General features: G+C 32.6%; 6 protein-coding genes and 2 non-coding genes across 13 annotated transcripts in view; 4 read left to right on the forward strand and 4 right to left on the reverse strand.

Annotated features, from left to right (window-relative positions):
* Positions 1-5,174: 5,174 nt before the first annotated feature.
* LOC114194715 (BTB/POZ domain-containing protein NPY1) lies at positions 5,175-9,824 on the forward strand. The gene is made up of 4 exons (XM_028085088.1): positions 5,175-5,964; positions 7,130-7,199; positions 7,626-8,801; positions 9,018-9,824. Exons 1-4 carry the CDS (start codon positions 5,903-5,905, stop codon positions 9,552-9,554), a joined length of 1,845 nt encoding a protein of 614 aa, XP_027940889.1. The 5' UTR covers positions 5,175-5,902; the 3' UTR covers positions 9,555-9,824.
* Positions 9,625-12,516, forward strand: LOC114194255. The gene is made up of 6 exons (XM_028084379.1): positions 9,625-9,645; positions 10,111-10,162; positions 10,271-11,550; positions 11,652-11,875; positions 11,949-12,206; positions 12,288-12,516. Exons 1-6 carry the CDS (start codon positions 9,625-9,627, stop codon positions 12,514-12,516), a joined length of 2,064 nt encoding a protein of 687 aa, XP_027940180.1.
* A 3,584-nt stretch (positions 12,517-16,100) lies between these two features.
* On the forward strand, positions 16,101-26,550 carry LOC114193042 (3-hydroxyisobutyryl-CoA hydrolase-like protein 2, mitochondrial). Of its 2 annotated transcripts, none has more exons than XM_028082735.1 (15): positions 16,101-16,366; positions 16,460-16,540; positions 16,624-16,692; positions 16,831-16,894; positions 17,752-17,831; positions 18,959-19,042; positions 19,138-19,222; positions 20,169-20,254; positions 20,341-20,462; positions 22,183-22,243; positions 24,404-24,502; positions 24,586-24,687; positions 24,764-24,805; positions 24,886-25,035; positions 26,129-26,550. In XM_028082735.1, exons 1-14 carry the CDS (start codon positions 16,241-16,243, stop codon positions 24,994-24,996), a joined length of 1,212 nt encoding a protein of 403 aa, XP_027938536.1. In that variant the 5' UTR covers positions 16,101-16,240; the 3' UTR covers positions 24,997-25,035; positions 26,129-26,550. The 2 variants fall into 2 exon arrangements, with proteins under 2 accessions (XP_027938536.1, XP_027938538.1); XM_028082737.1 differs by lacking the exon at positions 26,129-26,550 and adding an exon at positions 25,781-26,106.
* A 1,438-nt stretch (positions 26,551-27,988) lies between these two features.
* Positions 27,989-30,244, reverse strand: LOC114193667 (chorismate mutase 2-like). Its single transcript, XM_028083555.1, has 6 exons — positions 30,029-30,244; positions 29,638-29,848; positions 29,302-29,388; positions 29,065-29,208; positions 28,664-28,756; positions 27,989-28,479 (listed from the first exon to the last, which is right to left on the reverse strand). Exons 1-6 carry the CDS (start codon positions 30,241-30,243, stop codon positions 28,246-28,248), a joined length of 984 nt encoding a protein of 327 aa, XP_027939356.1. The 5' UTR covers position 30,244; the 3' UTR covers positions 27,989-28,245.
* A 2,134-nt stretch (positions 30,245-32,378) lies between these two features.
* LOC114193331 (chorismate mutase 2-like) lies at positions 32,379-35,264 on the reverse strand. Of its 2 annotated transcripts, none has more exons than XM_028083076.1 (6): positions 35,037-35,264; positions 34,479-34,809; positions 33,783-33,869; positions 33,546-33,689; positions 33,033-33,125; positions 32,379-32,821 (listed from the first exon to the last, which is right to left on the reverse strand). In XM_028083076.1, exons 2-6 carry the CDS (start codon positions 34,746-34,748, stop codon positions 32,588-32,590), a joined length of 828 nt encoding a protein of 275 aa, XP_027938877.1. In that variant the 5' UTR covers positions 34,749-34,809; positions 35,037-35,264; the 3' UTR covers positions 32,379-32,587. The 2 variants fall into 2 exon arrangements, with proteins under 2 accessions (XP_027938877.1, XP_027938878.1); XM_028083077.1 differs by having other exon boundaries at positions 34,479-34,689; positions 35,037-35,245.
* Positions 35,265-46,357: 11,093 nt separating this feature from the next.
* Positions 46,358-46,429, reverse strand: TRNAD-GUC. The gene has a single exon. It is a non-coding gene; the product is annotated as a tRNA-Asp (tRNA).
* A 242-nt stretch (positions 46,430-46,671) lies between these two features.
* Positions 46,672-46,743, reverse strand: TRNAD-GUC. The gene has a single exon. It is a non-coding gene; the product is annotated as a tRNA-Asp (tRNA).
* Positions 46,744-65,453: 18,710 nt separating this feature from the next.
* Positions 65,454-72,089, forward strand: part of LOC114193137 (formin-like protein 18) — a 16,296-nt gene continuing 9,660 nt past the window's right edge. For 2 of the 4 annotated variants that reach the window (XR_003606228.1, XM_028082840.1), the window contains exons 1-7: positions 65,454-65,625; positions 65,701-66,033; positions 66,959-67,659; positions 68,583-68,804; positions 68,903-70,674; positions 70,776-70,899; positions 71,349-71,420. Coding sequence is in view for 3 of the 4 variants with exons in the window: in XM_028082840.1 (XP_027938641.1) it covers positions 65,961-66,033; positions 66,959-67,659; positions 68,583-68,804; positions 68,903-70,674; positions 70,776-70,899; positions 71,349-71,420 (2,964 nt within the window). In the remaining variant the exon portion in view is untranslated. Of the gene's footprint in view, positions 65,626-65,700; positions 66,034-66,064; positions 66,155-66,958; positions 67,660-68,582; positions 68,805-68,902; positions 70,675-70,775; positions 70,900-71,348; positions 71,421-72,089 lie in introns of those variants that run through there. The other 2 variants (XM_028082842.1, XM_028082841.1) reach the window with 2 other exon arrangements.

Raw genomic sequence — 72,089 nt, forward strand, 5'->3', positions numbered from 1 at the left:
TGTTACATGTTAAATTAGAGACTTCTAAAATAAAAGATAACTTAAATTTTGACACATAACAATAACATCTATTTAAAACATAATAAAACTCAGTAAAAAAAATATAAGAATGAAAGTGAATAATGTGATTAAATATATAGACTAAATTAATAACTAAAAAAAATTTAAAAAAATGCAACCATGTGTTAAATTTTATTTTATTTGAGATTTTTTTCATCCGAATTGCAATCTTTTTTCTTTTATATATAACTAATATTCTCTTCATATGATAATAAGATTTATAGTTTATATTTATAATTCAATTGATCGAAAATCTTACGTCAATTATGGATACGACGAAATAATTGTGCATAGGTGAATGAAAATTTTAAATCACAATCGGGTTTTATAGTCTAGAATTCACTCTTTAAGATGATTCTAATAAATCAAAATCAAAATTATATTATCTTTTACAAATAGTTTTTTTCATCCAAAACTCTCTTCCTTCTTCTTTTTTTAACCAAAAAAATAGAAATCTAGTTCATAATTCGATTTCCCAACAATTAAATCTTGGTTGGTTTTTTATTCAATCTCCTCCTAATTCTAGTTTAGAATTCGACTTTCCAACAATCTAATTTAGATTTTATATAATAATATGTATTGTTTGTGTAACTAAATGGCATTTAATGTTATTTGGGGATTTTATTAAAGGTGCTATAGTGGTGAAAATTTCTTTATTTGATTGTGAACAATAATTTTTAGCTGGATGAATATGATGGAATTAATAGAGGCATTGGTATCGTGTGTGTGAATGGAAAAAAAAAATGAGTTTTTTCTAAATTTGTTTGGATAAATGTGTTCCATCACTTCATTCTTCCCTTTTCGAATTGCAGTGTATACGAGTTGTAAAGATAGCGAGATGCATGTACGAATAAATTAAATAAGAAAAAGACAATGAGATTATGATATATACCTAAACCTAAGTAAAACCACATCACAAGCATAATAACACTTTATTCTATCACCATTTTTGCTACTTGCATTCTTTTCATATACATGCACATCAAATCACAAATCAATATATGAACTAAGTAAGTTAGTTTTATAATTCCTATCCTTAAAATTGTACCATTAAGGATATATTTTTTTTATTGATAAATATTGTACATTTTTTTTCCATTTACAAAATCTATTTGTAAATGGCTTAATCGCGTTTATTTAAGTTTTATGATAGTTGATAAAAATAATCAAAAGTACTTTTATCCCCAGGTTAAAACACTTGATTAATTATTTTCAAATCTATAAATTTAAAAAAAAAGTTATGCTTTTTTTTCTTCTAGTTTTAGAAATCCTTGTCACTTATAAGACTGGTTTAAAGAGACGCTTTGAATTAAATTTCGTTTTTCTTTTATCTGTAATGTGAGTTAGTTTCTCTGCCTTACTAAACTTCGACTAGTGAAAAATATTCGAAGCAACATTCAAATAAATAAATATTTAAACAAATTATTTATCTGAATTTGGTAAGTTTTAATTTCTCACACATAAATTCACTCTAGTATTAAGATTTCAAAAGTTAGTACTTAATTTAACTTCCTTGCATTTTATAATTTATCTCATATTAATATTTCAAATATTTTTCTATCAGTTTGGCTCATTTAAGACATAATTATTCTTAAACATATTTAGAATCCATATCGCATTAATATTTATGTAACCTTATAATTTTAGTGCGGTGAAATATAGTAAGAAAGAATTTATTATTAAGTTGAAATATATGAGTGATATAAACAAACTTAAATATTATCTTGAAACATCAAATAAACTCAATAAAATTTGGTTACAAAGATTAAATACAGGTTATTTTAAAGTTTAAGGACTAAATTATATTAAAGTGTCAAAAAGAGACTAATTTCAATTTTAACTAAAAGTTAACGACAAAATATTATTGTAACAACACTTATTGAATTATATAAAATATATGTAGTGACATTAATAAAAAAATACTTTAAAGTATGAAAGACATTTTAGTGATAAAGTCCTAAATTATTTTTTTAGGGTTAAATATGTTTTTAATCCGTAAACTTCGATATTAAATTGTAGGCTTAAATATACATTTGGTCATTATTTTTGTTGCTTTTATTCAATTTGGTCCTCATATTCATTTTGCGTTCAATTAGGTTATCATTTTCGTAAAATTTTGGTCAATTTGGTTTTTTTTACTAACAGTGTTTAAATAGTTAACGTTTTCAAATAGTACATGCCACGTGTTAGCTCCTATGTTTTTTTATTTTATTTTTTAATTTTAAAAAAATTGTCCACGTGTCAAGTTATAATTGTGTCACTTGTCAATGTCAATGCCATGTGTCAATTTGTGGTTGTGTTATTATTTTTGTTCAATTTAGTCATTATATTCGTTATTTTTATTCATTTTCGTTCCAATTTTGGTTAAAATGAATCAATTTTGTTTCTTTCAAATTGACAGCAAATTTAATATCTTTTATTAAAGTTATACTAATATTTGTTCTAAAATTGTCATTTTTATTAATTATTTTTGAAATTCAGTTATAAGTTATTAAATTTAGTTATAAATTAAATTAAATTCTTATATTTAATTGTTAAATAAAATAAAATAATTAAAAATGTCACATTTAATTTAACAATTGAATATATGAATTATATTCAATTTATAATTGAATTTCAAAAATAACTAATAATAATTTCAATTTTAAATATATATATATATATATATATAATATTTATAAAAAAAATAAATTTGATAGCAAATTGAAAGGGAAAAAGTTGTTTCATTTTATAAAAATTTGGATTAAATTAAACAAAAATAATGAATGTAAGGACTGAATTGAACAAAAATAACGAATATCGGAACTAAATTGAACAAAAATAAATAATACAACCAGTGTGACATGTGCCATTGACATTGACACGTGGCACAATGGTGACTTGACAAGTGGATAATTTTTTTGAAATAAATAATTTAAATTTTTTAAAAAAAAATAAGAGTTGACACGTGATATGTACTGTTCAAAAACGTTAAATATTTAAATACTGTTAGTAAAAAAGACCAAATTAACCAAAATTTGACGAAAATGAGGACCTAATTGAACACAAAACGAAAATGATGACTAAGTTAAATAAAAAAACAAAAATATGAACCAAATATATATTTAAGCTTAACTTGTAATTTGTTATTGATTTAAGCTTTAATATATTTTTTTCTCTAAATTTAAAAAATAAATAAGTATAATCATTTCAAACTTATGATGTTAATTTTTTTTAATTTTATTAAACGGTGTTCAAATTAATATTTAAGGTTAAACTTAACAGAACGATATAAACAACTCAATGTCATCCTGTATTAAAATTTAGAATATAAACAAATTTTAATCTTACGTCAAAATTTAAATAATAAAATCATGTTTATTTATTTTTTTAACAAAACTTATAAAACAATGACGTCTCATTTATACGTTGATAATTAACAAATCTAGGGAATTTAGACGAATTAAAATCAATGTGTAGATAATGTTAGCAAATATCAGTTATTAGAAAATGTTCAATAATTAAAATCTTCATTCCGTTTTTTGCAACATGTGAAATAGATATATAAATTTCAAATTTTGCTCTTGATATAATTTTTATGAATGTGGTTCAATCTTAATGTTTATAAAACTTATTATCAAATATTTATATTTACATCTTGTGAAGGTATATCTTATAAAAACAATGTGAAAACGTAAGCTGAAAAGTACGAAGTTTTAAAAATTTGCATTTCATGATTTTGAAATAAAGAAAAGGGTTGATTTGAAAAGGTGGAGGTGTGACATAAGATCCGAAACATGGTTGTAGGTTGAGGCAGAGGAACCACCCAGAGGAACCAATCGGAAATGCACGAGAAGAGTGGATTATTACACTCCTTTTAACAACCAAACGAAACCGTGACGATTTGTGGCAGTGGCATCTAATGTATTGTGAATTTTGTGGCATCTCAATGAATGACGAAAGGGAAAGTACATAAGGCATCCATGCCAAAAGTGCCACGCTTTTTCGTTGGTAAGGGAGAAAACTCATAATCATAAACACATCAAAACAAATCCATTCCTGCATCCTATGCTACACCTTTTCCCCTCTTTATTCTCTCAATAAATTCATCAATCTTATTACCACAATCCACTTACAATAATTCATTTAAGTTTCTTCATGTTTTTTCTTAAGAAATGAATGTTAAATCAACCACAATATTATAAAATCAGTTTATTTGTAATATCAAGTTTATAAAATTTTCACCACTCTTAACCGGACACAAATTTACCTAATTCATTGTCGGTAAAACTTGATAACAATAATAAATCTTTCAAAAGAGGATCAATGAGAAATACAATATCAATGAAACATGAATTCAATCCACTCATAAGATATTGACATCACTCTCAATTCAAAACTTTAAAATAATGAGTTTATAAATTTTTATTCTTATAAAGTGCTCAACTTGTTCATTTTTACCTAATGTTCAACCTAGGACTTAAATTCGTTTACTCCCGACAAGAATAATCTATATATTATTTAAAAAATAAACTTTAAATCTAATATAATATTATAAAATTGATTTGTTTAATAAAATTTATACACATTTATATATTATAAATTTATCTTATTTTTATCCATTTTATTTCATTTAGAAAAAATTCTACCAATTTTTGTTTTTTAAAAGAGTACTTATATTCTTAAACTCCAACAACGTTAACCACTGCTATTACATAGTACACACACTAACCTTAATCTTTACAACAGAAGAGATGCGGAGTTACTTGGTATGAACAAAAGTAAAGTTAATCCTGAGTGTACTAACTATAATTTTACGCGAAGGAACTTAAATACAGAAGAAGATCCAAGGAAGGGGACCAGAAGCTTCACCTTTATTATATATGTATTCATCTGATTCAAACAGGATTTTTAGACATAAAAGACATTGAGAGTGGAGTGGGAAAGTGAAGGGAAAAAAAATGAGAGATGAGAAATGAGAGAAAGGAAGAATGGCACGTGTGTGGAGGGAAAGGGAAAGAGGATGAAAAAGCAGAAAGGAGAGTGCAGGGAATAGAAGAAAAGAGAAGGGAGAAAAGGGTAAAAAGAAAAAGATGGCGTGCTTTCTGGGCATAGACATAAACATAAACATAAAGCCTCATAAAGTACTTCTGAGCCACCCTGTCACCATAGTCCCCTACTCCCTACATAACAACACTATATCACATTACCCTCAAACCCAAACCAACCAAACACAACACAACCTTCTTCTCTCTCTAACTTTCCCTCCTTCCCAAGCACCTCACTTACACTCTGCAAAACGCTCTCTTCTTTCACGTTCCAACACAAAAAAAAAAAAAAACAAACCCTTCTCTTCTTCTTCTTCTTCTCTTGAGATTCGCGCCCCAACCAAGATCTTCACAGAATCGCTTTCATTTAAACCAAAGGCGGCGACCATTTATTTCTTCCATTACAACCCCCCATCTCTGACGCCATTTTTCTCCGTGCACACTCTTCTCACCATAATTAACAAAAATTCAATAAACAATTACCGCATTCAATTCATTCCATTCCCTAACACGCTTCCACAACCTTCTTCTCTTCCATTCTTCCACTTCAACTTCTTCTCCCTTCTTCACTCACTCTAGTTAACTTCCCCTTCCTCAACAACCTTCACTCACCATCGCGTAGTAGTACCACTCTTCACACGCAGGCGGGCTTCTTGGTGGGTTTGTTGGCATGGCAGGAAACGAACCAAACGGTGGTCTGCCTTGTCGTTTTGTCTCAAACTGAAAAAAAAAGTTGTGTTTTTTTTGTTTTATAATATACTATACAGTGTTTTCTTGCGGTGGGTTTGAAGGAGAGTAGTTAGAAAGGTGAAAAAATGAAGTTCATGAAGTTGGGTTCGAAGCCTGATGCTCTTCAAGCTGACGGAAAATCTATCAGGTTGGTTCTTCTTCTTTTTGGCTTCTTTCCTGGTATATGATCTTCTCGATTTTAAGGTTTTATGTTTCGTTGTGTTTTTTATGTTCTTCTGTTCTTTGTTATGTTTTTTTTTTTTTTTTTTACTTTTTTGCGTCAGGAATGAAGTTAATGTGTGTTACTGTTTTCTGGCACTGAATATGAACCAAGATGATTTTGTTGGTCATTGAAGCGTTCGAGTGTACTTGTAGTTAGAGTTTCATTGCCGAATGGCTCTCCTTTAAAGAAAGCCATTATTTTTTTGTCTGCATAACCGCCCTGAAGTAATGTTAGCACGCTGTATTGGTGGCATGATAAAGAAGAGCGAGTAAAAGTTATTGAATCGGAGGTGGTCCTGAATTCGAGTTGTGAAATTTTTTTATTAGTTTGTGGTCCAAATATTGGTAAAGTGTTTTATGGAGTTCCCAGCATGTTCAATCATAGTATAATGCATAAACTATTTAATTAATATATTTATTATTATGCATGTGGTTTCAGTGTTGTGCTTATACTTTTCTTAACACCTGGTGTATGGAAGATAAGGTTTGAGAACTTCACTTGTGGATGGATTCTGTGTGGATTTTCAGCCTGTTTGTGAACCGTATGCGACAACAAAGTGTCATCTGTCATGCATGTGGTATATGTATGTATGTATTTAACTGAAAAGTGAGAAACACGTTTCGACAGTTGATATTAATTTTGATGTGTCTCCAGGTAGTTATTTTGCTGTGGACTTTAATGTGGTTGATTTTTCTGCTGTGTGAATGGAATTGTCCTTGTATGTTCGACAAATGAAATTGAATGCTTCCCAATCCCTCAAGATCAGAGATTTCAGATATTTAAAATTCTGGCATCATAATGAATGTATAAGATATTCTGTAGGGGATGTGATACACCTTTCTGGGTTTTGGACCGATTTGATTGCTTTCAAGATGTAAAACACAACTACTTTTTTGTCACATTGTGCTGAACATCATTCATCTTTGTTTAGTACTCGTGGCTGCAAGTTTTTGACTGAACTGATTTTCTTCTGCCATAATTTGTGATGATGTGATATATGATCTTGCATGCCCCATTGAACTTTAGTGATGCCCTCCTAGTCATGTTTTTCACCACCTGAGCTAAAGCAATTCATTTCCATTTTTTGCAGGTATATCTCATCTGAATTGGCTACCGATATTATCATAACTGTTGGTGAAGTGAAGTTTCACCTGCACAAGGTATGCATTTTTCTCAGTATATTTGTTTTATAGCCCTCTTAAATAAGAAAACCTTTTTGTAAAAAGAAAAAAGAAAACCTGATTCAATCATTTTATTAAGAGTGACCACCCCTGTTATTAGTGATAATAGCACTGACACCCTGTATGGTTTGGAAAATTACACAAACCTCCCTTGTGTTATTTTCAAGGGAGTTTGTGTATGGTCCCTACATATGAATGGGTAGGTATGTGTAACTCTTTAATAAGAAAGAATGTCGAGAGAACTGTACATTCAGTAAGGAAGTAAGTGATTTTTCAAATTTCAAACAAGTTTGCACATTAGTTAATGCACAATTTTTCATTTGCTTTTATAACTTCAGGTTTTTATCCACTACTTTTAGCTTCTTCTCCCTTTGTTTACTAATGATGGCTTCTCTTGAATTTTAGTTCCCTCTACTGTCCAAGAGTAATCGGTTACAAAAGTTGCTGACAATGGCTAATGAAGAGTGTTCTGATGAAATTCAATTGGATGATTTTCCTGGTGGTTCCAAGGCCTTTGAAATATGTGCAAAGTTCTGCTATGGAATGACTGTTACTCTCAATGCTTACAATGTTGTGGCTGCTCGTTGTGCAGCTGAGTACCTTGAAATGACTGAGGCTATTGAGAAAGGGAACTTAGTTTTTAAAATTGAGGTGTTTCTTACCTCCAGTATATTTCGGAGCTGGAAGGATTCTATAATTGTTCTCCAAACTACTAAATCTCTTCTTCCATGGTCTGAAGACCTAAAGATAGTTGGCAGATGCATAGATTCCATAGCCTCTAAAACTTCTGTGGACCCAGCAAACATTACTTGGTCTTATACTTACAACCGGAAATTATCAGAACTTGATAAAATTGTTGAGGACAAGACAGCACCACATGAGAAAATTGAGCCTGTTCCCAGGGATTGGTGGGTTGAAGATATATGTGAGCTTGACATTGATCTATATAAACGGGTTATGATTACAATCAAATCCAAGGGAAGAATGGATGGAGTTGTGATTGGTGAGGCACTAAAAGTCTATGCTGTGAGATGGTTGCCTGATTCTGTTGATGCATTGGTTTCCGATGCTCATGCCCGGAGGAACAAATCTCTCGTAGAAACAATTGTCTGTCTATTGCCATGTGATAATGGCATGGGTTGTTCATGTAGTTTCTTGCTGAAGCTATTGAAAGTGGCCATATTAGTAGAAGCTGATGAGTCTTCAAGGGGACACTTGATGAAAAACATTGGCCTAAAATTGCATGAAGCTTCTGTCAAAGATTTACTGATTCCAGCAAGGCTTCCCCAGATCACCAAATTTGATCTTGACCTGGTGCAAGATCTTTTGAACCTATACATGACTAACGTAAGGGGAAGCCGTGATACTGAGATCGAGGAGAAGAAAGATAAGGTGAACGAGTCTATGTTAGGACAGAGATCTTTATTGAATGTTGGCAAGTTGGTAGATGGCTATCTTGGAGAAGTTGCACATGATCCAAATCTCAGTCCTACTAATTTTGTTGATTTGTCTCAGTCAATTCCAGATTTTGCTAGACCAAATCATGATGGTCTATACAGATCTATAGACATCTACTTGAAGGTAAGATTTTGCATCCTTTCTATCCTTAGAGATGAATTGTATGATTAAGTTATGCTAAACCAATGCTTAGCTAGTTACATATCTAAACTACTAGCTGCTTTCTACTGTTACTCTAATTGCTGACGCTTAACAAAGTGTATCTTGAAATTGGTAAGCTTTAGCTGAGCTAAGCTAATTAATGACATTGAAATATTGAGTTGAGTTTTTCATCTCCAGGAGCACCCAGGTTTGACAAAAGCTGAGAGGAAGAAGATATGTGGTCTAATGGATGTGAAGAAGTTGTCAGTGGATGCATCAATGCATGCTGCACAGAATGAGCGGCTTCCCCTTAGAGTGGTTGTGCAGGTTCTCTATTTCGAGCAGATCAGAGGCGCCACCGCCTCCAACGGCCGGACACGTGGCAACAGTCCATCGAGCACTCTCGTGAATGGTGATGAGGAGTGTGTGAAAACTGGGGGAGAGAGCTGCCATTCCCTGAACACCCAGATGTGTGAGTTGAAGATGAGAGAGGAGGAGTTTCAGAAGAATGGGAAGCTGAACAAGAAGAGTAGCAAAAACAGCAGAAGTGGCATGCAGTTGCTGCCATCAAGATCAAGGAGAATCTTTGATAAGTTATGGATTGTTGGAAAAGGGCAAGGAGAGAATAGGAGTTCAGAGACTTCAGGGAGTTCTAATAGTCCAACTTCTGTAGTCCCTGGAGACACCAAATCATCTGGTTCATCGTTGAGACACAGGAGGCATTCTATCTCTTAGGGAAAGAGAGTGAAATTGCTGTGAAGTGTAAAGTGTTAGGATGTTAAATTCTCTTGTTTTATTCATATGCATGCACAGAATCAGGAAAAAGGTCTCTCTAAGTTGCAAAAAAATGTAATGACGTTATAGTTGTGTCTTAAGTCCCTGTATCATTATTCTGGCTAGTGTATTGTCTTAAATTCTTCGAAATCTGTCACTAGTTTTGTGGGGCCTTTTTGTTTGTATGAAATCATATCCTTATTTACACTGTCTTAAAAATGTTTTGAGAAACTTCTCCACACTTCTAGCAGCATAATTAAATGTTTTTCTTCACAATTCTGAAGACTAAACAAAAGAATATAGAAAAGTTAGAATTTTCTGTGAATTCGTAAGCAAAATGTACTTTTGGTTAACGGAGAAAGTTTCTTTTCAAGCTTTTTTTCTCAATTGGACGAGTGTTAGAAAATAGATTGCAATTTTAGTATCAAGTTTTTAGTAATTATCTAACTATGAAGTTCTGACACGCCACGGTGTTGCGTTTTCCCTCTTCTGACGTGCTATGGACATGAACATGTAGCGAGTGCGTGCACGTGTTGGACGCATTTCGGAGCTAACTGAAAACGCTTGTCGTAATAAAATTCCCTCGATAACCACGTCATCGTCGAGGTGGCGTCTCCTGATTGCGCAATGGCGCTGGTGGTGGGGATCGTGGTGATTTCTTATCTGTGTATTGGAAGATAGAAAGAGGAAAAATGTTGAGGAAGATCATATTGGCGGCGGTGAACAAGCCTCCGGTGTCGCCGGCGACGACTCTGGCTGGACGGAGGGGGAGCGGCGGCGGCTCCTGGTGCTGGTGTTGCTGTGTCACGAGGAGTTGGAACCTCGTGACTTTTGTTTCGGTGAGCCTGAATCATTCAATGAGGAAGGTTTGGTTGATGTAAATATTAACAGTGATGGACATAGTGATTCAGATTGGGATGGTAATGTGCCATGTGCTGTTGAAAGTGCATCTGATGGAGAAGGTTGGTACACAGCACAAGAGTCGACTGATTCAGATTCTGATGAAGTAAGGACTGAGGGTGGAGGGTTAGATTTCGAGTGGCAATCAGATGAATTGGTTAGTGGTTCAGACATTGATGAGGTGAAAGATGATTTTGAAGGTTATGGGTCATTTCCTACATTTACAATGCCAAAAAACATGGACGACTATAAATGGGAAATAGGAACTTATTTCACAGAGAAACATGAATTCACTGAAGCAATTAGAACCTATGCACCTGCAAATGGAAAAAGTTTAAAATTTGTAAAAAATGACAATCAGAGGGTTTCAGTTAAATGTTTGGGAGCAAATGGAGAATGCAATTGGTATGCTTATTGTGGTTATATGGGTGCAGTGAAGTCATGGCAACTTAGAAAAATAATAGATCAGCATACGTGTTCTAGAGATTTCAACGTAAAATTAATGAATGCAAAGTGGCTAAGCAAGAAGATGGAAAAGACAGTTAGAGAAAACCCTAGTATGAAGGTCATGGACATTCGTGACAAGGTCAGTAGGAAATGGAATGTAGGTATATCTAGAAATATGGCTTTTCGGGCTAGAGCTATTGCTAGAGATCACGTGGATGGGTCTTTTTCAGAACAGTTTAGGAGAATATATGATTATGCACACGAACTGCTGAGAACCAATCCAGGTTCTACTGTAAAGCTTAATGTTGAGAACACAGAAGGTGAAGTTATATTTAAGAGATTCTATGCATGCTTGAAGGCATGCAAAGACAGTTTCACGTGCTGTAGACCTTTCATTGGATTGGATGGCTGCTTTCTCAAAGGAAGGTATGGTGGCGAGTTACTAATAGCAATTGGAAGAGATGGTAATGAGCAGATTCTTCCTCTTGCATATGCTGTTGTAGAAGTAGAAAATAAGGATTCGTGGAGATGGTTTTTGGAGCTTCTGATTAATGATCTTGGTGGGGATTCAGTTTGTGCAACATGCACTTTTATATCAGACCAACAAAAGGTTATTCCTTAAACATTACCTTTATTATTTGAATTGATTTATATTTTAACAACATGCAGTTTGCAAATTTTGACATCACTATTTTTCACATATACACACAGGGTCTTCTCCCAGTTATGCAAGAACTTCTTCCTGGAGTGGACCAGAGATTTTGTGTTAGGCATTTGTATGCTAATTTCAGAAAGCAATTCTCCGGAGAAAATCTTAAACGTCTCATGTGGAAGGCTGTAGGAGCAACACATCCACATGCTTGGGAGAAGATAATGAGGGACATTAAAGAGGTCAATGAAGAGGCATTCAAACACTTGATTGGTATTCCTCCAAGGTATGCCACCATGAATTGTTACACCATATTTACTGCATCATTAATACATACTGATCTGTTTATATGATACTAGGTATTGGTCCAGATCTAGATTCACTGTAAGAGCTCAGTGTGACACCTTGGTTAATAATATGTGCGAGGCATTCAACAGTGTGCTAGTGAAGACTCGAACAAAGCCAATAATAAGTATGCTGGAGGACATTCGTGTTTATATCATGAAGAGATGGGCCAAAAACAGATCTAAGGTGCAGTCTTTTAAAGGTTCAGTGTGTCCCAGAATTCTTGACAGGCTTAAGAAGGAATCAAGCTTAACAAGACACTGGATACCAAGGTAAGAACTTAACTATATTTATGTCAGCAAGCTTAACAAATTTCAGATGTAGTAATTATGTTTTTGTTGTATTACATGCAGATGGTCAATAGAGAAGTTGTTTGAAGTGAGGCATGCTTCAAATCTAGGAGAACAGTTTGTGGTTAATATTGACAAGATGGAGTGCAGCTGCAGGAAATGGAGCATCACTGGACTTCCTGATACTTTTGCTTTTTCTTGTTTTTATTTGTTTTTCGTTGGACCATTTTATGCTGAATTTGTTTTTCATTTTGTTTTTGGTTTTACTGTTTGTACACCTGCACTTTATTAACTCGCACCACTACACTTTTCAATTTGGGTTTATTCTAGTTGAATTTCTTTTCTCAGCCTCTCACATTTTAATATATATATATATATATATATATATATATATATATATATATATATATATATATATATTATGTCTTAATTTTTTTGTGTCGTGTTCATGCTTGATAGATATTTAATTAATTTCATTTGTAAGTGCTTCTAGTTTAGATAATTTTCAATTTGTTCAAGTGTCTTACTTTTTAAATTATGCTTATATTTTAGGTTAAATTTGGTTTTATCTCTTAAAGTAAAAATTAAAATGAGTATGTATTCGAAATTTTAGATTAATTTAATTTTTTTATTTTTTTAATGAATCTTTAATTTAAATTTTGTTAAATTTAAAATTCATGCAATTCTAAATTTAAATTTTGTTAAGTTTAAAATTTATGTTTTTTAAATTAGAAAATTAAATTGAATCAAAGTTTTAAAAATAAAAGAAAAAATTTACTTTTAATTTTTACGAAAAGGTGAAAAAAAACATATTTAATCTTGTAATTTTAATTAAATAATTATTTAAATAGTAAACTTAAATTAAAGAAAATAAAACTGTATACGCAAAAAGACAATCCTTTTATTAATGTTATAGGTAATATAACTTAAAAAATTATAAATATTAATAATTTTAAGAATAATAGTTAATGAGTTATATCGTTTTGTTTGTAAGATTGATGTATTACATATTTTATTCAATAATAAAAATATTTTAATTGAATAAAAATGAAAACATTTTAACTAATAAATTTACTGAAATTAACATAGAAATACTATTTTTTAAAAATAATAGCATAAATATCATATTATTTATTGTATGTAGCTTTTATCAGTAGTTCAGCATTTTTTTAGAGAAATTAAATATTCACCTTTTTAAGTTTGAAACTTATTTATACAAAAATATTAAGAATATAGGCTTCATTAAAATGGTGATCTATGTTTTAGGTTTTTTAGTAGATATATTAATATTTTTTTGTTAAAATTCTTATTTGGTTATGATTTTGATTTCAATTATTCAATTCGGTATTTTTACTTTTTACTTTTTTTTTCAATGAAGTTTTAATATTGTTAAAAAATGTTATTAGGTAATTATTTTTGGTATAAATGTTGTTTTTTACATGTCACCTGTGAGTTTATACTATTTTCAATTTCATTTTATTTATTTTTTAATTCTTTTCATTTAAGATTTTTTTCCTGAAAAAATAAATCTAAATATGAAATTCTTTTAAATTATTTGTTTATTAGTAAAAATAGTTTGAAACTCATTAATAACTTTTTTGTCTTTTAGTTAATTTCAAGATAATAGATCAAGAGAATTGATTATGGAACTCTATCAATTAAGATTTTTTTTAAGTATGGTACTAAGGAAATGAATTGACTCACCTATTTCGATTGAAGAGAACAAATCATTTGACAGGGACACTCAAAAGTTCTAGAGTCTTGGTTTAATAAGATGTTGAGTATTGAAATGATATTGCAAGCATTATTCAAAATGCTTGGGCATAAAGCATTTGTAGGTGACTTTTTAAATTCGTCGTCAAATTTTAGGTCTCAACCTTGGACAAGCTATGAAACTCCAAGTTGGAGTACGGTAGAGGCAGAGAGAATTTTTGGTGGAATAATTAAATACGTAGATGAAAAGAACACCAATGGCCAAAGCACTCTACTGGGTCGATACTGACACTAAGAGACGAAAGTTAGGGAACGAATGAGATTAGATATCCTAGTAGTCTTAGTTGTAAACAATGGATACTAAGTGCTATGCATATCGACCCATGCAATGCTATAGATAACGTGTTAAGCATCCCACCTTGGGAGTACATTCGCAATAATGAAAGTCAAAGGAATTAGCAGTTGTCCACATAAGCATTGGAGCATGTGGTTTAATTCGATGCAAAGTGAAGAACCTTACCTGGGCTTGACATGTCGCGAATCCTCTTCAAAGAGAGGGGTGCTTACGACAACAGAAACACAAGTGGTGCACTAATGTCGTCAGCTTGTGCCGTAAGGTGTTAGGTTAAGTCCAACAACTATAAATGTCAAAATGGGTTCCAACCCGTGAGCCAATCTGACTCACCATACGTTCGAGTCGGGTTGGGTTGAGAAAATTTCAGTTTTTTCAAAAGCAGGTTGAACTAAACCCAACTCACTTAACTCATAGGTTAAATGGGTTCGAGTCGGTTGAAGGTGGGTTTACTCGTAACCTACCAACAACAACGCAATATGTTTTTTTACAATTTTTATTTTTTTATTATAATTATTTACTACTTCTAAAAATATATGTTCACAATTTGATATTTTTAAATATTAGTATGTTGATCAATGATATTTGAATAGTTAAAATATTTAATATATATCTGAATAATATTTATGTAATGTATGTTGATACTTTAATCTTTAACTTTTGCCTTTATAATAATATCTTGAGAATTAAGTGAACACTTTAATTCCATTGTTATAAGAAATAAATGAAGTAAATCCACTCTCACTGTAATGCAATAAATATAAAAATTAAATTGCAAAAGAACAAATTTATCAGTGAGCCAACTCACTAACCCGTGGTGGATTGGTCTAGGTTGCAAAATTTATGACTTAAAAAAAGGTGAGTCAAACGGTTGTGCTTGTCTATTTTTAGCTCAACCCGTGGTGAGCCAACCCCTACCTGCAACGAGTACAACCCTCGTGTTTAGTTGACAAGATTGAGTTTGGAATCTTTACCAGACTACTGGTCATAAGCCAAAGATGTCAGGTCATTGTTGTGTCATGTGACAGACAGTGTCAACATTACATGTGAGTGATAATGTCTTGTATTCAATTTAGTCTTTATATTTAAAAGATTGAATTAATAAAGTCTTAATATTTTTCTAAAATGAAACAACCTTGTTCCTCTTCAAAATGGTACCAAATTAGTTTCCATCTTGGAGAGGGACAACATATTTTCATTAAAAACATCTGGAACTTAATTGTGTCAAAATTTCATATATAAGGACGAAATTGAATATAAAACACTGTCATGTGGTGTTGACACTAAATCATGACACTGTCACATGATACCAAAACTGTCATATGGCACGACAATGATTTGATACAACAAAAAACTTGAAAATACTAGGAATTGTCATGTGAAGTCAAAATTTATCACGTGACATGACAGCAAATTGATACATCAACAAAAAAAAAGAAAATAACTAAAAAAACTTAAAAATATTACAAATTGACATATGACATGTAAAAAAATATCATAAACTTCAATCTACCTTAATTGAATTGATTTAACAAAAATCGAGATTTAATTAAAAAAAATTAAAGAGATCAAATTGAATAATTAAAATAAATTAAAACCAAATAAAGATTTTAACCTTATTTTTATTATTCAATAATATTGTTATGTTATTTCTTATCCATTGTTATACTTTAAAAAAAAAAGTTGAGGGAGTCGCTATTTATTTCTGGGCACATAAAAAAAGCATAGTGACCCATGCAAGGGGACTTCTTTTTGCACCCCGAATAAACCCTATGTACAATTCGGGTTATGAATATGGGCCTCTAAAACCCTCTGGATCTCTGTGGGTTGCCGAGGGAAAAACGTTCTTTCCACTTCAGAACACGAGCTTCGTATCCGAATAACACTAGACGTTCATACATCAAACACCTTGTCCGCACGCAAAAACTAGGAACAAGAAAGCGAATCGAAGATGCAGACATTCAAAGCTCTGCTACCGCAAACAAGGACCTCACTTCGCACTCTCTATTCTTATCGTCGAGCTTTCTCTGCTCAACCAAATTACGCAGAGCACGACGATGACGATTCTCAGGAGCAGGTCACATTACTCACATTTCTCGTGTGCGCTTTCTCTGTGTTTTTCTCTTTGCTTTTTTGCCTTTCAATTTGCGACGTCGTTGTTTGACTCCAGATTCTAGTCGAAGGAAGAGCAAAATCACGAGCAGCTATTCTCAACAGGCCTTCTTCGCTGAACTCGCTCAATGCGTCCATGGTACGGCGTCGTTTTTTCCTTTTTCTTTCCGTGTTTTGAGTACGTTTGTCTCAGGTAAAGGCTGAGTCGTTTGCATTTCGCAGGTTGGTCGATTGAAGAGGTTGTATGATTCGTGGGAAGAGAACTCTGACATTGGATTTGTTTTGATGAAGGTATCACTGTTGTTTTCACGGCACTAAGTTACCAATGAACTAAACGACATAATGATATTGTAATTCATCATTCTTTTCCTTTTACTATGTTTATGGATATTGGTCATTCTTTGAGTTTCTATATTGAATGCTTTGAAGGGTAGTGGCAGAGCTTTCTGTTCTGGTGCAGATGTTCTTAGGTTGTATCACACACTCAATGAAGGTCAGTGGTATATTAATATTTTATTAATTAAGTAGCAAGTATATTGTCTTTTTAGTTTCATTAGTTTAATTTCTAAGCACTCTCAATGTGAAAACTTTTACTCTGGTAATCAATCAGAAGTGATGGTAGGTATGAATTTTGAGGTAGTGATTATTAAAGTCAACAAAATTATCAAGCATCACAATTTGTTATGATAATGTTGCACTGCCGCTGCATAAACTGTTTTCTCTATTTCATTCAATCTTTCAACTGAATACATCAAGTTCATTTAAATAAGTTTTCACTTTTTTTGAGTATTTGATCTGATTACTGTTTGTTATACATGTCATCTTCCAATTTCTATATAAAAGAAGTTGTTTTAGTAGCTTTATAAAATCTACTTTTGATATATGGTTAGGTAGATGACGCCAAGGGACCAGATCACTTTTCTATGCTAATGACCTCTGTATCTCAAGTCTTTTCATTTTCGTCTTTGCTGGCTGGGTGTATCTTGTCCTCGTGTTTTAATTTTTTTTGTTTTCATTTTAATAATATTTGTTTACTAAAAAACAAAAGTATTATTTCAACATAGGACTCCTGAATCACATTCAGACTGAGTCCTATTGCAAGGTGGTGATAAGAGGTTCATGTGCTTTGGTTGATTGACCCAAATTTTTAGTAAAAAAGAAAATATTGCTGAGATACTCTTATAGTAATGAATTGTGGTCAGATGGGTTGCGCAGATTAAGACAGTAATGTCATGTTAGTATCATGATCTGTAATTAGCGTTGGTCACTTTTAATTTTCAGTTGCTTATTCATCAAAGGTGCATTTTACATTTGCGTGAGTGATGACATTTTTAATTTTGTAATGAGCAGGAAATGCCGACGAAGCTGAACAGTTTTTCAAAACATTATATTCATTTGTATATCTTCAAGGGACTTATCTTAAACCACATGTAAGTTTTGAATAATTGCTAAAAGTGTTCTGTTTGAGATATTGAGTAATTTGGTTTGAGGAATTGATATATACCAAACATAATTCATCTTTGCTTATGTTCTTCACTCTCCGGTGGACCAATATTGATAATGCTAGGCATGGTTTTAAGCTACAGTGTCAACTTGTAAACTTCTCCAGGTTATGAGTTTTCAAGTTGACTGCTGCTAATTGAGCTGAAGCAGTGGTGAAATTGTCTCTTGGTGAACTTGGATAAACCTGGTGGGAATGCTCAAACTAACTCAAAGCTGAGTTGGCGAGTCTGCCTCCATTGCAATTTAAAAGCCAATTGACATTGATCTTCTGGTCTCTTGCATGACTAGAACTCACTTTTAGATCTCATCTCTTACATCCTCTCTTTACATGTTTCCTACCTCAAAGTGATGAAACCAGGGTCTGACATTTTCTGTTGTCAGCTCTCTCACATCACGCAATCTACAACTTTTTCCTTGCCATTCCCCTCTCGTTCTCTCCCTTGATTAATTTGTGAAGCTTACTGAACTAGGCTTCTTTATCCCCATTACAAAACTTTAGAGGTGTAACCTATTGAAAATTTCCAAATAGTGTAGATGTAGAGACTAACAAATAAATTTAACCAATATTCAATTTTAAAGCAAATAAATTTAAAATTTATTCAAATAAATTTAAATTCCATTTAGCCATCAATAAATTTACCACAAATAAATTTATGGTTCCTGCATCAGCATGAGTGAATTTCTATAGCAATGGCACAAATGTAATCTATTACTGGAAATAAGAGGCTATGAAAAAGAGAAGATTTAGTATGAGTCGAGTTGAAATTTTCTTCATGGTTGAACCAAATCCTTCTTTAAATTGAAAATAAGATGAAGTATTAAACACACCCATTTGTGTAGAATTTAAAGCAACTAGCAAGATAATTAGGCTAGTACGTTTTCTCATCCATTGATTGTGTATGTTAATATTATCATATACTGTAAGGTTATGGATAGTATCACAACATAACGAGTTACAATATATGTCTTTTCTATACGATGAATTTTGAGTGTGTTTCTTATTGTGAAAAGCTTGTTTGATACCTTAATGTTGATTTTGTTGGCATTTATGTAGGTGGCAATTTTGGATGGAATAACAATGGGATGTGGATCTGGAATTTCTCTACCAGGGATGTTTCGTGTTGTAACAGATAAAACTGTATGTGATTTCTTCATTAGCTCATCACTCAATGAATTGTTTTATATTTGAAACAAGTGCAGGCAGCTAAACCTTTTTCTGCTTAATCTTGTCAGTTTTTTTCTCACCCAGAGGCTCAAATAGGTTTCCATCCAGATGCAGGAGCTTCTTATATTTTGTCTCGGCTACCTGGCTACTTGGGTAATGTACATTTTGCATGCTATTTTAGAGCTGGACTCCTGTGTAACAGTTTTGATGCGCATTTTACTGATATATATAGTTTTTTTAAAATGCATTAATGTGTCATTTAAAAAAACTGGAACAGAAATCATTAACTAATCCTCAATAAGTTAACTACACAAAGTTGAAGAGAAATGTTTATAGAAAATATTTTCTGTGGAAGGTAATTTTCATTTTGTCTAAAAGAACCCAATTCCTTTCTTGAAAATGGTTCTTAAACTTTTGAAAGGTATCTGCATTCTATTTCCTTAGGTTTAGATCTGGTCCAGAAATTGGACAAAATGATTGCTTTATTGCCGAAAACTTCCCTGATTAGTATCAACAGGATATAGAATCAGTGATATAAGTTGATTTTTTTTTTGCTTTGGAATTTTTATATTTCCAATACTAAAGTATTTTGAGAGTTCAAATTTCAGGAAAAAATATATTTTTCTTATTTTATTTAACTAGATACACCAACTTTTTTCGTAAGGAACGATATTTGATGTGGTACTTACGTAGTATCATCTGTGCAAATTTGTCACAGAATGTTTAAACGGATGTTATTATGAAAAAATTATTATTGTTTTCATATTCTTTGTTACTTTTATTATTTTTAATATTATAGACTATTGATCACACTATTTTTTCTTTTCAAAGCTAAATGGTTTTTTTCGTTGCAAATATTTTGTATATGAAAATCTTATCTTTTCTAGAATTCAAGATTCCATTAGTTTCTGCAACCCAACCCCCCCTGCATAGCTCGAATTGGCTTTACTAAAGACATTTCCTACTGAATATTTATACAACCATTTTCTTTCAAGAGCATTGGAATATTCTTGATTTAACTATTGTTTTAAACTTGCTCTAATAGTCTTTGCAGAAAATGGTTCCAAGAAATTTATTTATTTTATACTATGTTGCACAGGGGAATACTTGGCCCTTACAGGAGATAAGCTTAATGGTGTTGAAATGATTGCCTGCGGCCTTGCTACTCATTATTCATTAAATGCAGTATGTTTTTCTCTGTTCATGTGTCTCTTTGTTCTATCTTTTGACCTACTTTTGCTTTGCTTATATTATTTGTCTTCTCCTGACAGAGGCTTGCTTTGCTTGAAGAACACCTCGGTAAACTAATCACAGATGAACCTTCTGTTGTTGAGGCATCCCTTGCACAGTATGGTGATATTGTTTATCCAGATAAGAGCAGTGTCCTTCACAGGTAGTGTTGCACAAGCTTGTCCTTATTTCGTTTGAGGGTTTATGAGGTATATATTTTTTTGGGAGGGGGTCATGAATATATCTCAGTTTTGCTCCTATCGATCCATAAACTTCTGTTCAAATAATTGCTAAAGTCAACCATCATAAATCCTAGATAAAATGTTAACCAATGCCTTTAAAAGAGATATAGGTAGAATTTATTATCAAAGCAAAAGCATTATATATATATGGTAAACATATAAGTCATTTAAAGCTGGTTTTTAAGTAATTGGAAGAATTTTAAAAGATGTTTTTTTGGTTGAATGAATGATTTTATTACGGAGACTAAAAGCCTTTAGGAAACACCCGTTTTTGCATTCATTACCAGAATCTTTAGATTTTATTAATAGTTTGTTACTGTGATCGAACTGAAAAAATTAGTATTCTGAAAAAAATGCAAGAGTGAATAAACACTCGTTAGTGATGATATTTCTTCTTGAAATATGTATATGATGAAATCCTCTCGGATTTATATTTGCTTATTTTTTATTATTCAGCTGGTGACATGAAGTAGTCGTTTTTTGAAGCTGTCAGTAGAGAAACATACCTCAACAGCGTAAGGGCGCTTTGTTGAAGTGTGTTTTAACAGCATAAGGGCGCTTTGATGAAGTGTTTTATTTGGGAAAATATAATATTTTCAATTATTAAATTTCTACTTCCAGATGTGCTAGTAATAGATGCTTCACTATTTATTGCTGTATACTGAAAATAAATAAGGGTCTGTTTTATTAGGAAATTGAATGACTGTCTGTATGGTTATTATTTTTTATTAGTTTTTGTGTGGATTAATTTATGCTTGTGCTGAACTGCTGTGTACTTGTCACTCTTCGCCTTCCACCTTGAATTAGGGCTATGTAGGGTGTTGGCAATTGGGGCAATTACCTAAGGCCCCCAAACACTTAAGGCCAGTAAAGAATATTTTATACCGTTAAGAGTTTTTTCCTATTGGTAATTTAAGGTATTAATTTAGAAATTTTGTTTTGGTTACCTTAAAATTGGTTTATTATTAACATAATAATTACCATTAATTGCTAATTTTCCGAAATACTTGGTATTCCAACTGTCCCCCTTTAATCATCATTCCTTTCCATCTCTTTCTTGAGTATTGTTTGTTTTCAGTTTCTAATTTGCTCCAGTCCATTGTAGTCTTTTATTTTATTACTTATCGTCTGAAGATTTGTGAATATTTGTCAGTCAAGTGAGTGATGGAGGTGTTGAAAATTGAAAAATAGGAGAGTATAATCTGCATGTGTTCCTTTTATTCGTAATATAGAAATTTAGTACTCAGAAATAATAAGTATGCTTAACGAAGTTGAGAAGAGATAAGGAATCACGGAACCATATGCTATGAAACAGAACCAATGTGTGAGGACAGTAACATCAATACCCGTTTTTAATATGACAGAATCCCATAAATACATGCATGATAACAGGGGCAGACGTCTTATCTTGACTTGGAGAAAGATTATCATGAATAAAACAAGTTCAACAGCGAGGTGTTATCATATTTTGATACTAAAATGTTACTACATTTATATTTATATACGGAAATTAATGATATATGAATCTAAAAAATAGAAATGAATCTAACAATTGTACAGGTGCTATTGAAATAGAATTCTTAAACATTTTAATTTGAACTAATTTTCAATTTCTGAGTGTTTCTTTCTTTCTTGACATAGGATTGATACTATTGACAGATGTTTTAGTCACGACACTGTGGAGGAAATTATTGAAGCTCTGGTAAGAATCGTATTAAATCTCTATATTATGTTTGGTTAGTCCAGAGAGAGTTGAAACTAAAAAAAGTTAACATCTTTTGGTGAATATATATACACACACACACACACATGAATGATCTGGGGAAAAATTAGTCTCTAAAGCTTTTTTTCTTTTCATTCTCAAGTATCTGTTTTTTGCTTTTCTGTTTTCTGACAAAATTTCCTTTATCAAACTTGTATTTTAGGCCGGGCACTATACAGATTAAATCTATCTTATACAGTTTATGATTAATTACCATAAAAAATATTGTAAGTAGGATATTAAATGTATTACGAGAAGTTGTAGAATATTAAATTTATTACTAGAAAGTAATAGAAGCGGTTAGAAGATTGTAGAGATCTCTTTGTAATTATTATTTTAGGGTTAGAGTTCTCTATATATAGAGACTGATGTGCTGTTTCAAATGAATCAATTGAATAACAATCTTCTTTCTTTTTCTAGTTGGTATCAAAGCTCCTGATCTTGGGAACCCTGTTTTCGCATTTCTTCCTCAGTGTCTTAGTTACTGTTCCTTTTAGGGTTGCTTGAAGTGCACCCATTTCCATTAAATATTCAGATTGCCTGAAGTGCATCCAACTTGTGGTTTTGTCCGTTCTTGCACCTGACTATCCATAGGAGTTGCTGTTGAACCTTCAGTGGACCTTCATCGGACCTTTGTTGGATCTGTCACTTGACCTTCGCCGGACCATGCTGGACCTTCGCTTGACCCGCGTCAGAGTTGTTGTTAGAGTCGTCGTCGGGCTTTCTTGATAGAGCTTCCGCTGTTGCAATAATTGTTTGCCTGACTGATTTCCATGTAATCACACCACCCTATGTGTGAATGCATAACCACTAATGGATTTTGTCTCATCTTAATCAGAGATCCGGTTAGCATCATTGTACCCTTCTAGTACAGCGCGAAATCTACTATGTTCAATGGTATAATCCATTGAACCTCTTAGATATCTCACAAGTCTTGCAAGTGCATCCCAATGTTCCTGATTAGGACATTGAGTGTACCTACTGCATAAGCAATGTCTGGTCTAGAAAAGATCATTAACTGCAGTAAGCTCCTAATTATTTGGGCATATTGAGGTTGAGAAATAGATTCTTCCCTATTTTTCTTTAATTAGAGTTTCTTAGTGTATTGTTTTTGGGATAGTAATATACTATTCCCTTCCTTATGATTCTAGCACCTTAAATTACATTGGCTTCAACCATGTCTTTCATTTCAAATTTAGATCTTAGAAACAATTGTTATATAGACAATATCAATGCATGTAGCAAAGATTAGCATGTCATCCACATACAAACATATAATGACACATTCGCCATTTTCATATTTAAAGTTCACATTTTATTAGCATCGTTAGGTGAAAAATCATCACAAAGTTTAGTTCATAGAGTATTGCAAAAAGCTTTTTGAATCTTCCAAAGAAAGATTAATGAGCACAATGCTAGTATGAGATCTTCTCGTCCCTTTGTGGCCTAAGGATGTCAATTTTGTTCTCGCATTAGCACCGTGTTCTCTTATCTCTCTCTGGAAGATTCAAAAAGCTTTTTGCAATACTCTATATAAACTAAACTCTTTTTCTACAACATTGACTTCTTTGGGAAGTCCATCTGAGTGTCATAACTTGTCTGTAGCCATAGCTATGGTCTCCTTAAATCACGATAATTTCATCTAAAATAACAAGAATTTGGTTCTTTTCTACGTTCCACTCTCCAGTTGAAGAAGGTACTCGGAACACCAAGGCGACATAAAATACAGGCAACGTATAGCATTTTGGGTTGTTACATAACGAAATTTCAATATTGATGATATCTTGATCAACAATCCAATTGGAGACAGAACAACTCCATAGTATCTGTTTTTATCTTCTACCCCCTCCCTGACCTCAATATACTGAAAATAGTGATTTTGGAAGAAGGAACCTTATTCAAACTTTTTCAGAAAGGAGTAACGGGGTTTCCTTAAATTTAAAACAACAGGCAGATAAGTAGGCAGTTAACTGAACATTTCCTATTTCTTTAGAAGAAAGAGGTGATGAATTTGTTGATGTTTTCCATCATCTGGTGGTTAATTACACTGCTTTTTGATAGTTTGGTTTACCTTTTCAAAATGGATTGTTATTCTGCCAGGAGAAAGAGGCTGTCGACTCTTATGACAATTGGTGCTCGACTACTCTTAGGAGAATAAGGGAAGCCTCCCCATTGAGTTTAAAAGTTATCTTACGATCTGTGAGTTTACACTTCCCTTGCATGCTTATTTCCCTTTCAAGGTCTTTGTCTTCTGCATTTACTTTCTTCTCTACTTATTCTAGATACGTGAAGGTAGATTTGAAACTCTCGATAAATGTCTCGTACGTGAGTACCGTATGTCCCTACGTGGAATTTCTAAGAATGTTTCCTCCGATTTCTTTGAGGTAATGATTTCTCTGTATCTTTTCTGTAAACAATTTTATTTTCTTTTTTATTTTACTTTACTCATTCTTTATGCAGGGTGTTCGAGCAAGAATGGTTGATAAAGATTTTGCACCAAAGGTATATCTATTTTGTCTTAAGCGTCTGTTAAATACCTTTTGTGGGAAATTATGTGAAGCATTTCATTCCCAAAATTGCAGTGGGATCCACCTAGTTTAAAAGAAATATCAGAGGACATGGTTGACTACTATTTCTCTCCATTAGAGTCTGAACTAGTGCTGCCGACGGCTTTGAGAGAACCTTACATGTGAAACTACCATACCTCTAAGCAATTATCCTCACTAGCAATGGTAAGGCAAATAAATTCTAATTTTGTGCTTAAGCTTCATTGGAAATATTTAACAATGTTTGTTGTATTGGTATAAAAATGTGGAACCCACACTTATATATTTGGTGGGGAGGGGTAGTTGAATTACTACTACCGCTCTTTCGTGAAATTGTACGCCATCTAATTTTCTCACTGTTTGCACTTAAGCATAAGCTAATCTAAAAGTCTAGTCCATTAATCTCAAGACTTTTGAGTCCTGAATAAAATAATTCTTTTATTCAATATGTGAGGGCAAGGAAAATGAGTATGGTCTGGATTGATCCAATGAGCAAGTGAAAAATAGGGCCAGTTGGGTCTGGCCATCCAAAATGGGCAAAAAGAAATGATTTTGGCCCATTTTTATTTTTATGTGTGTGTGTGTGTGATTGTAGTAATTATTTTTTAAAACAGGTGTGTCCATGAGTAAGCACGGTCTGAGTAGCTTTGAGCCACAGCTAAAACGGTTCAGTCTGTGTGTGTGAAATAAATAGATTTTTTAAAACGAGTACAAGGAAATTTAATTTGAATTTTTACATGTATTATAAATTTAACCCATGTCCATTTTTAGTAATGCATTTTAAAATTGTAGTAATTATTTTTTAAAACAGGTGTGTCCATGAGTAAGCACGGTCTGAGTAGCTTTGAGCCACAGCTAAAACGGTTTATGTAGAACTTGATCTGTTTCAATTTGGGTTTTTTTTTTTAATCTAGCATAGTTTATTTTACAGGTTTTCGGATGAAAGTACTAATTGTTGTCTTGGGCAAAGAGGAAAATCTAATCCAAAAGTCAAAAGTTTAGTCCATTGGGCAGGAGAATTTAGGGCTTAAGCATCACATCATGTAGATTTTCTTCCTTCCTACCTGAAGTGGGGACTCCTAACTGTCTCCTGTGGAAATGTCAACTTGTTATTACCCCTAAATAGAAGTGGTCACTAGGAGGATGAAAATTTTATATATGCACGCTTAATGCTAACTGTGGGAGGCTTGTAAACCTTTATTTTATAGATTATATGCATTTTTTAATTGAGTTTTACATCTTTTCGCAAGTCAAGCAGTGATTTATCTATCTACTGTAGATTATTTTATAAACAATTCCGGACGAAGAGGCGTTGATGCAGTCGGCAGATGCACCTTGGACTGTGGTATTCACCTGCTTCGACCAAACTTTCGCCATCAACGGTTCTTGTCTGATGAACTTCCCAATGTTCGAAATTATTATCATTGTCATTGGATGTGTGTAGTCTGATGTTGGCTCCATAATACTAGTGAAAGGATCATATATGCTTCTTTCGTTGTTTACTCCCATTTCAATTATATTGAAATCCCAGCTGTCTGAAAACCCTAATCAGTAAAGCGAGCCATGACCAGTGGCAGGGAAGACAATGTCCATTGTCTGGAATTTCTTTGAGTGGACATGTCATTGCTTGTTTAATTATAGCGTACATCAGAAGATTTTTTATGAAGTTTATAAAAAGGCTTTGTTATGAACCCTTTTTAACTTATTTTAGTCAGCATTTTTTAATTTATTCTAACATATTTTCTGTCAAATTTGGCATAGTGCACCAAAGTTGAATAGTTTTTTAATTTAAACTGATTGCTCACGTTGGCACCATGTTTTTTCTAATAGATGTATTACAGTGTAGTTGTAAGAAAACTGTTGACCGTAATTATCTATTTTTAGAAAACTACGCACATCGAGTTCTTGTCCTTCATTGAATGCCCCGAGAAAAAAAAAGAGAGGAGAAAAGTCGTTGTAGTGATCTCTATGCCTTTTTCTCTGAACAAAGATGTTTTTGGTACACTACCCCAGCTCAAAATTGAAACATATTTCCCGTGACGTTAATTCATTACCGTTAGGATTCATTACTGAAAAGGCATGAAGCGAGGTACAACATATGTTTAGTGGTTCTTAGCACTGTAGTAAGATGACAATAAAAAAATAAATCTGTAAGACTAGAATTCGTACTTGTTTGAAGTGATGTTAAAGGAAGTAAAATAGTGTGAATATTTAAAAGATAATTGGTTGTTGGACTGTACAACACCTAATATTTTTTAACTACACCTTTTCTATTTTCTTTAATGATTATGCTTTCTTTTGGAAAACTGTAACAAGCCATGTGGTTCTTGGCGCTTACTGTCTCAACATGTTGTCTTTGGTTATCTTTATGTTGTCTTCATAAAATTAATCATTTCATCAATTATTATAAAGAGGAAACAAAATTAAATGCTTCAGAAGCTTATAACTTTAACCCAAATTTAATATCTTAAATTTATATTTAAAAATAATTAGTTCACTTTTATTTTAGTTTTAAATAAATAAAATAAATATATTAGACTTCTAGTAAAAAATTGCGTATGATTTTAATAATTATTTTTATTTTTATAATGGAATATATAGTTTTGTACAATTTCTTTTACTAAATTTGATCAAATTAAAATTAAAATTTATTCTTTTATTGAATTTCAACAAATGACAACTTTTGGTTGGGTGGGATATAGATGATTTCAAAAATAAAATTCATCCCGTCCATTTTTATTTCTGCGAATCCTATTTATTCACCTGAAAAGACATCTATATGATTTAATTCGTTTATTTTTTAAAATTAACTCTTAGAAGTTAAGAAAAATACTGTCTATCGTGAAAAACATGCTATCATGCACACAATTCAATTTCAAGATTATTAGTTAAGTTTTAATTATCATGCATTGAAGTATTCTAATAACCATGGTAAACTAGACAAAAAAATGGGTTGATATTCTAGTTTGAAAATATATTTTCTGAAGTCAAGAAATATATTACTTGAGAAACATTTAATAATTTTAATGTAATAATACAAACATAATATATTCGCTTAAATAGATTGATCTGTTAGGTTTAAAAGATTATTTAAATAATCTAAGAAAGACCTGAGTTTTCAACCAAATAGACTTTCATGAAAGTATAAGCCTGGTTTACTTCTTCAAAAAGTATGCTCTAGTTTACAACTAGCGAGTCACAGAGCCTAACTTATCTTCGTCTCTTAACATAAATGGAATCCATCAAAATTCATGATTTCCAATAACTTTCTGTCAGTCATATAAAAAATGCTAAAACAGCAATAAAGTATCACTTAATTAAGAGCATACTTAATCAATGAAACAACATCATATTAATGTTTTGTTCTTTCTAAACTCTGACTGGATTCAAATGCCTTCAGTCTAAACGGCGCAAGAGGTACTCAACCTCAATCTCCTTGGTGAGAGGTATCATCCAATTTTTGTACAAACGAGAAGCCACTGTTGGATCAAACTTACGTTTTCCATTGCCATCATTATCACTGTCAAGACTTACTTCCTGACCAAACACTGTGGCCTTCTTTTCAACCCTCTTCCTCACTGTCTCTTCAACGTCCGTAAATGTCAACAATTTCATCACACCTTCTCTATCCTGCAAAAATTTACCACTCAAATGAAAAACAACCCTTGTTTTATAATGCAGTTTTGTGGAAGTGAATAGGCCAAAACTCAAATTATAAAATGACCATAAAATAGATACATGAATGATGGAAATCATGGAACTAAATAAGCCAAGCCAAGCCAACACAAAGCAATCTACACACACATATATATACCTTAGCTCGAATTAAAGGCTCATAGTCTTGAGGAGCATCCCTGAATTTCACCTCAGCCACAAACTTTCCATAGTGAATCCTACTTGAGATAGCCTGCAAATATTTTATAGAATGAACTGTCAGATTCATTACTCAGTTATGACACTAGCAAGTTCTCAAGTTAGAGAACTTGCATTTAACTTTTCTAAAAACTGCTTAGTAGTGTATAATTGTGTGATTGTATCTTTATGTTTTCATGTCCAAAGCAGGAATAGACACAGAATCTACTCTTCGTAGCTTATGTCACTAAAGAACAATGGCCAGAGTACATGCACGAAACAATAGTTGAGTTGAGCTGTAAAGATTGTTCCACATGAATTCGTTCATAAAGATGTTTCTAAAGAACATAAGAGCTATATTACCTGCAGTAATGAAAGATCAGCAGCAGCAGTTTGCGCATAGTTGCCATCATCACCCGAAGTAGCAAGCAATGGAAGTAAATCTTGAAAGTACATTTTCCAGATTGACTTGTTTATGTTAATTGAAGCAGGTCCAGGATGCAAAAACTAAAGATGGAATTAAGTTAACAGAGAGACCCTTTATCATCTAAATTTCATGAATTATGGAAATTGGAAAATGGTATCACATGACTGAATTACCTGTGAGAAGGGGTAAGATGGAACATTTGATGGTGGTAAATTTTCAGGGAAGAAGGGGTGTTCTTTAGGGTTTGTGTATCTTCCAGCCTGTAATTCATTCTATTATTTTAGACTTAACATTCTTTCAAATTCAAATAACAGAATACAGAAAATAAGAACAACTCATGCTGATGACTAGCACAGATTTATTACACTTATGATGGTCATAAATAACTCATAACAGATGCAGAAAATTTCACAGATGGCCCTCATCTTGAAATAGCACGCTACTAGGAATGTTTTGTCTGAGAACTTTGGTGTTCTAAGTAATGATAAGGCAATAGCGGTAAATAGTACCTTAGCTTGAACGTCCTCCGCATTTTTAACAACAAATTCCACCAATGAGCCAGAAAAACCAGGGATTTGAGCATACTTGTCATCGTAGGTGTTAGAATTGGAAGGAAACTTGGCTCTCTCAATGAGACCGTAAATGATGGTATCCTCTTGCCTAATCAAATGCTCCCTCAGCGAAGCCAGCGTGTACACATTTTCTTCTGCTTTCGCCATTCTGCATCTCACTCCACATATTGTCAACACAAGAATCACGATTTATAGTAGCATAATTTGAGAAAAACTTAATGTGGGAGAACTATCACACAACAATATCCACGAACATGTTTGACATCCCAAACCACAAAGACAGAATGTGCATTGTAGACAAAGTGAAATGGTGGAGAAAGAAACGTACCTTGGAATTAAGGTGCGGGAAATGAAGTGGGGTTGTGGGAATTGGAATTGGAACGTAATTAGAGACCCCTTTTGAGGTTTATACTTTATATAACACACAAACGAGAGAGAGGAAGATGAAGGGCGTGCAATGCAAGGGATTAATAAATTGGCAATGATGGGCAGAAAAAAAAATTGTGGGGGGAAAAGAAGAAAGTGGGGTGTTGGTGTTGCCATCTTCCTTCCAAGTTGCAACCTGCCACAACCTGAGACAAAGTGTGGGTCCCACATCGATCTCCTCTTCTTAACTCATAATAATTCATGCATCGGTCTGGGACCCACTTAAAAGTGTTGGATTTCTTAATGGATGAAAATGTGATTTTAGAACTCAATCAATTCCGCAGGTAGTTAAAATTGAATGAATTTTAAAATGTTGACCTTTGGTAAAAACTTAGTCATCAAGTTAAAAGTGTTTAGTGGTTCTTAGTACTGTAGTAAGTTGACAATAAAAAAAAAATCGTACTTGCTTATAATAGCGATGGTAAAGTAAGTAAAATAGTGTGAATATTTTAAAGAACAATTGGTTGTTGGACTACACGATCTATGATGTTTTTTAACTACACCTTTTCCGTTTCCTTTAATGATTATACTTTTTTATGGAAATCTATAAGCAGCCATGTGGTTCTTGGCCCTCATGGTCTCAACACGTGATTTGCGCTTAGTTAGAACCATAAAGTTGGATTTGATTCCCTTATGTTGTCTTCATAAATATAATAATCTAATTACATTATTATAAAGAAAAAACAAAATTAAATGCTTCAGAAGATTATCACTTTATCCCAAATTTAATATCTTAAATTCTATATTCAAAAATAATTAACTCACTTTTATTTTAGTTTTAAATAAATAAAATAAATATACTATACTTTTAGTAGAAAAAAATTATATATGATTTTAATAATTACTTTTATAATGGAATATAGTTCTTACAGTATTTTACTAAAATAAAATTTCAACAAGGTGGAAATTGGAAATGAAAATTGCTACACATTTTGGGATTCGCGGGTTCAACATTTTAGAAATACAAATGAACACGAAGGTGACTTAGGTTAGCATTTCATATTTTCTAGTTAAAAAACCAACCCCAATTGAACTCCTTTCTTATCTTCCGAAGGTTAAAATATTTTTTTGGTCCCAATTTTTGTTAACTTTTTTCAAATAAGTCCCAATTTTTGCGGGGTGCTCAAATAGGTCCTAATTTTTGTCAATTTGGTTCAATTAGGTCCTAATTGGGTAACGCCGTTTAAATTGATAACATTTCACTGTACAGTTGGCTATTCTTTGCTACGTGTCCAAATACTAATCCTACGTGTCTGAGTTTCTTTACAATGAAGTGGTTAATTAGTGGGTTAAACACATTACGTTTTTAATTAAATGCAAATAATGAAAATTTAAAAAATAAAGTGTTAGGGTTTATAAAAAGTCGAAGAAGCCATCTCATGTGTGAACTTGGTCATGCTTGGAACGTTGAAGCTTTGTTGCAGCTATGTCTCAGACCCAATCATCTTTTTCATATTGTAATAATTGTGTGCAGCGTAGTGTTCCCTCTTCTCGCACCCAAGCTTTAAGACCCATTTGTGATTGTGGGGAAGCTGCAGTTCTGAGGACAATGACAACACAAACGCACAATAAAACAAACAGAACCGCTTTCGAAAATCACACCAACCCAATCGCAAACGAGTAAAACCAAAATCGCAAACGACCAATCACCAAAAAACGAAAGTGAAAGCTCTAACACAATAGAAAACCTAACCTGGATTCGATATCTGCGATGAATTGATGATGATCTCGTAACAATTGCACAACCCAAACGAAGCAAATTTGCTTTTCTTTCTTTCCCCCAAATTCGAGCACAGGTAACCTAAATCCCCAAATTTGCTTTTCTTTCTTTCCCCTAGACACGTTTAACCCCTTTTACTTTTTAATCTGCGTTCAAATATCTTTTTTATTTTCCTTTCTTTTACTTTTTTTCGTTAAATACTGTTAATTAAAACCTTAATGTGTTTAACCACCTAATTAATCACCTGATTATAAAGAAAAACTGACACGTAGGATTAGTATTTGGACATGTAGCAAATAATAGCCAACTGTACAGTGAAACGTTATCAATTTAAACGGCGTTACCCAATTAGGACCTAGTTGAACCAAATTGACAAAAATTAGGACCTATTTGAGCACCCCGCGAAAATTAGGACCTATTTGAAAAAAGTTGACGAAAATGGGGACCAAAAAGGTATTTTAACCTCTTCAAAAAGTATGCTCTAGTTTAAACTAGCGAGTCATTGAGCATAACGTATCTTCGTCTCTAAATATAAATGGAATCCAACAAAATTCATGATTTCCAATAACTTTCTGTCAGTCATATGGAAAGTGTTAAAACTGAAATAACATTTCTTTCTGAATCAAGAGTTGCATGAAATTGGCAATAAAGGATCACTTAATTAAGAGCATCCTTAATCAATGGAACAATATCATATTAACGCTTTTTGTACTTCTAAACTCTAACTGGATCCAAATGCCTTCAGTCTATACGGCGCAAGAGGTACTCAACCTGAACCTCCTTGGTGAGAGGTATCACCCAATCTTTGTACAAACGAGAAGCCACTGTTGGGTCAAACTTACTTTTCTCTTTGCCATCATTATCACTGTCAAGACTTACTTCTTGACCAAACACTGTGGCCTTCTTTTCAACCCTCTTCCTCACTGTCTCTTCAACGCTCGTAAATGTCAACAATTTCATCAAACCTTCTCTATCCTGCAAAAATTTAGTACTCACTGGTATAAGGGGCGTGTTCAAGTTTTCAAATTGACTATCAGTATAACCAAATTGAAGGGTGTAAATGAAAAACAACCCTTGTTATATAATGCACTTTTGTGACCATAAAATAGATACATGAATGATGAAAATCATGGAACTAAATAAGCCAAGCCAACACAGAGCAATCTACACACATATATATATATACCTTAGCTCGAATTAAAGGTTCATAGTCTTGAGGAGCATCCCTGAATTTTACCTCAGCCACAAACTTTCCATAATGAATCCTTCTTGAGATAGCCTGCAAATGTTTTATAGAATGAACTTTCAGATTCATTACTCAGTTAGGACACTAGCAAGTTCTCAAGTTAGAGAAGGGCTATGTTTGGATAAACTTGTTAATGAGCACTTGCAAAATTAAAATCAACTTGTGTAAAATAACTTTGCAGAAACACTTTCATTTAACTTTTCTAAAATCAACTTGTGTTTCTAATGCATGTTTCTTTCTGTTTTCACGTCCAAATCAAGAAAATACACACAATCTACTATTTTTGTAGCTTATGTCACAGATAACAAACATGTTATCTAAACATGGCCAGAGTACATGCACGAAACAATAGTTCAGTTGATAATACTTTCCATAATAGTTAAACTGTAAAGATTGTTCTATATGAATTCTTTCGTAAACATGCTCCTAAAATTACATAAGAGCGTACATTACCTGCAATAACGAAAGATCAGTCGCAGCAGTTTGCGCATAGTTGCCATCATCACCCGAATTAGCAAGCAATGGAAGTAAATCTTGCAGATACATTTTCCAGATGGACTTGTTTATGTTAATTGAAGCAGCTCCAGGATGCAAAAACTAAAGATGGAAATAAGTTAACAGAGAGACCCTTTATCATCTAAATTTCATGAATTGTGGAAATTGGAAAATGGTATCACATGACTGAATTACCTGTGAGAAGGGGTAAGATGGCACACTTGATGGTGGTAACTTTTCAGGGAAGAATGGGTTTTCTTCAGGGTTTGTGTATCTTCCAGCCTGAAATTCACTCTATTTATTTTAGACCTAACATTGTTTCAAATTTAAATAACAGAATACAGAAAATCAGAACAACTCATGCTGATGACTAGCAGAGATTTAAACACTTATGATGGTCATAAACTCATAACAGAAGCAGAAAATTCCAAGATGGCCCTCATCTTGAAATAGCATGCTACTAGGAATGTTTTGTCTGAGAATTTTGGTGTTCTAAGTAATGTTCAACATGAGTCTTTAACTCTTTATCTTGATGCTAAATTTTTATGCTTGGTTATACGGTTCCACATATCAGATGTGATTATGTTTATGTTTATTTTGAAGCTATTAGTTATAGCTTCCAAATACTGATTTCTGAACCAGTTATCAAACACTTTGATTATCGCAACATATTTAATGATACCCTTTTAACATCCATTTGCACACACTTACAATCTCAAGAAAAAAGAATATGCCAAAGTTATTGAAAGAAAAGCTCATGCCATCCGTTCAGATGCACAATCACTGTCACAATACCATTACAACGACATAATCTGACAACCCAACACAAAACAAGACAACAAAACAACAAAACAAACAAGCTAAGAATAAGGCAATAGCAGTAAATAGTACCTTAGCTTGAACGTCCTCGGTATTTTTAATAACAAATTCCACCAATGAGCCAGAAAAACCAGGGATTTGAGCATACTTATCATCATAGGTGTGAGAATTGGAAGGAAACTTGGCTCTCTCAATGAGACCATAAATAATGGTATCCTCTTGCCTAATCAAATTTTCCCTAACCGAAGCCAGCGTGTACACATTTTCATCTGCTTTCGCCATTCTGCATCTCACGCCACATATTGTCAACACAAGAATCACCAATGGAAACCGATGCATCATTTCATCAACCCAAGAGGTTCAAATTGAAACACCCAAAACCGATCACACCAAGATTCTGATTCTGATATGAAACAAATCATGATTGTGCTGACATTATATAGCACGAGGAGATACCAATATAATTAATACAATAACTCACAAGTCAAATTCAGCGCCACCCATTTCATCATATGACTCGGAATTTCATATGACACATACAACAATATCCACGAACATGTTTGACATCCCAAACCACAAAGATAGATTGTGCATTGTAGACAAAGTCAAATGGTGGAAAAAGAAACGTACCTTGGAATTAAGGTGCAGGAAATGAAGTGGGGTTGTGGGAATTGGAATTGGAACGTAATTAGAGACCCCTTTTGAGGTTTATACTTTAAATAACACACAAATGAGAGAGAGGAAGATAAAGGGTGTAAGGTATTAATAAATTGGCAATGAAGGGAAGAAAAAAAAATTGTGGGGGGAAAAGAAGAAAGTGGGGTGTTGGTGTTGCCATCTTCCTTCCAAGTTGGAAATTGCCACAACCTAAGACAAACGTGTGAGTCCCACATCGATGTCCCCTTCTTAACTCTTAAGAATTCACGCATTCGTTTGGGACCCACTTAAAAGTGTGGATTTTTTTAATCGATGAAATTGTGGTTCTAGAACTCTATGTATAAAATTGAATGAATTTTAAAATGTTGACCTTTGGTAAAAAATTTTGAGTCGTCAAGTTAAAAATGTAATAAATTAAGTAGGTTTTAACTACTTCAAATTCTGAAAATTTCTTCTAAACAGCATTTGAAGTCACTTTGGATATTTATAATTTTTCTTTCAAAGAATCAATATATAAAGTAACACATAAAATAACAACGTATAATCATTTGTTGAAAAAAAACAAAGAAAAATATAGTTAAAATGGTTTTAACTTGTTTTTCGTTATGATTCTCAAGTTTACTATAACATCAAATTTGTAGCTGAGATAAATTTGACCACGCATCTTAATTTAAAATTAATTTCACTAAATTTCAAAACAAATGAACACTAAATCTGATTCTCCATTATCTGCTACTCCAATCGATGATATTTAAAACATTTGTTTAACATAAATTAAGAATAGATGTAAGTAAGAATTTTCAGAAGAATAATTATGAAAATACTTAATTGTTAGTTATTAAGATGACACAAAATTTCAAAACACGCTGAAAACTTTTTAAATAGCAATCTAAAATCAATTTATCTATCTTATCTTATTAGATAAAGTTGAGAAGACAAAAATAACTAATTGAAAAAAATAGATTACATATTATATATAAAAAAAATACAAGCTGTTAACTTTTATTTGAAGTAATAATTTTTAATACGATATAGTGAATTATATATAAAATATTCATTTTAGAAACTCGTTGACTTGGAAAAATTTACATTCAATGCATCTTTAGATGTATTCTTATTTTTATGTTATAATTAGAGTTTCACTTTACAAACAGAAATTATTTTTGGATAAATAGTTTTAGGTAATTGTAAACTTTTTTAAATAATATTATTACTTAACTCGAAGTAATTTTTATAAACAATCTATGGAAGTGATGAAAGTAATTATATAAAGTTTTTTTAAAAAAATATTTTATAAATTCCGTTAATCAAGTGAAGTTGTTGGCAGTTATACTACTTTCTACTATTAGAAAGTCAAAAGCTGACCTAGAAATGTGACCAATAATGTTCTGTTCCCACTCTAATTAATTTGCTTTATTACATGTTGTAGCATCATCTTTAAGTAAGTTCTCAATTATAAAATTGAACAAACACTTTCTACTTTAAAAATATAATTTTATTAATAATTAAATAAAAATAGGTGACAAAACATACTTTATTCTTAGTATAATTAATGAATACAACAAATATAAGTATGAATAAAAAAATTTAATTTCGTAGATTTATTTAAACTTTTTTAATAATTACGATAATTAAACATTATATATTTGATAGATATGAATTTTCATCTATGTTTATTAATGAAAAAAAATAATATTCAATTAATTTTATAAGAAACTATTAAATTTTAAAATTTTAAAAAATAATAAATAAAAAGTAAAAGATTTGAAAATTAATTGTATATTAAATTTGATATTTCTTATAATAAACACTTAGAACAATTATGAAAAACTAAATGCGTGTTATTCACTTACTTTAATCATTAAAATGAATTCAAACAAGATTTATAAAATTAAAAGTTTTATATTTATTATTATTATTATTATTTAAAACAAAAATAAAATATGTTAATATATTTTATACGACTACTTATCCAATAAAAGTTTACTAAATTACGAGAATAGAAACTAAAAAATATCTTAAAAGTAAAGTACCGTGTGTGCGACATATAAGAAAAATTAAATTAAGACATTATATTGCAAAGAAAGTGATTAGCACGAGTTGAAGTAAACGTGTGAATTCACGTTCGTAACATTATGTTTTGCTTAATTGGTGGTGCGAGAATAGCGTAAGAACGAAGATATGGAATATGCTTTGCATAATTTATCAAATTAAAACTTTTCTTCTTATCATGTTAATTTGATGAAAACACAATGAGTTTACACGTCCAAAAAATTTATGGGTTTGATTTACTATTTTCTGAAAATTCATCGTAAAATAGTATAATCGTGGTGAGAACACTGAAAATAAATTAGTTTATAATTTAGATGGGGAAAAATTCGTAATTAGGAATGACAACAGGACGGACGGGACGAATTTTACTATGTCATACATATTTTTGTAGAAAAAATTCATTTCATCTCCACATCTAAATTTAAGGGATATCAAATTTTTGTCTTATCCCCATTCTCACCGGGTAACAGGTATAATCTCAGAACCATACCTCTACCCGTTTTTTATACTTCAAAATTAATTTTAATTAATTCTTATAAAACAATAAAAAATTACATAAAAAAAACATAATATTATCAAATATTCAATATTAGGAGGATCATTATTTCTTCGATATCAAATACTTTGAAATAAATTATAATTGTTTACATTTTAGATTAGAATACCAAATAAAAATTTATGAGAACCAAAACATTTATTAAATTTGCAAACATTAATGAAACCTAGTTGATAAAATTTAAAAATATTTAAAAAAATATATAAATGGAAAACAAATATTCAAATTAAAATATATTTTAAATATTTGTTTACTTCAATTTTTTAAATTCTAATAAATCTCTTTTTTAGACACTAATAAAAGTTATAATACATCACTTGATCAAAATGACGCAAAGAATAAATAATAAAATTTTGACATGGATATTGTATTTTTTGAACTCCAATATATGTTAGATGGTGATAAAAAAATATTCATGACAATTACATTAAATTTTTATATTGTAGTAAATAAAAGTTATTTATACAATTATAGTGAAAAAATAAATTACAGTATGATTGATAATAAATTAGAAAATAAAAAATAACCAGATAAAATATATCGAAATAATATTCTACATAACGAAAATAAACAACAAATAAAAAATTAAAAAAATTAACAAATGTGTCTTAAAAACAATTTGAGAGACTATTAAAAGAAATCACACAAAGAAATAAAGTATTATATTTGCTTAAAAACACCATATAGACATATGCAAATAGAGTCAGGCATATAAGATTGTTCTTAAAAAGATTTACTTTTATGATTTTTTGTTAAAACAAAAAGAAATTTATTTAATGAGTTTTTAGTGAAAAATTTTGATAAAAAAAAATCATTATAGACCATTCTTCAGTCAAAAAATAGTGATTAATCATACAGCGTTATACATTTATTTAGGAGATTGAATTCTTCAAACAATTTTTAGGTCAAATTCCTTAATACATTTTTTATAACAAATATGAAATGTATTATTCAAGGTTCATAATTGGTAGGATCTAGCGCTTACCATTAATAACCAAAAGCTATAGTCACGACACATGAATCTGATACCAATTGTTATAATCGAGCACTTACCACTAGGTCAAAAGATACAACTATTAGTCAGGACAAAACTCTTTTTACTTAAAAGTGTAACAGTTGAAGTATTGTGATCCAACCTACTTTACCTCGGTCACAAGATGATTAATAACGACCTGCAACAATAATTTTATTCAATTTAACCAAATAAATAATTTGAGGTGGATTAATTTATTAAACAATCCTTATTTATAAAGATTAGTACATTAAACATTCCTTTAAGTCCATATTTTGATATTGGGATGCTGATTTATGAAATTTAAAAACTCATATTACAATTCGAAATATTATGAGTGTTGAAAATTTATAGGAAGTGTGAAGATGAGAGATATAAGATATATGATAGATATACAAGATATGTTATAGGAGGACCTTGTTATTATATATATATATATATATATATATATATATATATATATATATATATATATATATATATATATATATATATATAAGAAAATATAAAGTAAAATGATTTTACGTGATTTTTTCGAAAATAAAATTTAAAAAATATTGATTTGAAAATTTTCTCTTTTCAAATACATATGGTTTAAATTGGAGATAAACTTAAATAAGTGTGGACTTAGACGAATATTTATAAAGAGAATGCAAGAATTTGTAATAATAATAAATTTAAATATATTTGTAGTACAAATTAATATGAATACGTTTACTTATAATGTGATATTTTTTATACCTACTTTTAACACTTCTTGTTGGCTAACTAAGTAACTTTAACACTAAAATAAATAATCAATATAATTAAGATATCGAAATAATACATATTGTCAATTAAGGTAGTTAAACTTTTAAGTGTATAAACTATATATTTACCGATGAATATAAATAAGCTTATTATATATCATTTTTATTTATTGTTTAATACTTTACTTTTAATATTATATTTTTGTTAAAAGTAATTATAATTTGTTTAGAGTTTATAATTTGTTTTCTATGTGGTTTATGCTTTCATAATCACTACTTTTTCTTTTTCTTTTTCTATCTTACTGTAGTTTAACATTACTATAAAATAATAGACTTAAATATATTTTAAATTTCTGCTGTTCTTTTTATTTTGGTTATTGTAAATTCGTTTGTTAATTTAAATTTTTTGACATGTTTTTAGTGTTTTTAACTATTTAATATTAACCGTTGTTAATTTAGTATCCAAAATTGTAAAATATTACTTAAAACAAATAGATTATTTTAGTGCATAATTGAACTAAGTAAATATATTTAATAATTTTTTATATAAAGATTTAATACTTTTTATATTCACGTATAATTTTGTACTTTTAATATATCATGAACAGTAAATTTTATATTACTTTTTACTTACGCCAAAAATATTTAATTGTTTCAATTTTAAACTTTTTTACTTTAATTACATTGATTAATATATTAATTTTTGCGATTAAACTAAGTATACTAACTGATCAAACCTAAAAAAGATACTTATCAAAGAAAGATAGAAATTTAAAACTAACAAATATTCTTTTTGCAGAGATAAAAAATAAATAAAATAATATTTCCAGAAATTAAAAGCATATTTAATTTTAAAAAATGTACGGTTTACATTGTATGATTCCTGTTAACAATGAATTTTGAGAATTGTTATTTAAAAAATTAGAAATTAAAGGCATATTTAAATTAAAAAATGTACATGAATGCTCTTTTGGTCTACATTGTATGATTCCTGCTAACGATGAATTTTGAGAATTGTTATTTAAAAAATTATATAGTTTATAATAAATAGTTTTTAAAATACTTTTAGATTATCATAAAATCAACAAGTGTTTAAAAAACTATAATAATTTATCACACATCTTAAAAAAATAATATATCCATTTTAAATATTTTTTCATTACAATTAAGAAATTTAATGTAATTTAAATATAATTTTCACTATAAATTTACATTTATTCACATTTTAATACAAGAATAAATTGGTAATCATATATTTTTATCAATTAAAATATATTTTTTTTAATTTATCACATACATCACATCATTCACAAATTCTCAAACTTTCTTTACATTCATTCGTTCAAATTTCTTACACAACATCTCAATCCTACTTTCCCATCTTCTCATATCCATCCACTCACTTTTTTCTATTCCCTCCTTTACCAAACACTGACCGAGGATCTCATGGTTCATTGGTTTATTTGTTTAAGTGGAGAGAATTAAATTGATTTACCGTTTGAATGAAAAGTATGCGCATAAGGACAAAATATTCACAAAAATTGAGATTCTTTTTTTTTATTTAACTTTCTCTTCAATAGTGAAGAGATTTTCAAAGAATGTATAATAAATTTATTTTTAAATAAAATTAATTTTTAATATAAATAATAATAAAATAATGTAATAATAAAATATAAATAATAATAATAAAGTTTAATTACTGGGATGATACCTACCTTGGTAGGCGTGTGTCAATTTGGTATCCGTAGTTAAATAAATGTCAATTACGTTCCTACTTTTGAAAAGTGTCACGTGTCATTATCTGATTTTTTAATTTTTAATTTTATTTTAATTTTTTAAACTTTCTTTTGCAAAAAGATTTTGTGACACGTGTCAAGTCCTTGTTGTGTCACTTGTCAAGTCCGTGTTAGTGCCACGTGCAGGATAGTGTCACATGTAACAAATGTCATTGTATTGATTTCAATTTAATAGTCACGTTATTTCAATTTAGTTCCTACTTTTATGTCTTTGGTTCAATTTTGTCCCAATTTTTTTAATAATTGAAATATATTTTTTAATTCAACTTTTATAAGATTAAAACTAATTAAGTATAAATATTTTTATAAAATTAAGTACTGATATTTACATTAAAATTTAATGGCAAAAAAAAAATGTTATACTAATAGAACAATATAGTCACCCCCACTTTTCTTTTCTTTCTTTTTTCAAAATAGACCAATATTATCTCTCTCCAATTCAAGGTGTAATGTCCCATTTAATTATTAAGCGAAATTAAAAGAAACATCACACAAAATAATAATGTAGAGTAGTCCTGGGGTCCTAACACATCCCCTACAAACTGGGCACACCACGATGCCAACGGAAAAAGTCTAACAAAAAGAGAGTAGAATCGTAAGGCATAGAGCAATACATGAGTCGTAGCCCTAAAGAAGACCCATGAAGAAAAGAAACATAAAGTCCAGCCCAGATGGCTAAGCAACGAAATCGCCATTTCCTTGCTGACCGCGGGAACCTCGCTCATCTGCTCCCATCAATTAAATTGATGATCATCGCAAGAAAGAATAGCCACATACAAGACAACCATACAACAAACAGGGTAAGCTAGAGCCAACAACATTCTTATCATACAGTCAAATATATTTTTCACCATTCAATATCCATACAACAACTAAGCATGTTATGACTTTCAATCGATACACTACGACTCGACTCGACTCATCCAGATACGTATAACTTGGTCGGATTCAGCGGATGCCCGCACTTGTGGTGGATACCTCTGCTCACCCCCGAGCTATGTGTTACAAGTGTTACAATGAATCAATTTCCCTCACCACAAGGTTAGCCCTTAATGAATTTCAGGCCTCCTGCTACTCTCACCACAAGAGTTAGTCCGCTCTAGGTGAGACTAACTGACTCCTTAGAGTGTCAGGATGCAACCTTACCTTGAATCTTTACCTAGTTATACAGATGGGGCACCACCATGGACACCCACTAACAGGGGCCATGGAATTACGTCCTGACCACTGAAGCGCGATCCTGAAAGTCTCACCTAGAGACTCCAAGGAATTATGCACTGACACAGATCAACCATATTCACACAGCAAAAGAATATTCACCGTGCATAGATAAACATTAATCGTACCAACCTTTAAAGCCAATGCCTTTCATGTTCCAGGCCCAACCCATTTCAACTCATCATAAACCATCCATGCATAAAGGATTTCCATCTCATCTCATTATCATGCCTCTTTGATACCAACCATTTCATGCTCATTTCATGCTCATTTCATGCCAAGGGTTCACTCAAGTTTGTCATTCATAATTCATACACTCTGTCACACATTCACAATACACCCCACATGCCATTATACGATAGTCCCACCAATTGCACACCAAACACAAAAGAGTAGAGAAATAAACACCCAACCAACACGCACCCTCGCCCAAACTGGTCGCTCAGGCCAAGGGGTCTCGCTTAGGCGAGAAGGGCTCTCGCTCAGGCGAGTTCCCCTTCGCTTAGGCGAGAATTCGATAACGCTGGCAGAAGCTAAAACACCAGCTCGCTTAGGCGAGCTCACCTCGCCTGGGCGAGGCAGTGTCTCGCTCAAAACTCAAGGCCACCCGCTTGGGCGACCGCTCGCGCAGAAGGTATGGGCGAACCTCCGCCAGACTCGCTTAGGCGAGTCTGACTCGCCTGGGCAAGATTACCAGGTCTCACCCTGAACTCACCTGCAGCAGATATATTTCCCAAACCCACCAATCATACAAGGTATCCCACGCACCACAAACAACGATTTATCCATACCAACATCCAACAAGCTCAAAAACAGATCAAAGACAACTCAAAAACATATTAGAGACAACTCAAACTCGAAACCCTAACTTCCCGTACCTGGAGGAAGGGTTAACAGAAGCCTTGGCGGCACGATAGCGAGCATTGCTGCCCTGGGAGCGGCTAAAGAGCTGAAAACAGTGGATAAACGGAACAAAGGGCCAGATTATTATGAAACCCTAACTGTCAAAGACGAAGAAGGCCGATAGAAACCACACAACCTAAAAAGAAAGTACTTACGTGGCGTAGGAATAGCTTAAGCGAACTTGAAACGGTGAGGAGGCAAACCCTAGCAGAAGTGCGGTTGCGACTCTTTAGGATCAGGACAATTTCTGAAATGAGAGAAATGTTAGGTTTAGGGCAGACTTAGGGACCTTATCTGTTGGACCAGCCCTTAGGCCCACTTATAAGGGCGACCCCTTTACTTTAGGGCAGAAAAGAAATAAAAGGGTTTTTAATGGGCCTTACACAAGGCCAAATATATTATTTGTATAAATGTTATACTAATATTTTTTTTTTATTAAAAGTAACTTTGTAACATATTACATTATTGTATATTATTAACTCATATTTTGTCAATGTATTCTTTGACCACTAAATTTTAATATAAATATCAATACTTAATCTTGTAAAAATATTTATACTTAATTATTTTTAATATTATGAAAAATGAATTATAGAAATATATTTCAATTATTAAAAAATATTGGGACAAAATTGCATCAAAGAGATAAAAGTGGAAATTAAATCGAAACAATGAGATATATATGAGGACTAAATTAAAATCAGAACAATGACATTTGACACACGTGACATTGTTCTACCACGTGGCACTAACATTGTCACGTGTCATAACAGATACTTGACACGTGACAACAATTTTTCTTTTTGCAAAAGAAACAAATAAAAAATTGAAAAAAAAGTAAATAAAAAACCAGAGAGTGACACATGGCGTCTCGTTAACAACATTAATTATTTTTATCCAAAATGGACCTAATTGAAACATTTTTCAAAAGTAGGGACGTAATTGATATTTTTTTAACAATAGGTATCAAATTGACACACCCCTACCAAAGTTGGTACCATCCGAGTAATTAAAATTAATAATAATAATAATAATTAATATAGATAATAATAATTTACATTTTTATCAATTAAAATATTTTTTAATCTATCAAATCTACCACATCATTCACTCTTATAAACTTTCATCTCAAATCTCTTCATTTATCACCATGTTTATTTTAATCCAAACGATCTCACGTTAACCTCTTTTTCTTATCAAATCTACTCAAATCCACACTTCCTCAAATTCATCCTCCCATCCACATTTTCTTTTCTATTTTATTCTTTAAATATTGTTTTTCTTAAATGAAAATAATTATTTTTAATTTTAATTTTTATGTGACTTTTTTTAAATTTAAATATTTTTTAATTAAATCATTTTATTAAAATTTAATATTTTTTTAAACTAAAATATTTATTTAAGATAAAAAATTATCTATAAAATAAATACTCACTATCTATAATAATAAAAAATTATCTACAATAATAATAGTTTTATTATTTTTATCAAGCAAATATATATAAGGCATGTGTTTTCATCAATATTTTTTAATAATAATTAAAAATGGGTTATGAAAAAACACATAACTATTAATTTTTCCTCATGTTAAAAAAATAACTATTCAAAATACTTATCAGATAAAAAATAATACAATACTAATACTATGAAAGTAATATTTAACTATCAAGTAGGATAAGAGAGAGTTTTTTTTTTGTCAAAAAATGAAATAAAACATTTGAGAAATTAAACCAAAATAATGAGTTTGGGTTTAACTTTTTTTTTTCAGAAATAAAATAAAGCATATGAGAGGACGAGAGATGAACAAAGTAACTCAAAAGAAAAAAGAGAGAAAATAAAATAAATATTTTAATAACAAATTTGTTTTCACTATATTTAATTTTATGTTTTACTATTTATTTATGATGCACAGATACAATAAGTAGGATAAAAGAGGTTTAATTTTTTTTTTTATCAAAATAAAATAAAACATACGAGAAATTAAACCAAAATAATGAGTTTGGGTTAAATATTTTAATAATAAATTTGTTTTTCATTATATTTAACTTTATGTTTTACTATTTATTTATGATGCACATATACAATACATGTATCATATTCGATATGGCACCGTTGCCGGGGATCAAACTCTAGACACCCACATGACAAATGGAAATACTTATCACTACACTACAAATATTTTATATTATTCAAAATATTGGTCTATTTTTAATTTAGTTTATCATTTTGAGGTGATAATTAAAATAATGAAAAAAGTGAATTGTGACCAAAATGTTATTTTCAAATTGCACCGTTGTTGGGATCGAACAAAAGTCACTCACCTAACAATCACTCTCACCTAACAAGCAGGAAAACTTACCAATATACCATAATGACTTAATTTTGTTCAAAACATTGGTTGGATTAGAATTAGGAAAAATTTGAATTGCGACCAAAATGTTATTTTGAAATGGCGCCATTGCCAAGGTTCTATACTAAAACTACTTTATTTTAAACAAAATATTGGTATATTTTTAAGTTAGTTTATCATTGTCAAGTGATCATTGAATTTAGAAAAAACTAAATTGCGACCAATATGTTATTTTCACATGGCGTCGCTGTCAGGGATTGAACCTAGGTCATCCAAGTAACAAGCAATACTTACTCTTACTACTATACTACAACCACTTAATTTTGGTCAAAATCTTGGTCAAACATTTGTAAGAATACTTACCAAGTAGAAACAAAATGAATTGCAACAAAAATATTATTTTCAAAATGCATTATTGCCAAGGATTGAACCTAGGTCACTTGGTTCACAAATGAGAATACATACCGTTATACTACAAATACTTTATTTTGTTTAAAATATTGGTCTATTTTTAATTTAGTATATCATTTGAAGTGATAATAAAATTTGGGAAAAAAGGGGAATTGCGACCAAAATGGTAAAATTTTGAATGGCACCATTTTCGGGGATCAAACCCAAGTCACTCACGTGACACGCAAGAATACTTACCATCATATGACGCCGTTGCCGGGGATCGAACCCGGGTCACCCGCGTGACAGGCGGGAATACTTACCACTATACTACAACGACTTAACTTTGTTCAAAATATTGGTCACACAACATTTGTAGGAATCCTGGGTCACTCGCGTGACATACTACAACAACTTAATTTTGTTCAAAATATTGGTTGCTAAACATTCGAAGGAATACCTACCATGTATATTAGAATTAGGAAAAAATTGTTGGTTTATTTTTAAGTTAGTTTATCATTGCCAGGTGATCATTAAAATTAAAGAAAACTAAATTGCGACCAATATATTATTTTCATATGACGTCGTTGCCGGGGATCGAACCCGTGTCACCCGTGTGACAGGCGGGAATACTTACCACTATACTACAACGACTTAATTTTATTCAAAATATTGGTCCCACAACATTTGTAGGAATACTTACTGAGTAGAATCTCAAATATGTTTGCTATATTTTTAAGTTAGTTTATCAATTTGAGGCTACTAATGAGTCTTTTGACTACAATGGTACTCATCAGAGCCAACTGTATCCTCTATTATGTATAATCGTGTGTCTAGGATTATGTAGACTTGTTGGACGAGGAAACCTTCTAGCGAGTTTTAAAAATAATATCACAAAGAGCACCAAGACTTTTCACTCACTGGGCAAGCTTTATCAAATCAACTCCCTGGGCCTGAGTCGTTGCACTAATGAAAGGGTTGCCAAATGAAAGTCAAGGGAGGTTTGGTTGTTGGGCAAATATGCTTTCGTTATGCGCATTTTGTCTACATTTTATTTCAGTGTCTTACTCCTTGGACGAGTCGCTGATTAAGTGCCTTCCTAGAGGTAACTCGCTAAGTGAGTAAGTGGACTCATCTGTTAATTTTGGTATATGATGTTTGGTTTGAAATGTGGGAAATCTTTTTTATAAATTGGTATACAATGGAATGGTTACAATTTTAAGAGAATGGAAGTATGCTAATTTCATGAAAGGATTTGTACATAGATGTTGTGGATATTGTATGATATTTTTTTGAATAGAGTATGATTTAAAATGTTAAAATACAAAGAATACATGGAAGTATGAAGATTTGGTGGAAATACGATATGAATGAGGAGAAAATTATGAGAAATACCATTTATATGAAATGATTTGAAAGGAATTGTATATTCAAATTGTGTATATTGTATGGTTATTCTATTCATAAGGAGGAATGCTTGTTGGTTTATGAAAATATTAAAGAGCAAGTAACTCTACAAATAATAAATTAAGTAGTTCCCAATACTTCAAAGAATTAAATGCGGAAGCGTACCTTATGATTGGAAACAATAGATGGAGAAAGATGGTACCTGATCTTCCAACTGTAGAGCACCTGAAGGTTTCCTCTAGATTTTCTCTCTTGATGGAGAGAGAGAAAAAGGAGTAGGAATAATATGTGACGTAGTGTGCTCATAGATAGGGACCATAACCCTTTATGTAACTTCTGATAGTTATTTACTTAATTTCATTATTCCTAATTTGGCCTTTCATCAAATTAGAATATTGATGGCATCTACACATTTAATATATTATGACATATATATGTTCTTAGCCATAAATTTAATTAATTAGATCACTTAAATACTTTGGCTAATAATATAATGGTCCTAACACGTTTAATTATTTATTTTATATATATATATATATATATGTATGACCCAAATTACTAACAATCTCTCACTGGTCATATATATATATATATATATATATATATATATATATATATATATATATATATATATATATATATATATATATATATATATATATATATATATATATCCTTATAAATCCTTATAAATGTGTTAGACTTTATGAGCTCAAAATTGTCATTATATAAATTGGGCATACTCAAAAGATCATGTTCATTAATTACATCCGCATATAGAACCAAAACAATTTTAATTGCATTAATCGCAACTAAACCTAACAATGATCATTAATGCTGACAAAACCAAATGACATGGATTCATCATGACATGTGTAGCATGAAAATTACGTGAAGGTGATCTGTACACGCCTATTTTCAACTGGTCCTTACTTTATCTCAATGAGATCAATATAATAGCCTTAATATACATAGTGTAATTTCTTAATAATATCCAAAGTATGTCCAAAGACATTGCATGCATGCATAAAATCAACCATAGAACACAAAACACATAAAAGTGACAAACTCCCACTAAACTAAAGATTCCTCAAACAATAAAACACCCATATGAGCAATATGCTCATGAAAGACCATGGGTTGAAGTACCTTAGTAAGAGGATTTGTCATCACGAAGTTTGTCCATTAGTGTTCTATTGAAAATTGTCCACTTTGTACCTTATTGTTGTTAGAATACAACACAACTGATTTATTGTCACAATATAACTTAAGTGGTCTTTCAATTACTTCATAATGTGCAACCTTGTGACAAAATCCTTCAGCCATATTCCTTATTTGATGCCTCATAGCATCCTGCAAAATATTGAGTCAAAATACCTAATGATCTCTTACTAATCTGACTCCCTGTATATGAGCATATAAACTCTTGTTCTTTGTAAATACCTCAAAATTCTTTTGGTTGCTTTCCAAATGATATTGCTTAAATATATGCCTAATAGCCCAACTATGTATGCATTATCCGGATGCGTACATATTTAGACATACATCAAACTCTCTACGACTACATTTCCTAAATTTCCAAATTTCCTTTTGGACATTGAATGAGATTGAGCTGAACTTCCTCCCACTGAACTTGTGATACACACAATTATCAACAACATCCATCTCGAAACCAAATGAGAGAATCACTTGATGAAATTTGTGGTACCATTAACGAGATGCCTGTTTTAGCCCATAAATGGATTCTATAAAATTGCAAACCATATTCTTTGAGTCTCTTAATACAAAGTTTTCTTGTTGCACCATATAATTCGTCTAAACAATGTTACCATTGAGAAATGTTGTCTTGACATCCGTTTTATGAAGCTCCAAATCATAATGTGTGTAAGACCCGTGAAAATTAATTAATTAAATAATTAATTAATCAATAAATGCGGGTAGTGGGAGTCTTTATGATATTTAATTTTGACATGTATGATATGAAAAAGTACTAGTTGAAATGGTTGAAAGTACTTGGTTGTGTTGAGAGAACTTGGGTTCAAGTCCTATGTATGCCAGGAAAACCACTTTTAATAATTCTTGAATGGTCATTACCATCACCATTAAGGTGATTTTCATTTTCTTGGTAATTAAAGTGGGGGAAAGCAAGGAGCATCCATTTTTTATCAAAGAAAAAGCCAAGAAACTTCAAGTTTTAGCAAGGAAAACCAGGTTAGGGGAGCTGATTAACGTTGTTTTGGTTGTTTAATGATTAAATGTATGATGTACAGTATATTATTGCATGATCATTCTCTGTTATCGTCTGAATTTCGCGTTTCTGGAATTTTTCCAGAAACCGCCTGGCAGACGATGAACTGCCGCCAGGCGACACATATTGTTCTTCCTGTTTCTAGGTTCCTTTGAGAAACCGCCTGGCGGTGAGCGTCGTGTGTAACATCCGTAAGGAATATTACTGATATTAAACAAATAAAAATTCGAAAATAAATATTACATTTATAACATACACTATTTCCCAAAACACGGGAAATATAAAACTTTAAAAAATTAAAATCCATAAATCCTAGAGTCCAAAATTTATGAAACTAAATAAAAGTCCATGGCTCCTGCCAGGGTTACATAATATCCTCAACGCGAAAGTAATAAACATATATATACAAAATTATCCCCTGCTAGCCCTCGCTCCGAGTCTACGCATCACCTGACTCACCTGTCACATCATCTGCTCCCGGATAACAAATTATCCGATCATCGCCATACACACACAGATAGGGTGAGCTATGCACAAGAAAAATATAAACAGATATATGAAATAAATATGCTTCCCAACCCAAAATAACATAATCAAAATTCTCATACTCTCCAAATTACCCAACCATGACCTCATAGTCCTTCATGAGTCATATGCATGAACTAGGTCTTGGAACTTCCTTGTGCTCCCACGAAACTAACTCATTCAAGTCCTATCCCGCTCATAGTCCTGCCCTACAGACTCCTCGCCTGTGGTATAAACATCCAAGTCTCATAACTTGGACCCTGGCACGCACGCAAACACCATACTATGGACTCCTCGCCCAATAGTAGCCGATGGGAACACCACAGTTCCTTGCCCATCGTGCGCCCGACACATGCAATCACCATATTAAGGACTCCTTGCCCATTAGTAGCCGACAGGAACTCAATCAGTTCCATGCCCATCATGTGTCCAACCACCAAGCACATCCCAAACCCCTATTGGACTTAGTCCTTCAAGCTCACACACCACCACATGCACATACTTCCTATACTTAAGAAAAGCAGTCATTCCACACACACAAGATCATTCAAACATGAGAAATCCACATAAACTTGCTCAAGCCAAAGCCTCTCGCCCAAGCTAAGGCCTCTGCTTCGCTTAGGCTAGTTCACCTCGCTTGGGCGAGCTGAAGCATCGCTCAAAATATCACCCACACCTCGCCTAGACGAGGATATGCTTAAACAACGTCATTTCTCATCGTGACCTCGCTTAGGCGAGTGTCTCTCGCCTGAGCGAGACTAAGTCGCTCAAAAATACCAAACACTCTCGCCTGGGCGAGATGTCGCGCTCAAAGCGCCCAAATTGCCTCGCGACCTCGCTTAGGCGAGTGTCTCTCGGCTGAGCGAGACTAAGTCGCTCAACCCAAACCAAACGTCCCCTGAGCGAGCAGCGCGACCCAAACCAGACGTGAGGTTCTGCAACTCTCGCCTAGACGAGATAGACTCGCTTGGGCGAGACTTGTAGAGTTCCCTCACTGTCACACACGCATTTTACCCAAAACATTGTCAATTCATACCCAAAAATATACCACCAAACATGCAATCGATACTAATGTAATTGTAATGGAAATTAGCACCCAGAACCTTGCTTTTCACACATATTGACAACTACAATCAAACATACAACCCTCAATAACTTGAAATATCAAAACCCTCATCCCACAATACATTATCCATGTAATATCATACACCCCAAACTCAAATACTCCAATTCCCCATCACAGCACATAGAGTACGAAAATACATCATTCAGAATTCATTTGAGAAGGCAATAATCCAGCATTCGAAGCACACATCTCAATTAATTTACATGCACAAAGACAACTCCCCTAACCTGGAATTAGTGCTCAAAAATTGAAAAGGTAGAAGCCTTGATTCGCAATCCCTCTCTTGGTCCAGCCCTTGCACACTCAAAACTCCACTCCCTCTCTCAAATTCGTGCTTCTCTCTATAGCAGTCCACCAGAATGCCCAAAAACCCTTCCCTTTACCTCAATTTTGGCTTTTATAGGTACCTTTAAAATGGGTTTTAAAAATAAAACAGGGTTGGCTTTAGTGTGGGCTTGATGGCTATTCAAGTCCCTTAGTGAGTGATTTTTCAGCACCTAATGATTACCCTTCTGCTAGGTTTTCTTTACCCCTTAACATTTATACCACAACTAATAGTTAACAAAAATAAAGCTTATTCTTTACCCACCAAGGTTTGAACCCATGACCTTCCACTCATAAGGCCAAAGCACAACCATTGTGCCAATTCGCATTTGGTGATACCCTCCAATCAAAAACAGTTTATATAATCAATTCCATACTCATCCATATTATTAAAAATTAATAATAAAACAACAACACATAATTGACATACATGGGACTCGAACCCAAGTCCTCTCACACAATCAAAGTACTCTCAACCACCTGAGCTAATACTTTTCCACGTCACACCAACCAATAATTAATGTCATCAAGGCTCTTTTTACTCGCATTAATTAATTAATTAATTAATTAATTAATTAATTAATTTCACGGATCTTACATCGTGATGCCAAGCAACATGAGCAGATCAACCCAATTTCTAGGTTTTGGCATGAACTGCCTGGCGGTGATGAATATCCGCCAGGCGACGCGAGTCGAATTGACTTGAATTTGATGTTTTTCTTGTTCTGGGAGGATTCTGATCGGGAAGAAATTAAGTTCTAATTGGTTGTGGATGATTGGAAGTTATACATATTTGAAAATTTTGGAATTTGCGGAGTTGAATTGGATGAACTCATATGAACATATTTTAGGGTTTGGCAAATTGGGAAAATTGAGGTTATTAGTGTTGGGGCTGGAATTGCGTTGATAATATGTAAACATTTGATTCAGGTTGGAGAATAGACACCCTAGTTAGAAGTGATTGAATGTTGGAATTGAGTAAAAGATCAATGCAGGGTGGTTGGAGTTTCTGGCATTCGTAGGTGCAGTGAAAAGTTGGAATTTTCCAGATTTTCAAGCACCGCCTGCTTGCATCTCCACCAGGCGCCAACATAGTGGATTCTTCACTGCGTGGTTGTGATGGTAGGCACTGGGTTTGGGTTCTGTTGCAGTCCTAAATGGAACTGGAAGGAGGGATTTGAGGATGTTTTTGAATGGTTAATGGGAGAAAAATAATGTATGAACTAAGGTGTTGACATAAACTTGGAATTGAGTGAATATAATATACTTTGAGTTGATTGGGAGAAGTTGAATTTATGGGCAGAGGACATGAGTTGTTTAATTGTAGTGTCAAGATAAGACTAGTAGGAATGGTATGAAAAACAAAGTAGTAGTATTTTGGGTTATTGGAGAGGGAATATAATTAATGGGACATGGAGATAACTAATGGTGGAATTGGTTTAAAGGTTGAAGAAATTCGTGTGGGTTGATATGTGTATTGGGTATTGTGGTCTGAAGTATAAAGAGAGGTAAGAATTAGTACATATAAGTGATGCATTTTGATGGTTGCAATCAAGTACATATAAGCATAAAAAGAAAGTATGAGAGTGGATTTTTGGAGATTCAAATTTGTTAGAGAGCATGTAAGGACAAGTCTCAATTGTGTGGAATGAATTGTGTAGGCTTAAGCACCATGTGATGCATTAGGGAGCTTGGATTACTTGGCAAAACTGACTGTAGTGGAAAAACCAGTATGTCTCGCAATACTGGTGCATCGCCTAGCGGTGGGATTAGAGTCGCCAGGCGATAGTTATAGGTTCAAAGGGCTCCTAGAATGCGTGCGCCTAGCAGTGAGGGTGTCCCCCGCCAGGCGGTCTGGAAGTGGAAAGCGCATGGCGCCTTGTGAGCAACGCCAAACGATATTGTTGTAGTAGAATCATGTTTTGATCGCTTTGATGTGCGTGGCCTACAAGGCTTCTACGATATCTTAAAGGTCGACTTGTTGGTGTTCCTTGAGTTGTGGCTCAGAACATATCCCTTGAGTTGTGGCCCAGGATAGGGGTTAAGCACATGGTATTCCTTGATTTGTGACTCGGAATAGCATCTCTTGAGTTGTGGCTCGGGATGCCGGATGAACACGAGAAACTTTTGAGTTATGGCTCAGATTGACGAGTGTTGCTAGTGTGAGTGTGCACATAGCGGCGTGTACGAAAGGGTTCAGTTAGATTGCTCTCTTCAGTATTTAACTTACGAGTTTGGTAGTCTTGGGAGGTTACGAATGTTATTCATATTGGGAACTCCACCTAGCGTTACAGTGTGTGATCCATAGCATGGTTTCCCGCACGTACTCTATCAGTTGTGACTGATAGGTGTGGCAGTAAAACATCTTGAGATACTCGCTAGAAGACGTAGAACACGATTGACATGGGAGTGGCCATGTGTTATGGAATCAAAGGATGGATTTCCTTTGGTGTGGTTGTGATATATGTATATGCTTGTATATATGCTTATTTTATTGTTAGCTCACTCTATTTGCATGTGTTTGGTGATGATCGTGTTCGCGATACACGTGAGTAGATGATGTTGCAAGTGGATCTGGTGAGGCTTAGTAGCTTGGGAATTTATCAGAGTTTTAATATGATTTTGAATCAGTTGTAAACTTTTAAATTATCAAACTTGAGTTTTGTAATTGGATTTTTAATTATGGGTTTTTGGAATAAATTCTAAGGTATTAAATATTTTAAATTTCCCGCATTTTTGGGAAAATGATATTCAATAAATGAAGTTATTATTTATTTCTTTAGTTTATTTATTTAAATCCGTAATATCCGATCGGGATGTTACAGTGTGCAACAAGAGTCATGATTGTCCTAAAATAATCTTTCAATGAAACTAAAGAAAAATGCTCTTTAAAGTCAATCCCTTCCTTTTGAGTATAACCCTTTGCCACAAGACAAACCTTATACCTCTCCACATTACCTTTGGAATCTCTCTTGTTCTTCAAAAATCACTTACAACCAATGGGTTTCATGTAAGACCCGTGAAATTAATTAATTAAATAATTAATTAATTAATAAATGCGAGTAGAAAGCGCCTTTATGGAATTATTTATTGTTTAATGTGATGTGGAAAAGTGCTAGCTTATGTGGTTGAGAGTACTTTGGTTTATGTGAGAGGACTTGGGTTTGAGTCTTATGTATGCCAATTATGTGTTGTTATTTTATTATTAATTTTTAATAATATGTATGAGTATGGGATTGATAATGTAAACTATTTTTGATTGGAGGGTATCACCAAATGTGAATTGGCATAATGGTTGTGCTTTGGCCTTATGAGTGGAAGGTCACGGGTTCAAACCTTGATGGGCAAAGAATAAGCTTTATTTTTGCTAACTATTAGTTGTGGTATGAATGTGAAGGGGCAAAGAAAACCTAGCAGAAGGGTAACCATTAGGTGCTGAAAAATCACCTACTAAGGGACTTGAATAGCCATTAAGCCCATACTTTTCTTTCCAAATTGAGAGAGAGTCTGTGGCAAACCAAGGAATCGCACTTTTCTTTCCAATTTCAATCAAACATCCAGGTTAGGGGAGCTGTTTTATGTGCATATAAATTCTGATTGTGATTATGTGTTGTTTTAGTCTCAAATTGATTGGGTAAGATATGAATTGTATATTATAGGTACTGGGATTGAAAAATTGGTGTAATTGATATTATGCAGAAAGCTTTATACATTGTATGTTTTGGGAAGGAGGGTGTTAGGGTACGGTAAGGGTTGGTTGTGGCCAAACCTGTATTTTGGTGATTCAAATGTGCTTATACCATGTGCATACGTTGTGCTTTTGGGTATGAATTGTTTTGGTACTGTTGTATTATGTTCTGGTATAATTGTGGATTGGTTTGGGTATGGTTCGGATGGTTTGTGTGCGTAAACAGAGAGAAACTCTACAAGTCTCGCCCAAGCAAGTTTATCTCGTCTAAGCGAGAGTTGCAGAACCTCGTTTTTGGTTCTATTTTACGCTTCTCGCCTAGGCGAATGGGTTCTGGTTTGAGCGACGGACACTCTCGCCTAAGCGAGGTCGCAAGGAAGTGTGCGCGTGTTGAGCGCGACTTCTCGTCCAGGCGAGGAGTTTAATGTGTTGAGCGAACCCTGGTCTCGCTCAGGCGAGACGACTTCGCCTAAGCGAGATGTCATGGTCATGTGTGATGTTTTTGCGTGATGTGTAGCTCAGGCGAGGCTGATTTGAGTGTTTGGGCGAGAGGATCTCGCCTAAGCGAGATAACGTGTTTATGCCACTATTTTAAGCTCGCTCAGACGAGGTGGACTAGCCTAAGCGAGATTGAGTTCTCGTTGGCTACTAATGGGCGAGGAGTCCTTAGTATGGTGATTGCATGTGTCGGGCGCACGATGGACAAGGAACTGTTATGTTCCCGTCGGCTACTATTGGGCGAGGAGTCCATAGTATGGTGATTGCATGCATGCCAAGGTCCAAGTTGAGAAGACTTAGATGATTTACTACAGATGAGGAGTCTGTAGGGCAGGACTATGAGCGGGATAGGCTCATAGGGTTGGACCACGAATGAGTTAGTTTCGTGGGAGCACAGTGAAGTCCTAAAGACCCAGTTCATGCATATGACTCATAAAGGACTATGAGGTCATGGTTGGGTGATTTGAAAAGTATGAGAATTTAGTTATGTTATTTTGGGTTGGGGAACATATTTATATTCATGTTTTGTTTATATATATATTGTGCATAGCTCACCCTTTCTGTGTGTGTGTGGCGATGATTGGATAACTTGTTATCTAGGAGCAGATGATTTGACAGGTGGGCCAGGAGATGCTTAGACTCGGAGCGAGGGCTAGCAGGGGATATTTTTGTATATATATATATATATGTTTATTATTTTAGCTTTGAGAATATTATGTAACCCTGTCGGGAGCCATTGACTTTTATTTCAGTTTTATGAATTATGGACTCCTAGTTTTATGGCTATATATATATATATATATATATATATATATATATATATATATATATATATATATATATATATATATATATATATATATATATATCAAAGTTTTAAATTTCCCGTGTTTTGAGAAATAGTTTATATTAAATGCGGTATTTATTTTATTTTGAACTTTATTTATTTAATATCAATAATATTCCTTAGGGATGTTACATTTCACACCTTATGGTAACGGGATAAGTTCCCAAACCTTATTGTCTTTCATGGACCTATACTCTCCATTCATTGCTTCAATCCATTTGTCCAAATGATCTCCGCAAATATATTGGCTCATGAAGCATGAGTTCTTGAGGATCTTAAGTTTGTTCTTGAGGATTTTGTCGCAACCGAAATCGCGTCGGGATAGTGAACAAAAAAAACGGGCTTGAAAAGAGATTTGGAGTCGTCACCATAGTTATTTCTGAAAAACTATGAAAAACCATGAAAATAAAACAAGTCTGCGAAAAACCAGATTTTAGATTCGAAAGTCGGTTACGCATAGGGAAGGTGTTAACACCCTACAACGTCCGCCCGAGGGGAGAGAGAGAAAATGAGCAGGAATAATACGTGACGTAGTGTGTTCACATATGAGACCATAACCCTTTATGTAACTTTTGACAATTACTTACTTAATTTCAATATTCATAATTTAGCCCCTTCATCAAATTGGAATATTGATGACATCTACACATTTAATATATCATGACATATATATGCTCTTAGCCATAGATTTAATCAATTAGATCACTTAAATACTTTGGATGATAATATAATGGCCCTAATACGTTTAATTATTTATTATATATATATATATATATATATATATATGTGTGTGTGTGTGTGTGTGTGTATATATGTATATGTATGACCCAAATTGCTAACAATGTCATGATGTTTATTATAGTGTTACGCATTGAGTAGGGAATCCACATTTTGAAGTTATCCTAACTCTATTAGACTCATATTGAGGATATGGTTTAGGTGGTGAGCGTTGATGGAGGTTCCTATTACGGGATTTAGGGTCGGGAACCCATTTTCTAGCGAAGTTATAAGTGAATTTACCCTGTCATGATGAATTGAGACCAAGTCAATCAGGGACGGTCATGACAATTTACTTCATGATTTCATGATAAGTGTCATACTTCATGAATATTCGATTCAATGCATAAATTCATAATTGAGTCTAGAATAAGTTATGTTAGAATTATAAGATGTAATTACTTAATCATACTTGTTTTGTGTGTGGACTGATATTTTTGTTTAATCTTTGTGATGTTATATTATGCAATGATATAAAATACTATTAGCTTACATTGTTTTTTTTTTTGTTTGGTTGTGGTTTATCCTCCTGCGATGATCGTTTGTTATATGTGAGTATATGAATTGTGAAGCAATGAGATTACATGATGGTTATATAGATTATAGTTTATGCATATGTATATAGTTTTTGTATTTTATAAATCCTCCATTTGTTGAAAAACTTTATATATCCTGAAAAGTGTATTATTGAGATTCATGGAGGACTTTACATACATATTATATGTTTATGTGATGATTTATTGCTTAATACCGAACATGTAATAGTTCAAATAATAGTGTAAATCTACTAAGATGTTACACTTATAAAAGAAATAAAAATCCACCTAATTTAATTCCCATAAATTTCCATTATAATATAGAGAAGTAAGTTTGGAAAGTCATAAGAACTCCATCTCCCATGATTAGGGATGTCAAAAAAATTTGTACCCGCGTGTATCCGCGAATAAAATCCGCAATGAGTAGGAAATGAATATTGTAAATGGATACCCGCGGGTAACATGTACAAGTATTTTTATACCCGCATGTTAACAGGGCAGGTACGAGTATCATAGTATCAGTACCCGTGGATACCCGTACCTGCTATACTATAATTTAAATTATAAAAAATTTGATTAAAATGTTAACACATTGATATGTATTGTATTTTATTTGAATTTATAGTTAAAATATGTTGTTAAATATTTTATTTTATTTTTTTATAAATATCCGTAGATATTAAAAAACATATGTGGGTACCCGCATAACAGATACTTGTAGAACTATTAGGATGAGTATGAGTGAATATTTATCCAGCAGGTAGGGTACGGGAGAGTTAATACCTGTACCCTACTTGTCTCGTTGACATCCTTACCAATGATGATATTAGTTTATATTAAAAAACATATTTTGATGAGTTTTTTTTTATATATAAAACTTTTACAAAGAGAGAAATATGAGAAAAAAATAAAATTAATTTTTAAAATCTTTATTTTTTGAATAAGTTAATTTGTAGATTTTTTTATATAATTTTAAAATTTTTATTTTTAAATCATGCATAATAAGTTAATTTGTACAACTTTTTTTCATGTAACTTTTCTAAAATATTAATTTCAATTTATGCATAATTTTTTTTTAATTTATGAAAAAATTCGTTTTATGTATTTATTTATTTTGGGACTGTAGCCTAACTTTATAATTTTTAATAAATAAAACGTATGTTATAAATGAATTCATAAAAATTCTATATCAAGTAATTCTTGTAGGACTAAACCTATTGTAACGTCCCATTTTAATAAATAGACGTAATTAAATGACACGTCACACATAAACAATATTCCGAGTAAAGGTTCGAAGTATAACTCACTCCTTAAGAATATCCAAGAGTCTTAAAAGAAAAACCTAAGGCACATCACGATGCCAATATGCACAGGATACATAATCCAACCGTAATACAATTAAGATTGAAAACAAGTTAATACATGGGCCATAGCCCTAAGAGAAAATCCACTAAGCGGGAACCAGCCCAGGAGGACTAAGCAGCAGAGTCACCATTTCCCTGTTGACCGTGAGAAGCTCTCGAATCTGCTCACATCAATAAATTGATGATCATCACAAAAGGAGAAGAATCGCATACAAGGCAACCAACAAGCAAATAAGGTAAGCTAGAGTAGAAAACAATTTATCATACAGTCACATGCTATTACACAATCCAAGCAGTCTATATCATCCAAAACATGTTATGACTTCTCAATCAATACACTAGACTCAGACTCGACTCATCCGGATACATATAATCTAGTCGGATTCAGCGGATGCTTGCACTTGTGGTGGATTATCCTGCTCACCCCCGAGCTGCTCACCCCCCGAGCTAAGTTTTACAAGTATTACAATGTCTCAATCCCCCCACACAAGGTTAGCCCTTAATGAGTTTCAAGCCTCCTGCTACTCTCACCACAAGAGTCAGTTCGTTCTATGTGAGACTAACTGACTCCTTAGAGCGTCAGGATGCAACCTTACCTTGAATCCTTACCAAATTATATAGATGGAGCACCACCATGAACTCCCACTAACAGGGGTCATGGAATTACGTCCCGACCATTGAAGCACCACCATGGGGTCTCACCTAGAGGCTCATGGGATTACGTATTGACCACAGACGAATCATACTCAATCAATCAAGTAATATTTATCATGCACATAAATGTCATGTCAGCCTCTATAACCAATCCTCATTCCCATCACATGTAGAGTCCATACCAACTCATCTTTCCCAAACCATGAATATAGAATTTCATCTCATACCAATACCATGCCACTTTAATTACCAACCATCTCATACATGCCACATGCCAAGGTCATGTTAAACTTATCAATCACAAACCATAAACCATTCTACTCATACCCATTCGCCCAATTCATGCTTTTAAAAGTAATTGAATCAATCCACAAGTTCAAGTTAAAATAAGGAATTAAAATTCTGCAGCAATTCTCGCTTAAGCTAGACTGATCTCGCTTAAGCTAGAAATTCTCGCTTAAGCTAGACTGATCTCGCTTAAGCTAGACTAGTCTCGCTTAAGCTAGAAATTCTCGCTTAAGCTAGAAATCCTCGCTTAAGCTAGACTGATCTCGCTTAAGCTAAAATCTATCGCTTAAGCTAAATTGACAGCTTTTCACTAGTTTCAACATGTAAGAACACAAAATCCCAAACAACAAAAACTAAAGAAAACACAAACACGTTGCATAAAACGTTGGCATCATATTTTCATGCTTTAAAAGGGTAAACAAATCAATCATGGGAGCATACAAGTATTTAAACAACTATTCTGTCAATCTCGCTCAAGCTAAGGAGCTCTTGCTTAGGCGACATGGGTCTCTCGCTCAAGCGAAAAGCTTTCGCTTAAGCGAGATTGAAAACATAAAGCACTTCGAGTTCTCGCTCAAGCTAGCCCATCTCGCTCAAGCGAGAGGCCTTCGCTCAGGTGAGCACTCGAAACCAAAGGGGGCGAGTTACTGCCATTCTCGCTTAGACGAGAGCTCCTCGCTTAGGCGAGAGCTTCTCGTTTGGGCGAAAAACAGCTCGCTTAGGCGAGCATAGCATATCTGCCCCGCTCTCACGCAAGCCAAGCCAAAAAAATCCATCCATAAACAATACACAAATTATTTTCACACCATCAAAAGCACATCAAATCATTAAGAGCACCCAACAAAACCAAAACAGACACATTATTTATAAAAGCAAAAAAAAAAAATCTAGCTTTCCTTACCTGGAAAGAGCTAGCCAAAAGACTCGTATACCCAAACAGTGAGCACCACAACTCTGAGAATAACTTACTAAGCTGGAAAAAAAATGGTAGAACAGAGGAAAACAATGTTACCAAGAGGTACCCTTGCTGGAAAGACAACAATGCTAGAAAAAAAGGAAGTACGAGATGAGGTATAACTTACGTGAAGAAGGAATGAGTTCGAATTAGCTTGACCATAGTGGTACTGAGCCCTAGCAGAGTTTCTGTGGAGAGGAAAGATAAGAGTGAGGGCACTGATTTTGACAAGTGAGTGCAGAATGAAGGACCTTGGCTGCTTTAGGGGTCTTGACACCCTATGGATCAGCCTTTAGACCCAACTGATTAGGGTGGCCTTTAAAAATAAGGGCAGAAAATAAAGTGGGTCTTACACGCATAATTTAGTTGTTGAATACATTACAATTTTTTTATCCTTGTCCTTAATAAATGACTTTTTACGTTTAATTATTTATGGTTTGATGCATATGACCATTAGCTCCTTTCACATGTTATTAATTATTATTTTTTTTACAAATAAACATGTCTTTATAAAGAAATTATTGAATAATGATTAATTTTAATGACATAAAATAATTAGTTATTAAAATAATTAATTTAGATACTGATTTATTAATTAAAAAATATTGATAGCTAAAATAGTTTCAAAAAATTATATTGACTCTCTAAATTGGTAACTAAAATAATTTAAATTATGAATTTGTCTCTAAATTAGTCATTACTATCAACCATTAATTACCAAGATTTTGGCTATTAAAAAATTTACTCTATAAATTGTTCTACTTAATAAATTAAAATGAATTGATCTAATGAAAAAGGAATTACTTGTAATATTTATTTTACTATTTCATAAGTATATTTTAATAGATGGTAGATCTTTTTAAAAATATTTTCCTATTATATTTGTATTTAACTCTTTTTTCTTTATTTTATACATCTTGTATCTATTTAAAAATTGTTATTTTTAATTTATTATGAATTTAAAAAGAAATATTGTACAAGGTTAACAATAGATCTACATTATGAACAAACATAATAACTGGAAGTAAAACAAATGTAATTAAAATAATTTTGAGTGAATTAAATTTGTTAAGATTTGAAATCAATTAAAAATAAAAATTAGAAATACCATCAAAATATATTTTATCAAAAAAGAATTATATAGAAAATATTGTATAAGCATTAGAGATGGCAAATAAACCCGTCTCCGTGGGTATTGTCCGAACCCGTCCCCGTTTTGACGGGGAATCCCCGCATTGACTAGGTATGGGTATGGGTATGGGGAATCCCCGACTTTTTCAGTTGGGTATGGGGATGGGTATGGGGATGTACATATACCCGCCATAATACCCGTCCCCGCCATATCTCCATTCTCGTTTAAATTATTAAAATATTCACAATTAATCAAGTAACCCATATATATATATATATATATATATATATATATATATATATATATTTCTATTTTTTTTTCTTTTAATTATTTCATTTGTCATAAACTCATTCTCATCTCCAATATATTTTTTATCTTATCATAACCTTTATGTAATTATGTTAAAATGATGTATGTTAATAAAAAAAAATCATGTCTCACATTTGAATATTTATATTATTTTTTAATATTTTTATTTATTATAAATTTTCCTTTCACATGAGAATGTTTATACTCTCAATTTAAGGTAATATAAAAAAAATTCTTTACTTATTATTATTATTATTAATTTTTGTTTAATTTGAAGAACTCTTTTGTTTCATTAAAATAACTTTCGTTATTTTTCAACCATTAAGTATATATGTTGATATTTGAAAAGTTTTCTTAGTTCTCTAAGATATTTTTCGTCTTATCATACCTTAGTTAAACATTTAATTTCCTTTGTGTGATTTTTTTCGATAGTCTCTCAAATTATTTCTAAAACACACATTTGTTACTTTTTTAATATTTTTATTTATTATTTTTATTTTCATCATGTAGAATAATATTTCGATATATTCTATCTAATTATTTTTTATTTTATAACTCATTATTAATCATAATGTAATTTTTTCACTTTAAATTCTGTTTGAAGTGGTTAAAATTATATATATATATATATATATATATATATATATATATATATATATATATATATAATGATATTTAGGAATAGTATATGATAATTCACTACAAGAAAAACATGAAATGGTGACTGATTTAGTCAGTAACCCATATCAGTCACTATTTTTCGTCATTGGTGGTAGTAGTTGATTTATTGTCTGAATCAATGACTAAATTAGTGACTGATTCAATGATCGAATCGGTACTTGATTTAGTGACCAATTTAATTACTAATTTATTTGTAATTTAATGACAAATTTTTTTGTCACTAATGATATTTCTATTTATTTTTAACCACTTCAAACATAATTTAATAATTAGTTCTCTAAGGTTTTTTTCATTTTATCATACCTTAATTATACATTTGATTTCCTTTGTGTGATTTCTTTCGATAGTCTCTCAAATTATTTCTAAAACACACATTTGTTAGTTTTTTAATATTTTTATTTATTGTTTATTTTCATCGTGTAGAATAATATTTCGATATATTCTATCTAATTATTTGTTATTTTATAACTCACTATTAATCATACTGTAATTTTTTTCACTTTAATTGTATAAATAACTTTTATTTACTACAATATAAAAATTTAATGTAATTTCTATGAATATTTTTTTGTCACTATCCAATATATATTGAAGTTCAAAAGATACAAAATCTATGTCAAAATTTTATTATTATGTTTATTATTTGTTCTTTGTGTCATTTTGATCAAGTGATGTATTATAACTTTTATTAGTGTATAAAAAGAGATTCATTGTAATTTAAAAAATTGAAGTAAACAAACATTTAAAATATATTTTAATTTGAATATTTGTTTTCCTTTTATTATTTGTTCTTTGTGTCATTTTGATCAAGTGATATATTATAACTTTTATTAGTGTATAAAAAAGAGATTCATTAGAATTTAAAAAATTGAAGTAAATAAACATTTAAAATATATTTTAATTTGAATATTTGTTTTCCTTTTATATTTTTTTGAAATATTTTTTAATTTTATCAACTAAGTTCATCAATGTTGTAGTTTGCAAATTTAATAAATGTTTTGGTTCACATGAAATTTTATTTGGTATTCTAATATAAAATGTAAACAATTATAATTTATTTTAAGGTATTTGGCATCGAAGAAAATCCTCCTAATATTGAATATTTCATAATATTATGTTTTTTTCACCGTAATTTTTTTTCTTTTATAAAAATTAATATTGAAGTAGTTAGAACACGGGTACGGGTATGAGTACGAGATTATACCCGTTACCCGGTGAAGATGGGGATGGGAAAAAAGTTTGATACCCGTTGGGTTTGGGTATGGGGATGGGGATAAATTTTTTATGCGGGGATGGGTATGGGATAGCGAAACCCGTCCCCGTCCCGCCCCGTTGCCATCCCTAATAAGCATATCTAATTCTATCATTTATATTTTAACCTACTTTAATTGATAAATTCATCAAACACTCATAATTGAATAAAGTAGCTTAGCACTTTTTTTTACCAATTTTTAATTACTATCTAGGTTTTAACTATCTTTCTGATGACTTTTGTTGAATGTAACTTTAGTATTTGAGTGAATTATACTTGTCTCTCACTTTTTAATTTGAATTTCATAATAATCATTGTGGTTACCCACAAAAAATATTTTAATTGCTTTAACAATATCCTTTATAAATTACATTATTAATTGAAAAATAACATTTATAGTGATTGTTATGTATACTTTTGGGAAATTTCAAAAGAGATAAGTGTATAATTTACTCGATACTAAAAGAGGGATTAGAGAGAAATTTCTTAGATAGAATAAAATAAAGTATAAACCATAGTCCTAGGTTTGTATAATTTGATAATTGTAAGCAAGGTTGATTGTCTCGTGCCAATATTTTATATTTGAAGTGGGAAAAACCGAATGGTCACAACCTAGTACGGATCTTCTCCCTTGTGTTTTTTTCTTGTCTTTAACCATAAAGGGAATGATTGAGAGAAAATAAAAAATAAAAAAATAACAACATACATGGGCACATCATCATCACAATTGACCACATACACATGTGTTCATTCTCAGAAAACAAAATGTTAAGATACGGACACAGAAACACAGATTGCGTTAGAGAGAGAAACCTCGGATCCAAATTGTTCTTCTAAAGTTCTTATTTTTCTAACAACAACTAACCATATCTATTGTTCAACTCTTTCCATTTGAATATGACATATTATGCAACTGAGGATTGAGGTTAGATTCCCATCACCCACTTTCTTTGTCTTTTTTGATTGAAAGCTAAGTTTCCCTTCTTTCTCTTTCCATTAGATAGATATAGTGTGCATGTGAAGACAAGGACATTTCCAGAAAAAGTGTTTCTTAAAGACCCAGCAAAAATCCAGGCCTCTGATTCCTGAATACACACTCCCTTCAATGCCAACACCAATACTGTCTTCATGATTACGATTGCAATCTATTTCTATTTGGTGGGGGATCTAAAAAATTTGAGCTTGGATGCAATGTGGGTTGAATTAGGGCAGTTATAGGTGTCCTACCTGTCAGGGTGACCCTCTTGGATCTTCCACACAATGGCATTGTTCCGCAAGTTCTTCTATAAGAAGCCCCCAGATGGGCTTCTAGAAATCACTGAAAGGGTTTATGGTACGCTTCCTGTTGCCTCATTTTCTGTGAACTCATTTGTTCTGGTGGAAGTGAACAGTGTTGGTTTCTTCTCTGTGCAAATATATCATCCTTATGCATTTCGCGTTGGTGGGGGGTTGTGGTATGTAAGGCTTTTTAGCAGATTTGAAGTGAATAATGGGAATATTATAACGTCTTCATTGTTGGCTTCTGTTGAGTTCAAATGTTCCATCTTTATGCATTTTGTGTTAATGGTGGTTGGGGAATGTAAGACCTGTGTTGCATATTTAAAACGAATGATGAGAATAGTATAATGCGAAGAATGTTGGCTTCTGTTGAGTGCACATATTTAATCTTTTTGTGTGTTAGGGGAGGATTGGGTTAGTCTTGCTTTGCATCTTTGAAGTTAATAATGGGAATAGTATAATGTGAACAACGTTTGTTTCTGTACAGTGCAAATATTTCATCTTTAAGCATTTCGTGTTAGTGGGTTGTGGTATGGGGCCTATTTTGCAGATATAGGATGAACAACTAGGATCTTGTAATTTTCTACATTTTCATGTTCCACAATGTATCATTCCATCTAAAAGTTTGTTGGTCAATAGCTGTTAACATCTTGTTTGTGACTTAGCTGAATGGATGTTTTATCTTCTGGAGATACATACTTGTGGAAGGAATGTTGGTAATGGGAAGAACCTTCATAGATTCGACACGAAAAACTCAAGCTATTTTTTTTTTTTTTTTTTGTGGAGAACTATAACGTGTTATACTTTCTTAACAACTTTATAATCTCTTAGAATTTGGCTCTTCTGATTTTAGACTCTCGCTACTTTGCTTTTATGTATGACATGTCATTCTACTTGGTAACTGAAGCATTTCTTCATCATAAAGAATCTTTATGTCATTCATATGTGTGATTGTGATTATTGTGTCATTGCACGTGCAGTCTTTGATTACTGCTTTACCACGGATGTTATGGAAGAAGATGAATATAGAGTGTATCTAGGAGGAATAATTGGGCAACTTCGTGGTCACTTCCCCGATGCTTCATTCATGGTGTTCAACATGCGGGAAGGAGACAGCCAAAGCCAGATTTCAAACATTTTGTGTGACTATGATATGACTGTGATAGATTATCCTCGACAGTATGAAGGGTGCCCGTTGCTTACCATGGAGATGATCCATCATTTCTTGAGATCAGGTGAAAACTGGCTTCAACTTGGGCATCAAAATGTTGTCTTGATGCATTGTGAACGAGGTGGGTGGCCGTTACTAGCGTTTATGCTGGCTGCACTCTTGATTTATAGGAAGATGTTTACAGGGGAGCAGAAAACACTAGACATGATATATAAACAAGCTCCTCGGGAACTTCTGCAGTTGATGTCACCATTGAATCCTTTACCTTCACAATTGAGATATCTTCAGTACATATCAAGAAGAAATGTTGGTTCAGAATGGCCTCCTCTTGATAGGGCACTTACTTTGGACTGTGTAATTATAAGACTCATTCCTAACATGGGTGGAGAGGGTGGTTGCCGTCCTATATTTAGAATATATGGGCAAGACCCTTTTATTCCTGCAGATCGAACTCCCAAAGTTCTCTTTTCAACTCCAAAAAGGAGCAAACTTGTTCGCTACTGTAAGCAGGTGGGGTACCTAAGTCCTTTTACCCTAATTTAATATGCTTTTTAACACCCTTTGTTTTGTTCTTACTACCTATATTGAGATGTTCCTTCCATTGTTTGTTTAATTATCTCAATTTCAACCATAATCAGTGCTGTGGAATTCCTACATTGAGTTAGTGTATGCATGCAGACAGAAAGACAGGAGAACATATATAAAAACATACAGTAATCCATCTGAACATGTTTTTTAACTAAGGAAGTTTTTATTTGAAGTTACTGTGCTATATGAAGTCAGTGATTACCCAAAATTATTTAAATAAAATTAGAACTTTGTGAATTCGTTTTAAGCATTATCTTTTTAATTGGGTTATGTTCTTGGTAAGTCGGGGAAGAGTTAGTGTTGCAAATCGGCAGTGGGGCTGGTGGCTTTGATGCAATCTAAGGAGGGATGGACTGAGCAGGAAATGGACCATTTTTGGTCATGAGAAGGAAGAATGGAGGAAAACCAGTATAGCTTTTTATAGGAGAATGCCTGTATGGAAATATTATCATCCATGGTTGCCAATCTAAACTATAAGGGAGAGTGTGGCAATTGTTTTGCAATGATGATTTGTTATGCCATTTTATTGTATGGGTTAAACATAAAAACTTCTTCTCATAGTTAGCTAATATTTGCATTAATTGATAAAGTGAGGTTCTTATTATGATTTGCATACAAACGGTTGGATAAAACTATTTAAAATGTGATTGGAATTTGGATATTTTGTTTTCTATCTCTACACAGGATTTTATCAGTTGGGGCTAAACTGAGTTAGAATAAAAAAGAAGTATATTATTTCTTTATTTTGCTCTATTTATATTCTAGTTACACAGGGTTCTTAATAAATGATTTGTTGTTTTCCCCATTTCTCTTTATTTAGTTTTCTTTTTTCATATTTGTTTCAGACTGATTGTGAACTGGTTAAGATTGACATCCACTGTCATGTTCAAGGAGATGTCGTTTTTGAGTGTATTCATCTGCACAGTGATTTAGAGCATGAAGAAATGATGTTTCGGGTGATGTTTAATACAGCATTCATAAGATCAAATATTTTGATGCTTAACCGTGATGAAATCGACATACTATGGAATGCTAAAGATTGCTTCCCTAAGAATTTCAGAGTGGAGGTATTAATCTCTCTCAGTCTCTCCTGTTTTTAAGTAATTGGTTAGTGATAAACCAACTTAATGTTTGTGGGGGTTATATATTGTATTTCTGGTTGAAGGTTCTTTTCTCAGATATGGATGCTTCATCTTCTGTTATTTCAATTGATCTGCCTCGTGTTGAGGAGAAAGATGGCCTCCCTGTTGAAGCATTTGCAAAGGTCAAGGAGATTTTCAGCAACGTGGATTGGCTAGATTCAAAGGAAGAAGTAGCAAGTGTGCTCCAACATATCACATCTTCAAATATCCTTCTGGAAAAATTCGACGCTGGGGTTTCTGCTGCAACTAGTGGCTTGCAAAGGGAGTCATCTGAAAATTCTGCAGCTGTTTTGAAGGCATACAGTGATCCAAACATTCAGACTTCTGCAGTTCAGGGGAAACATTCTACATCCTCATTGGGATCGTCTTTGGATTTTGCTTTGGGAAATAAGACCGAACCATTAGAGTCAAAGACATTGTCCGAAAATGACATGAAGACTCTAGAGTCATTAGCATCCACTGATGGAGATTCATTGGCAAAGAAGATTGATTTGTTAGGATCAAAGGAGAAAACAATTGATAACTCATCTGTTAGTGCTCCTATGGAAAAGAACAATGACTCTCTAGAACTGAAGGAATCACCAGAAAATAGCCTCAGGACTTCTGCTTCCACAAGTCAGGGGAAACAGCTTACTCCCTCATTAGATGAGGCCAAGGTTCCATATAAGGATGCATATTCAATGACACAGGACGTGGGACCATTAGAGACAAAGGAAAAGGATACTGAATCATTAGAAACAAAGTCATTAATGGAACAACCTGTTGAAGCAAGCACAATTAAAACGAAAATTGAACCTCATGAATTGCAGGTTTCCCTCCAGCTTCCCACTCAAACAAAAATAATTTCTTCACCGGTGCGTCCAACTGTCCGATCTGCTTCTGCTTCCACTTCTTATTTTAACTCCTTAAAAGGTTCACCTGTAGCTATCTCAAGATATCGTAGTGCACCATCAGCTCTTGGAATAACATCTGTGTTGCAGGATCATGAAGCAGTGGATATCAAAGAAGTAACTCATGCAGTTACAGTATCTCCTCCAGCTTCAGATTCCAAGGTGTTGAAAACTTCAGTTGATGCTCTTAAAACCACGGAAAAGGCTTTTGAATCCCTTTCTCCTGCAGCTGCAACTACACCACCGCCACCGCCACCACCATCTCCTCCTCCCCCATCATTTTCTCCAGCTCCTTCCCTTCCTAAAGGTCCTCCTCCACCGCCGCCTCCACCTGCGCTGTCTGGGTTTCCATCTTCATTGGGTATAAATGAATCAGTTTCTGTGCCTAGCACTCCTCCTCCTCCCCCGCCTCCACCTCCTAGCCTTTCAGGTTCTGCACCACCACCACCACCCCCTCCTCCCGCTTCTGCATTCCAAAATTCTTTGTCTGAGAACTCCAAAAGTGGTCCTCCTGTACCCCCACCTCCACCTCCTAGCCTTCCTGGTTCAGCTCCATCATCATCACCTTCAGCGCCACTACCACCCCCTCCTCCAGGCTCTACGTCCCAAAGTTCTTTGTCTAGCTCCACAAATGTTCCACCTGTACCCCCACCTCCCCTTTCTGCCAATGGATTGTCAAAACCTGGAGTTCCTGGACCTCCTGGAGTTCCTGGACCACCTGGACCACCTGGAGTTCCTGGACCACCTTCTGCTCCTTTTGGTGCAAAGGGTCGTGGCCTGATGCGAGCTAATGCAAAAGGTCAATCTAAGAGGAGCAATCTGAAACCTTACCATTGGTTAAAATTAACAAGGGCGATGCAAGGAAGCTTATGGGCTGAGACACAAAAACTAGATGAGTTTTGTAGGTATGTGTCTTTTCTGACTTGAGTTATAAATATCTTATATCTCATCATATATGAACTGTGCTCATTATTTATTCTTTTTTTAAAACCCTTTTTGGTGTTAGGGCTCCAGAGTTTGACATGTCAGAACTTGAAACTTTGTTCTCCGCAGCTTCTCCAGCTTCTAATGAAAAAGGGGGAAAGTCAAATCGCCGTGCCTCTGGGCAAAAAGTTGAGAAAGTTCAACTGGTATGCCTTTTCATTAACATATAAGTAGTCCAGATAAAGAAACATATAAGTAGTTTTTTTCTTCATTTTTTTTCAGAAAAAGTCCCAAAAAATCCCTTTAATTATTCTAACATCTATTCAATGAACTTATTAATTAAAATATTAGATGTTAAATTTAAAAACAAAATTAGTAGAAATTGACATTTTTAAATAAGAGCTTTTATTCTACCATTTTCTCGTGACTGCTGTCATGTATGTGTAATGGTTTTCATTATAGGAACTTGAAGATAATTTCTTTTTCTTTTTTACCAGTGAGTTGGTTGTGATTTATCTGTGTAGGTTTTGTTTGGTCTCCTGACTCTTATGTCTCATCTCATGCCTTTCTTTAATGATTAAGTTGTTTATTTAATTCTTGTGAAGGCATTTTATAGAATTTGAGTTCTTGATAGAAGGTTCACGTTACCTTGCAGATTGAGCTCAGGCGGGCCTATAACTGTGAGATCATGCTTACAAAAGTCAAAATCCCTTTGCCTGACTTGATGGTAAGATATCATTCATTATGGTTTTTATTAACACATAGATGCTGATATTTTGATTTGAATTTATGTCTTAGTGGACATTCTTTCTCTTCTCAGTCACTGTTTTAAGCCTTTATAAATCATAACTGCTCAAGGAATTAATATTTGGAAGAATTTCTTGTCTCAACTGGGTAGTTCTCGACTTAGCAAGTAGTCTTTCTATTATGTGGACAGAGATTTGGGCTCGATTGATGTTAAAATGCAAGTTAAAAGTTTAGCCACTGCCTAGCTCAAATTATGGGGATATCTATTATGGCATTAAAGCAGTATTCATGCTTTGCTGCTGCGAGTGCACTAAATTAGTATTTGGCTAGATTTTATTTTATTCCTTGGATTAGATACTTAAATAGGATTGGTAGAATACTTTCTCTTTTATGCAATTTTATTTTGGTTTTAATTTAAAGAAAACTATGGGCAGAGAAGATGTTTACACACAGAAAGGTCATAAATAGTTCGTGTTGGTAGTACAAGGTTTTTGGAAGGAGGACATAATAGAGACATTAAGATATTGTTATATTGTTAGATATCTTTAAGTATGGTAATTTTGAGACTGTTACAAATTGATAGATATCCTTAATTATTGTAATTTGGAAATTCCATGATTTACATAATTATGTTAGAAAGTGAACTTTA

The sequence above is a fragment of the Vigna unguiculata genome, chromosome 8, assembly GCF_004118075.2.
Source record: "Vigna unguiculata cultivar IT97K-499-35 chromosome 8, ASM411807v1, whole genome shotgun sequence".
In the NCBI taxonomy this organism is placed as follows: Eukaryota; Viridiplantae; Streptophyta; class Magnoliopsida; order Fabales; family Fabaceae; genus Vigna; species Vigna unguiculata.

Bases quoted from the DNA above. Each gene is read 5' to 3' on its own strand.
- LOC114194255 (XM_028084379.1), top strand. From the start codon at position 9,625: ATGCACAGAATCAGGAAAAAG. The intron at 9,646-10,110 runs GTCTCTCTAAGT...ATGAACATGTAG, and splicing joins TGCACAGAATCAGGAAAAAG to CGAGTGCGTGCACGTGTTGG. The intron at 10,163-10,270 runs GTAATAAAATTC...GTGTATTGGAAG, and splicing joins GCTAACTGAAAACGCTTGTC to ATAGAAAGAGGAAAAATGTT.
- LOC114193667 (XM_028083555.1), bottom strand. From the start codon at position 30,243: ATGGCAACACCAACACCCCACTTTCTTCTTTTCCCCCCACAATTTTTT. The intron at 29,389-29,637 runs GTACTATTTACC...AATGAATTACAG, and splicing joins CGGAGGACGTTCAAGCTAAG to GCTGGAAGATACACAAACCC. The intron at 28,757-29,064 runs GTAATATAGCTC...AAATATTTGCAG, and splicing joins CTGATCTTTCATTACTGCAG to GCTATCTCAAGTAGGATTCA.
- LOC114193042 (XM_028082735.1), top strand. From the start codon at position 16,241: ATGCAGACATTCAAAGCTCTGCTACCGCAAACAAGGACCTCACTTCGC. The intron at 16,895-17,751 runs GTCAGTGGTATA...TGTAATGAGCAG, and splicing joins GTATCACACACTCAATGAAG to GAAATGCCGACGAAGCTGAA. The intron at 24,503-24,585 runs GTGAGTTTACAC...TACTTATTCTAG, and splicing joins TAAAAGTTATCTTACGATCT to ATACGTGAAGGTAGATTTGA.
- LOC114194715 (XM_028085088.1), top strand. From the start codon at position 5,903: ATGAAGTTCATGAAGTTGGGTTCGAAGCCTGATGCTCTTCAAGCTGAC. The intron at 5,965-7,129 runs GTTGGTTCTTCT...CATTTTTTGCAG, and splicing joins GCTGACGGAAAATCTATCAG to GTATATCTCATCTGAATTGG. The intron at 7,200-7,625 runs GTATGCATTTTT...CTTGAATTTTAG, and splicing joins TGAAGTTTCACCTGCACAAG to TTCCCTCTACTGTCCAAGAG.
- LOC114193331 (XM_028083076.1), bottom strand. From the start codon at position 34,748: ATGATGCATCGGTTTCCATTGGTGATTCTTGTGTTGACAATATGTGGC. The intron at 33,870-34,478 runs GTACTATTTACT...AGTGAATTTCAG, and splicing joins CCGAGGACGTTCAAGCTAAG to GCTGGAAGATACACAAACCC. The intron at 33,126-33,545 runs GTAATGTACGCT...AAACATTTGCAG, and splicing joins CTGATCTTTCGTTATTGCAG to GCTATCTCAAGAAGGATTCA.